The sequence below is a fragment of the Camelus dromedarius genome, chromosome 1 (genome assembly GCF_036321535.1).
Source record: "Camelus dromedarius isolate mCamDro1 chromosome 1, mCamDro1.pat, whole genome shotgun sequence".
Classification (NCBI taxonomy): domain Eukaryota; kingdom Metazoa; phylum Chordata; class Mammalia; order Artiodactyla; family Camelidae; genus Camelus; species Camelus dromedarius.
Genome location: NC_087436.1, coordinates 86,053,200 through 86,124,755, shown reverse-complemented (window position 1 = coordinate 86,124,755; position 71,556 = coordinate 86,053,200). Strand labels below are relative to the sequence as shown.

The 71,556-nt window shown below is 44.7% G+C and overlaps 1 protein-coding gene across 3 annotated transcripts; it reads left to right on the top strand.

Moving 5' to 3' along the window:
* Positions 1 to 11,785: 11,785 nt before the first annotated feature.
* PDGFRA (platelet derived growth factor receptor alpha) lies at positions 11,786 to 55,297 on the top strand. 3 transcript variants are annotated; one of them, XM_031434468.2, is made up of 23 exons: positions 11,786 to 11,985; positions 21,714 to 21,774; positions 23,295 to 23,612; positions 24,677 to 24,937; positions 26,002 to 26,132; positions 27,842 to 28,013; positions 28,106 to 28,295; positions 30,866 to 30,981; positions 31,866 to 31,992; positions 33,050 to 33,243; positions 33,983 to 34,077; positions 34,280 to 34,412; positions 36,111 to 36,215; positions 36,596 to 36,706; positions 36,967 to 37,120; positions 37,974 to 38,140; positions 40,362 to 40,477; positions 40,847 to 40,969; positions 42,434 to 42,545; positions 43,996 to 44,095; positions 44,208 to 44,313; positions 45,570 to 45,811; positions 52,237 to 55,297. In XM_031434468.2, exons 2-23 carry the CDS (start codon positions 21,726 to 21,728, stop codon positions 52,382 to 52,384), a joined length of 3,270 nt encoding a protein of 1,089 aa, XP_031290328.1. In that variant the 5' UTR covers positions 11,786 to 11,985; positions 21,714 to 21,725; the 3' UTR covers positions 52,385 to 55,297. The 3 variants fall into 3 exon arrangements, with proteins under 3 accessions (XP_031290328.1, XP_010995288.1, XP_010995287.1); XM_010996986.3 differs by lacking the exon at positions 11,786 to 11,985 and adding an exon at positions 12,512 to 13,159; XM_010996985.3 differs by lacking the exon at positions 11,786 to 11,985 and adding an exon at positions 15,643 to 15,733.
* Positions 55,298 to 71,556: the final 16,259 nt, after the last annotated feature.

Sequence of the window (71,556 nt, the reverse complement as noted above, 5' to 3'; positions counted from 1 at the left end):
GTATGGGGTCATTTACAATGGATTGGAAAAACAGAAATTAAAGAAAAGTGACGTGACAGTGTAACTGAATAGACTTCAATTTAAAAAATTAAATAGAGAATGTATTTTTAAAAAAGTAAAAGTGACCCATCTTTCCAGTGGTTTGTCGGGATTTTGAAAGTTCAAAATAACTATAACATTTATTTTTCATCCAACCTTCAGGTAATAATGTAGACTCAGGGCATTTGTCTTCTGGATGGTATATGTGATGGAGCTATAAGGGTGAGCCATTTGTCTCACAGCATTAGAGTGAAACTTGTAATGGTCACGGGAGGGCTGTGCATTTTAACCAGTCATCTGGGCAGGTCACTGTGTTCAGAGACCAGCAGCACCCATCAGAAAAGCTCTTCTCTCTTCCAGGTAGGGTGGGGGCAGGGAATTCTTGAGTGGCCAATTCTACTTTCTCAAGTGTTATTGGAGTCTTAAGGGAAAGCAAACAGAACTCAGGCAGATAAGATAACCACTACTTGAAGCGTGAGCCTGCAGTTTTAAATTGTCTTTTATTGGGAAATACAGTCAATCTCATTTAAAGGCCAGGACAAAAGTTAAATATTTAAGCACCTTGCGATAGACAATTCACTTATTAAGTATGCAGAATTGATGTGAATTTCTGCCTGCAATAAGAGGCTAGTTTAATATGCTAGATATTAGGTTAAACTGTATTAATTCCTGATATCCAGTTGTTTGTGGACCTAGAGAAACAGCAGTTACAAATGCCAGAGTTGTCAAATCTAATCCTGATTCTGGCAAATTCAGGTGACCCACAGGAATCCGAAGGAATTTATATTAGCCATTCCTTACTTTTTGCATGTGTGATAGTCTGGTGTGTATTTAATTATCCAAGGAGTGTTGAAATATATCTTAAAAACAGATTTACTTTCATGTATTTTACAAATAAAATCATGCCATTGCACCCTTATTTAGTAGAAGATGGGTTAGTAGTAGAGAATGAAATTCAAAGATTGGAAGTCATCACAATCATATCTGAGTTCAACCAGAATGGAATAGGTATTGGATCTGAATGATCACGATTCTTCTTAAAGATGTGTGCATGTGTCACTTTAATTTCTAATGCTGTGAGACAAGTATTTGTGTCTGTGGTAACATGACTTAACCATCAAAACGTGAGTCTATCAGCTGGATATATCACTTTGGTTCAATTGACCTTAACACTCCTAAGTTACATAAGGGAGCTAACCCACAGTCACGATACCAGGTTTTTCACAGGTCTGCCATGGAAAATTATTTGATAAGAAATATTGGCTGGTACAAACTATTATGTACAGAATAAACAACGAGGTCCTACTGTACAGCACAGGGAACTATATTCAAAGGCTTATAGTAATGTGTAATGAAAAAGAATATGTGTATATATACGTTTAACTGAATCACTATGCTATACACTAGAAACTAACACAATATTGTAAAAAAATTTTTTTAAGTTTTTCCCTGATGCCTTCCAATTTTAGAGTACCGTCTTCCTGGGAGAGCCTCGGAAAGTTAAATCTTTTGGCTTCTCGATGCAGGAGAATTTTGTGAAAAATTTACTGTTTTTGCGGTAATAAATGCAGATCTTACTAGGACATTCCTCGCCAGCAGCTAAAGTTTTTGTTTCGGTGTTTGAGAATTCCAGCGACAGATGCAGACTGAGCATTATGAGGCACTGATTTTTGTTAGAGCAGCTCATTTTGGGCATTTCAAATTTGAGTTGAACTTACATTCAGGTCTTGAGTTGTCTCTTTGAAGTTCCTGGGGGACTGCTGGATTTCAGTCTGCTCTAATGTTGGCCACAAAGTCAGGGGCTCTCAGCGCCTGCTTCTGATGGGGTGCATCCCTGACACCCGGATGCCTTTGCTGAAGCTCTTCCCTCTACCAGGGACATGTCTCTCACCTTTCTTCCCTGCTTATTTCTACTCACTCTTCAAATCTTAGCACACAGCTCCAGGAAGGCTTCCCCAGTCTCTGAGGTTTGGCAAAGTGCCTCGATTCCGTGCATTCACGGCCTTACATCCGTACCTCGGTGTTATCACTGAATTTTTCACGGAAATTACCTGTCGACCTAGCACAGAGCCTGACACTTGGTTGGGGATGCAAACTGTCCTTTCAATTACTTCTTGCGCCCTCCTCCCCTCCCCGTTGTACTGATGCGTAAAACAATATTTCAAGGATGACGCCAGACAGGGTCAGACCTGCTGGTGGAACCTCAGCTTGCTGAGGGCTGGACTGGAACTGAACCGCTTTCTAGGGGTGACTGGGGAGTCTTGGGGAAGGGAGAGGCCCTGATCTGGCTTCTTTCCAGAACACTGGGGAACACTTGGCTTGGTTTCAGGCACTAATTGTGGACGCACCCAGAGCGGGCTGAGATTCTGAGCTGGCCTCTTGCGCCCTCTGGTGGTTTCAAATCACAGCTGAGCAGAGATAGAGCTCAACGGACTGGCTGGGTTTTGGCCAAGCAGGAATCAGCATTAACCATTTAGGCTTTTACCACACAGTGAAGTCATTTCATAAATACGTTTAGGGAGCAATAAAATAATTAACCAAATGCACACAGTAAGGAACTTGGGACCTCTCATGGGATCCCTGTAGGGCCTTGGGTCCTTTATTTTGTAGCGCACACTCTAACAGTCTGTATCTACCCAGTGGATAATTGAAAATGTGCCTTAATCAAAGGCGATCACTCTGTCATTGTCAGCCTGTGAAACATTAGCTCCGGGAGCTGGATGACAGTATATGTTTCTCTATCTCCCCAAGACAACTCCACCCCCCAGATGACCAAGAAACCAGCTTTGCGACTGTCACAAGAGTCTCGATTATATTCAAATTTTGTGATAACCAACCCCAGGGGAAACAAATTGTCTCTTCTGAGCAAGGACAGTTCCTTAGTTGAGGGTGTTCAATCATTCTGTGATTCAGTTTCAGAAGATTACTGTTCCCTTGGGGGCACTGAAAACTGTCATTTTCAGAAACAGGAGGGTGTGCTTTGCTACCTTTGTAACCACCCAAAGCATATACTTCTTGTGGGACCTACCTTTCTGAATGACTTAAAATAAGAGCAGAACATAGCTACTTTCCTCAGACTTGCCTGCAGCTTTAAATATCACTTTCCCAGGGAAGGGCCTTTGAGGCACTGGACCAGCTGAGGCCTGGGAGGCTGGCCTCCCGCAGCACCACATGACTGCAGAGCCCTCGTCAAGCCTGCCTTTTAATCAGGGCCTGGTCTGCTCTAGGCCTGTCTCCCCCCACCCTCAGTGCAGAGGTCTCGTTTGTGTCTCCAGCACAGCATCCCGTGTCTCGCACAGTGCCTGGCACACGTGGTGCTGAGTAAACATCTGTGCCCTGACCCACACGATTCAGTGGGCTAAGTGCTGAGGAGACAGGCCACAGAAGGAAGCTGATTTTGATTCCTATTTTAGGGCTCTGAGGGACGCTTTCACTCAAATGGTGAGCAGAAAAATTATCTGATTAAAGACTCAATGACAGCTGGGTTGGAGGCTGAGCTGGGCACCCAGATGCCTTTGGACATCTGTAGCCACCTGAGGGCAGGGAGAGGACAAACTCTCTCAGAGTTTCGCTCATTAAATGCTTGAATCAATCAGAAACCTTCATCTCCTTGCTTCCTGGGGCTGCATCTCTCTGCCAAGAGCCTGGTGGAAGTTGGCCTAAAGTCTGTGGATGGTTTATCTGCAGGATTGTTCTGTGACCTCAACATGTGGGCATGAAGTTGACCTTTCTGAAGGCATATTACTTTTTTTTTGAAGGCTTATTTTTAAAGCACTAAAAATCAAATGAGGATGTAAAGATTTTGAGGATCTGGGATGCAGTAAAGACAGAAGGCCAGAAGCGTGCAGGCTGTAAGAATATAATGCAGGGTAAGAACAAGGTTATAATGAAGAATGAAAATACGAGACCAGGAGAAGGGATATAAAAAGAGAGCTAGTGTGGACTTTCTTTTGTCTCCTTCAAGTTTCCCTTTGTGTCACTGACTATCCAAAGACAAATTAAGTTGAACAAGCAGTGTGTCTGAGTGAGTGTTGTAAAACACACACACACACACACACACACACACACACATGCACACACTTAGAATCCCACAGGATCATCGTAAACGTGAGCCCATGGGCAGGGAGACATCCCGTCTCGGCAGTCTTAATGGGGATGTTGTGCAGCTGTGTATGTGTTCTCAGCCCTTCTCTCCCCAGACGCTTTTCAGTTTTGAGTAAGCATGGTTGTGTTTGTGGTTAGAACGAGCCAACCCTTTCTGACTTCATCTGTTAGGATCAAGCTTGGCTGCAAGTAACAGAAAAATTCAAAATAAGAGGCTTAACAAGATACGGTTTTATTTCTTTTTCAAGAAGACAATAGGTAGTTTATCAGGGGCTGTTTGGAGCTTCACCGGTCAGGGACCTTCCATCTTATCGCACAGTGTGTAGTTTCCATTTTCAAGGTTGTCTTATCATCTAAGGTGGTGGCAGAAGCCTGTTAGGCCCCTGCATTCCATCCAGCAAAAAGACTGGATTGAGTAGGATGTGCCCTGTATTATTAAGGACACTTCTTGGCAGTTGCCCCTGCAACTTCTGCTTACATCCTATTGGCCAGAACTTTTCTTCATGACTACAGCTACTTGCAAGAGAGACTATGAAAGGAAGATTTTGCCAGGAGGCAAAAAAACCTAAAGGCTCAATTACCAAGTAAGAAGGGAGAATGATCACTGGAGGACAATATGCAATCTTTTTTTTTTTTAAGGTGGCTATTTTTATTGATTTATTTATTTTAAAATTATTCTTTTTTCTTTTTTTTTTGTTTTGAATTATAGTCGGTTTACAATGTTGTGTTAATTTCAGGTGTACAGCATAGTGATTGAGGTACACATACATGAAATCTTTGTCCCTGTACTCATACGTAATTTTTTGTAAAATTGACTGAAAGTGAGTCCTGCCTCAGTCCCTCCAGGGCTTAGCAAGGGCCGGAAGCTGGGGGGTACAGAGCTAGTGCTGAGTATCCTTAGGACCAGAATCTGGAGTCAGCCCGTCTTGGGTCTTTGGGTGATCTGAAATCCAAGAGTGAATGCAAATGTATATTTAATAGTATGAATGAGGGAAAAAAATAATCTAGTATTGTTAGTCATCTAAAAAAGCTCTCATGTTTTCACAGAATATTTGTAATCTCTCATAAATACAAAATCACCAGGTATGTCTGGCCACAATTATTAGACGGTAAGGGCAGGCAACTCTTTAAATGCAACTAATGCCAACTGTGTGGATTCAGAGACAATAGCTGCATATTCAGGAGATAAAGATTCCGAGCTGTTTCTCAGCATCTTCTCTGCACACCGGGAAATGCTCGGGACACTCAAGATTCTCGCTGAATTTTCTCCTCATTTTAATCCTTCCCTTCTTGAGTTTTTTCAATGTATCATGCTGAAGAGTAAACTCATCATTTTCCTTCGCAAATTTGTGTTCCTTTTGTCCCCCAACTGAGTCAACAGCACCAGCTATGACCTAAGTCAGGGACTACACTTTCCCTCACAGCTCACTGTCCACATTCGACTTCCCTCTGTCTGATTCAAAACCCCTGCCCTAGGCCCTGGGGCCAGGGAAGCATCGCTCTTGCTAGGTTACTTGCTAGCTTCCCTGCCTCCTGGCATCGTCCAGGCTAATCTTGCCTGAATTTCATCCCCTCTCCAGTCCTGCCCCTCCTTAAATCAATTCGAGGACTTCCAGAGAATGAAGTCCAGACTCTCAGCGTGGCCTGTCTTCTCATTTTCAGTTGTTTTCTCTGATCCTTCCTGGCTCCTTCTGCCTTCCTGCCTGGGGTCCATTCTTTTGAGAGAGCCTGGGACATTGGGGGGTAATAGCTGGGAACCAAGCGGGATCTGGACTTTCACAAGTGCCAGTCATTCCAAACCTCTTTCGCTTCTGACAGCCTCATGCTCTCTCACCGCCAAGCCGGTGCACGTGAGCTAGATTCTGTTCCTCTTAGGTTCACAGAGATGTCCCTTCCCTCTAAGAAGCCCGCTCCGACCTCCAGGCTGACTCCTCCTACGTGCTCTGCCATCACTGTGCACCCCTAACACTGGCTTACTGCACCATATTGCAGCTTTGTGTTTAATTGATTGTTGGCTCAACTAGTCTATGAACTCTATGCAGGCAGGGCTGAATCCTTAGCGCTTGGCACAGAGTCATAGGCATTTTAGGCTCAGTATTTATTATGTTGAATTGGATAAAGACAAGCTTCTCCCAGGCCAGCCTGGAGATCCCAATTGCACACATTCTGGAGAATTTGGGGAGATTCTGTGACCCCTGATTCAAGACTTTGCCTGGTCTGCCTCCTCGAGCTGTCTTCTTCATAACAGTCTCATGAAGAAATGAGTGTTCCAATGCAGCTCTCTCAATACTGAGCAGTGAGACTGCCATGGGGGACACTTGTGGCTAGACAAGAGGATTCTAGCAAATTCCCTGAAGGCAAGGACCATATCCATTCTGTTTCCTACTGTAACCCTGATGTGTAATATAGAGCCAGACACAAGGCGGACGATCAATGACTGCTTCTTGAATCAGTGAATCACTCTCCAAAGTGGAGAAGAAACTCTGACGGGCACATGCTTTCAGTTTTTGTTGAGTTGAAAACTGGAAAAAGAAACTCTTCCAAAATCAAGGCTGGGGGAAGTCTGGTGAGGGAGGGTGGCTATGTGTGAGATGCATGCATGGGACACCTTGCCCTGCCAAGTGCCTCCTCTCAAAGTCTGGGGGTCTCGTGCATAAGCCTGCAAGACACATCTAAGGCTCCTTCACTGAGCCTCACCCCGAGTTCCTCGACTGAGGCCTCAGCTCCCCTTTCTCCTTGTTTCTTACAGACTCTAGTTGGTGATGCCAGACCTGTCTTCTCATTTTCAATTGTTTTCTCTGATCCTTCCTGGCTCCTTCTGCCTTCCTGCCTGGGGTCCATCTTTTGAGAGAGCCTGGGACATTGGGGGGTAATAGCTGGGAACCAAGATGCCATGTCCCACCCTTCATTGAGAATATGAAATAGAAAACTAGACTGGCCTCCACCCAGCTCTTAAGACCAATCCAAGGGAAGCACGAAACTGGAGATGAGCGTGATTGGCTAACTCTATGGCAAAGCCCGAAGAAAGAAGAGAAAGATAAAATGTATTGAGTACCTTCCCGGGCTTCTTATACACCATCTCATTTAATCTTCACAACTGTCTATGAAGGGATGTAGTGCAGGCATTATGCCCATTTGCACAGATGCGGAGACTGGGGCTCAGAGACATGACCTGTCTTGACCGGATCATACTGTCAACTGAAACCAGGTCATGGTCAGGCAAATCCTGGCACTGCTACATGCAAATTGTTTAACCCCTCTGACTTTGTTTGCACATCTATTAAATTGGGGGTAATCATGCACAACCCACAGGGTTGTCTTGGGGATTAAATAACAATATCCTGATTAAATAATGTGGCTCATATTCAAACTTATGTACTATAATTAATGTAGTTGTGGAACACTGATTCTACTGGCTTTATACTTTACAAGGTTTCTGCTGGAAGTTTTTTGTTTTTTTGCATCACAGGGCCTTGCTGTACTCCTGTACTCCTGGGACTTCCAGAGGACAAGGCCCTTTCTTCAGTCAAGCTGACCTAAACAGAGCCAGCCCCCCTTCCCCTCCCAGGCCACAGCTGTGTGTTGGAGAGCTGGATGCAGAGGCCCCTAATAAAGAGCAGACCTCCCAATCGCCTCGTTCCCTCCCCCTCCCCTCATGTGGGTTTTCAAATTAAAAGTAACTAAAAGCTAAGCCCCAAAGAGAAGGAGAGGGGAGTAGGAGGCGCAAAAACCTCCCCAAACTGAGGGAGCAGGGCTCTCTCCCTAGGAAAAGGGTATCCTCCAATCCAGATCCAGAGGTGCCCCAGTCCTCCCCCATCTTTCCCAGCTCTGCAGAGCATGGTCTCCCCTGGGCTGGGCTGGCAGGAGACCCAGCTCACAGTCTCTGGTCCTCAGGTCAGCACGCAGGCTGAGGCGTTAGGAACCCTAGGAGAGGGTGCCTCTGGTCTCAGCTACAGGAAACTGCTTTCTACTGCTCTGGAGACAAACCCCTGGAGAGCCCCAAGGAATCCAGAAGAGACCCTACACCCTTAGCCAGCCAGCGACGGAGAAGTGGAGGTGTTCCAGAAGTCCATGAGGGGGTACCTGTCACCCCAAGTTCCACAGGCCAGTCTGGACCCTTTTGGAGAACTCTTTCTTTTTCTAAGACGTATTCCCTCTGTATTCTGAGCGTGCAGAGGCTGGGAGCAAGCTTCCAAGCGTCAGCTGGGGCAGACCCGAGGCAAGGGTGGGGTCCTCGCCCGTCTCCCCGCGGGGACCCCACATCTGTGCGCCACATCCACAAGCCTTCTCCTTGCCTCCCCGACGAAGTTCCCTTCGCTAGGCCCAGGGAGGCGTCTCTTCCAGGGTCAGTCAAGAATTGAAGGGGGTGGGGGAAGAGAGAGTTAGCGCCTCCCTCAACCCCAACCACCAAACGGCCCTTCATTTTCATTTTAGGAATCTAGAAATGTGCCCCCACCCCATCAACTTCATTTGAAAAAACAACTGCAAATTTGTTTAAATGTGATTTTCGCAACTAACGGCTTTGGTAACTGCTGAAACCATAGGTCTTCTAAAGCCTAAGGACCTTCTGAATCCTCCGAGGAAAGCAGCACTGGGGTCTGGAGCTGGAGAGCAGGGGCGGAGTAGAGGAGAAACAAAAAGCCAACTCAGCGGGAAACGCCCACCAAAACCAAAGGTGTGACGCCCGGAGCTGGAGCGGCGGTCGCCCGGCAGTGGGGCGGGGGCCGAACGCGCGAGCCCAGGAGGCAGGGAAGGGGGAGATTTTGTTTTTTGTTTTTGTTTTCAGTGACCGTTTTGATTTGGTTGTAAAAACTTTGCAGGGCTGGCTCTACGATATCTCTTTATACCCTAGCCCCGAATTTCATAGTCGCCTGCGGGCCTAGACGCGGGAGGCCACGCAAGAACCGCCACACTCTCCAAACGTGCCCGCCCAGCTCAACTCCCGAGTTGGGACTCCTTCCCAGAGGGTCGCAGCCTCCCAGACTCCGGGTTTGGGGAGAAAATCCCAATTCTTAACCTCATGATGATGGCTCAAGGGAAAAACACAAGAAGTTGAAAATCAATACCCGAGTGCAGGCTGGGACCTTGGCACAGCTGCCCAGGTTGGCGAAGGTCACTCCTCGGGGCGCACAGGGTGGCCTGGTCCCCTGCGATGCCCTGAGCAGAAACCAACGAGACGAGACCCCCTCAGTTCGCCTCGCCCAGGACATGCTTCTTGCCTGCTGCGGCTCCAGGACCACCCAGGACCCTGGGCATCAGGGGAACAATCTGGAAGGATCTTAGAACACCGGGAGAGCGAAGCTCGGTTCGCACCACCTTCCTGCGACTCCGGGGGCTGACTGACGCGCACAGACCCGACCTCTCCAAGCCTTGGACCCGCGGAGGGCGGACGGCAAGATTCAAACCCGCCTATGAGCAGCGGGAGGGATGGGTATGCAGGACTCGTTTTAAGGAAAGAACCGCCTCTTTTCGAGGGCCTCCAGCCTCGAGGTTGCTCCTGACCACTGGGTTTATTTTGCTTTTGCAGGAGAGACAGATGTTGACCTCAATCCGGTTTTGCTCGCCCGACTCGGCGAAATCTTTCCCCAACCATTTGCTTCCCTGAGCCACCCCCCACCGGTGCTCTATCCCGGGAGTCGGTTCCCCAGGCCTTTAAACCTTCTGGAATGTCACACATGGAAACCTTTAGCAAATGTTTGTTAATGATCATAACAAAGGCATCATTCAAATTAGGCAGGTAATTACTACCAGAAGGACAACTGGGTGCTCACTTGCTCATCCATGCTCTCAGCTTTAAACTCGAGAGGAGTTATGGCCTGAAGACACCCCCGCCCAGGCCGCTTTTTGGGCCCCTTTAAGCGTCTCTGAAATGAACTGTGAAGTTACCATTTGTGGGCGGGGAGCGCTGGGGCCCTGCGTCCTGGAGACCCCAGGCTGGGAGTTTCTCATCGACAAAGCAGGCCTTCCTGGGTAGGCTTCGTGCCTCGCCTCCTACCCTCTTGAGCACTTAGTATAAAAACGTATATCTCAGCTTGTCTTTATTACTAGCATGAAAGCCGGCACCCGCTTTAACCCTGTTATTGCGCATTCCGATTTTTTTTGGGGGGGTCTTTAACTCTTGTTCATTATCTACAAACATTACGGTATCCTGTTAGCATTCCGAACAAGGGGCTGCTCATATATTTGCCTTCAATGATTTCCTGAAGGAACATGTGGAAGTAATAGTGAGCAGTGCAGTCACCCGAAGTGAAGATGCACGAGAGGCCGTTGCGCAGAAGGGCTGGGGGAATGGGGCCTCTAGCCCAACCTCAGGCGTCTTCCCGAGCCTGACACCCCAGGAGCCCGCCCCAGTTAAATACAGCACTCTTTGGAGTACTTCTCTGTGACCATCCCCTGCAGGCTGTCCCGTGTCCACCTTAACGAGGGAGAAGGTGATGGCTGTCCCACGTCTCAGTCCAAACCAGGAGGCCCTGGCCATTCTCAAGAGTGAGTGTGTTAAGTTGTGGGGGAGGGAATGAGGGGTGGGGATAAGGGTGAGCACCCCCACCCAACAAGAGCATTCAAAATTAGAGAAGGCGGGGAAGGTGAACGCGCCCCCTCCCCCTCCCTCGCTTGGAAGACTCATTCCATCCTCTTTTGGTTCCTGGAGCGTCAGCGCCCCCTTTCCTTCGTGAGCAGGATCGCTCTCTCCTGGCGCTGTCTCTTGCCTCGCGCGCCGGACACAGCGTTTCAGCTCCGCTCTCTACCCCAGGGCATTAGTATGGTCCGACCCCCGCGGCGGGAGGGAGCGCGGGGAGAGTCAAATCGCACCCTCTGCCTGAATGCGGAGGTGGCAGGCTGGTTGTAGACGATTCCTCGAACGCTCAATCTTAAGCCTTTTTGTGTGCGTGATAGAAGCCAGGACAACCTCGCCCTGATAACCATGAAAACAAAGGCATGACAAGATAAGTACTCCAAGGGAGTAAAGGTCGTTCTGTCGGAGAACGTGCCAAACCTCCTTAGACCCTCGACTCTCTGTACCCTCCTTCAAACTTGTTTTCAAAACTATACAAAACCCCAAACCAAAAAACACCCATCATCTTCATATTAGACTCAACAGTTTGCCTAATCCCGTTAAAGGATTAGCAACTACACGGCACTTTCCCTAAAAGACCCCAGGTTCAAAACGACGCAGCAGCTTAGAGCCTCTTCCGACAGCCTCATTTCTAGTTGGGCTAGGAATTTTACAGAAGGGACACTCTTCGATTCCAGATTTATATTCCCTCCAGGCATTGACTGCAATTTTACTTTTTTTTTTTTTTTTTTTTTTTTACTTTCAAAGAGGCTACAAAGCAACATAGCGTAGGAAAATCAGGAGGCAAACTCATTCTGGAAATGATGGGCAGTTTGTATTTTCACGAACCTCTTTCCCGGCAGAGCATCAACACCTCCTCCTTCCACCACCCCCACCCCATCTGGTCTCCTTCTCCCCGCCCCCAGTTGTTGTCGAAGTCTGGGGGCTGGGGCTGGACCCCCTGATTGCGTAAGAGCGAAAAACGAAGGCGCAATCTGGAGGCTGGACGATTCAGAGCGCACGGAGTTCGAGGGAAACTTTTATTTTGAAGAGGCCAAGGGGGGGGGGGCTTCATTTCCTGACAGCTATTTACTTAGAGCAAATGATTAGTTTTAGAAGGATGGACTATAACATTGAATCAATTACAAAACGCGGTTTTTGAGCCCATTACAGTTGGAGCTAGAGGGAGAGAAACAGAGGAGGGGACTACAGGAGAGGACTGAAGGCTGTGGACACAGTTTTTGCTCCATATGTAGGATTATCATTGCGAATTGACATAGGAGGAGAAGGTAAGGGAGGAGAAAAAGGATTTTTGTTTCTAAGAAGCCCCTAAGCAGGCCCTTTGGGCTAGAAGTGAAGTAACTTCACTTAAACTTTAGGCGATGAGAAAAAAAATATTGGTGTCGAATTCCAGTTGTGTGTCCAGAGAGTAATTTATTTTGAATAAACTTCACTTGGAAGGAAGATAACCATAGAGTTCGAAAGTCTAAGGATTTTTAAAAACACATTTTCCAGAGCTATTTTTAAAAAGCAGTGTTTTTCTAACAACTCTATAGCATCCCAAAGAAATTGTTTAGGCTTACATTTTTGAGGTTTCTTTTGGGATTGGGGGTGGTATTCGTGTATACTGGGACGAGCACCAAGTAATGCTGGGAGTCGGAGCAGAGGTGTTTGTCCTCTTCTTGGCAGTGGGTCCTGGAAGGCGACAGGTTTTTAATGAGTATTTTCATTCCTGCCCGCGGTTTGGCGGGATCGCGCTGCAGCGGGTGGTGTGGAGCGCGGCTGGAGGACGGAGGGAGGTGGGGAGAGAAGAGAGCGGAGTGGGGCGCAGAAGGAGTTGCGGGGAGCGGAGGCGTGAAGGGCTTGGCTGGGGAGGGCCGGATCTTGGGTGCCGGATGGGTGCACATGGGGCTGAACCAGGGCGCGTAATTACTGGACGGCGCTGCGCCCGCTGCGAGCCGGGCCAGACTCAGCACAACCGTGGCGGCTGCGAGACGAGCAGAGGGGGCGCGGATATGGGCGAGGGTTTGGGGAGATCCCTAGTGGTTTGTGGGATCAGTGAAGTGTGAGGAAGAGCGGGCGCCAGCCCCGCAGTGCGCTCAGGGTGCGCGCCCCAGCGCGGGGGCGACGGCGGCGAGGGCGGGCAGGCAGGCAGGCGGTCTGGAGTAATGACAAACACATTTGGCCCCGAGTGAAGAAGTCGTCGTCGCCTCGCATTCCAGCAACTAGGATTTGAGGAATTCGAACAGTGCTCCAAGGGGATCTCATTGTGCGCGGTGGTCTCCACCCCCATTCATTTCTGCGCGCCCCCTTTCTCGGTGGAACCGTTTCTGCAAAGACCGGGACTCTGCTGCTGCCCAGTCCTGGCCGCGGGAAGGAAAGAAGGAAGGTCGCCAAAAAAAGTGCAAAACTTCTTGTGAGTGAAGTTAGGGACAACTCGAAACGGAGAAACTTGGCTTCCAGGTAAGACAGAAAGGTGGGAGGCGAGCCGCCCTCACTACCTCCCTCGGGGCAACCGAGCCCCGCACCCCTCCTCTCGTGCCCCTTTCAGACCGGAGATGCGTGGCACTCGCCGCCTGCAGTCGCCCTGCACTGCTTCACCCTCTCTAGTGTCCCTGTTCCACTCTCTGTTCCTTCCTCTCTGCTCGCTTCGGAGCCGTCTCCTAGCGCCCCGCCTTCCACCACCGTCTATCCCCATGGAAATCGGCTTTTATACGAGAGATTAACTTCTCCAGGCAGCGCCAGGGGAGCGGGCGGTGTCCACTTGGCTCGGAAACAACTGGGATCAGCGGTTCCGTTAGGAAAGGGTCTGGGCCAGCTCAGAGCGAGAGGGAGTGTGGCCCGACCGGAGTCTAGCTGCTTGAGTGGGCCAGGAACCCGGACCGCCTGGCCAGGTGTGCAGGAGCTGCCAGTGCCCTGGCCAAGCGTCTCGGCCGTGGAAGAAGCGCTGGGTTGTCTGTCCGCTGTCCGTCTCTCCCACAGTCAGAGCGCCCGTACCGCATTTTACTCCCCTAGCCCTGCTAGGAACCCAAGATGTGCAGAAAGAGTGCCTGGAAGAACTTGCCACTAACTCCGTCTCTAAGGATGAGACGCAGACCCGGGCTGGAGAGGGAGCATGAATGGCCCTTATCAGGTCCGAACTGCCCCGCGCCCAGCCCAGCTGCCTGGAAAAGCCCCGGGCTGCACAGTGTGGGAAATGGCTTTTTGGCTCCGCAACCGAATTGCTCAACGTTTTGGACAGACTCGCTTTGCCGCAGTCTCTCTCGACCAGAACTAGGCAGCTTTTTAGAGCGGGGAGAGACATCCAGGGCAAACGGGGCACGACAACGAGCCTCACAGTTCACGGGACTAACACCTCAGAGCCCAGGGAGGCCCAGGGCCGCCGGAGGGGAGCAAGAGGCGCCCCGGACGTGCGCACCCCATTCGCTGCTGCGCTGGCTCGGGTTTTAACATTCCCTCCCATCCCCAACCCCCACCTCCCTCTGACCCTCCTGGACCCTGATGCTGCTGTTTTGCATCTCTTCCCTCTTGGCTTCCTCCTTTCCACAATCCTCACGATGAAGTGGGCCCTTCCTCCACTCCCCGACAGGCTCAGGCCCGATCAGCCTCACAGACCCCCTGATGAGTCCCTGCTTCGGACTCTTGGACACTCTTGCTTTTGGTTTGACCCAAGTGTAGCTGGACTCCAGGACTGGAGTCCCAAGAGCAAGCAGGGTGGCGGGTTGGAGACAGAATACGAGGTGGGAGGAGGAACCGGGAAGGAGCCCTTAGCTGCCCCTCGGCCCTTCCACCAGCCCTTAAACCGAGAGGGACGCGAAGCGAAGCCCGACTCCCAGTCTCAGGTCCGCTTTCCTCCAGGGGCGAGGACTGGGAGGGGGGCGGGGGTTGGGGTAGGGGGGAGGGGCATCGGGCCAGGCTTTCCAGCTGCAAACGCGTCTGGCGCCGAGGCGGGCCCGTTTTGTGCCTCCTGGGGACCAGCCGTGGGCGGCGCGCAGCGTCGGGACGCGTCCTGGGGACGTGGTGGCCGGCGCCTTCCTGCAGACCCCAGTGGGTGGGACTCCCTCTGGCCCCCGGGGGGCTATGACAGGGTTATGTGTTGCTGGTGGAAAAGCGGCAATTCTGGGGGAAAAACCAAAAGCCGGTTCGATGACCGAAAGGTGCGGCTCTCAGCTTCCTTTGCATTTGGTCTTGTGGGGTCCTCGCGTATCATCAGCCGTCGGGGTGCAAGTAGGGGAGGTCCTGCGGTCTCGCCTCCCGCGCGGGATGCAGTCAGGGCAAATTGTTTTTTTCCCCACTGCTCTCTAGTCCGGGCTCGCTGGTGCTTGTCTTCTGCTGAAGTGGCTCGTTGGCATTTCTTTTTGTTTTAAACTAAGCAGTGAGCCAAGGATCCGTTGGAAAAGTAGACTGGAGTGGGTAGAGCACCTCGGAATTGGGGTGCTTCCTTTCCTGCCTACTGTAGTCTTCCCGGCGAAAGGGGAGTGAGGGGCGCAGGCGGCGCGCGTGTGCGCAAGGCAGCCTCGGCAAAGCGAACGTCAGGCAAGTGGGCGCTGGGGAAGACTGGGTTCTTAAAAGCGGAGGGGGCGCAGCCTTGGTTCGAGCGGCCTTCTCCGCGAGTAGCTGCCCGCGGCCGTGGCGCTTTCGGGCCCATAGGAGGCGCTGGCGCGCGACTGTAATCCTAAACCCCCCAGTCCTTCTCCCTCCACCCCGTCCGGCCCCCTCTGAGGTCTCAGCCGAAAACAATGCAAACACTAAGCGTCGTGCCTGGGGCGCAGCGGCCGCCGCAGTTCTGCGGCTAGGAGTGCACTAAAACCGGGAGCCGGCGGTCATTGCTCCCAGCCCCGGGGTGACCGAGCCGCCGAGGCCGTGGACCGGCGGGAGGTGGAGTGGCCCGCTCCGTGTTTGTTTGGGTGTGGTGGGTCCAGAGGCCGGACAGTGCCAACGCAGAACCTCCCCGGCGAAGGTGGGCGAGCCGCGGTCCCCGCTGCGCTGTCGGGGACCCGGAGCCTGAGCGGCCGGCGGGAGCTAGGAGCGAGCCGGGTAAGATTCGTGGGGCTGCCGCGCCCTCTAGCGGGCGTCCGGAGCACCGTCCCGCTCTCCGCCAGCCTCTGGCGGTCGGCGCCGCCGCGGGGTCGAAGCGCAGCGCTGAGACCCAGGGGCCCCAGGAAGACCAACCTCGGTCAACTTGGCGCCTCCTGGAGGCCTCGGATACACGCCTGGCAGGCACTGCGTGTGCCGGGGAGGAGCTGGGAAGGCTAGAGGGTCGGAGGTTACCGGGTTTAGGGATGTGGGTGAGGGCGCCATAATAATTAAATGTGGGGGAAGCGGGGGGAAGCGGAGGAAGGCGGAGGACATAGAGTTCCGGGCGCGTTTAGGGGTGCGTGGTTACCGATTTTTGTTTTTCAAGCCCCTCGAAAGTTCTCCTGCCGAGCAGGCGGCCATTTGCTGTTTGTTTGTTTTACGACCCTGTGTTATTGTGCAACAGGAACAGTCCTTTCCAACTAGCCCTCATTTGCAGGGCTGCCCGGCCCCCGCGGCCCCCGCGGGGGGTTTACGAGGGGGTGACAATGGCCTGCTAACAGATTGGGTAGCGCGGCCGGGCCACGGCGTCGCGGCTCCCACCTACCACGGCCCAGGTGGTCTCCCTCCCCCGAGTGGGCGGAAACTTCGAGGTGGGGAGAGCTTTCGCCAAACAAAACCCTGAACCACCCAACCTCCTCCCGAGTGGCTTTTCCTGCTGAACCTTATACGCGACCTGGGACTGGCAGCGCCATTTTCCTGGCTCCCGAGGCCCAGTCGCCCTGGCGGACCCGCTGGCAGGGATGATGGTGATGGTGATGATGATCATGATGTCTGTCTCCCAGCGAATTCTCCTGGGGCCCTGTGGAGTGTTAGGCCTTTTTCGTCGGCAGTTTTCCTATTCCTGCATCTATTCTGCGGGCTTTGAACTGAGGTCACCATGAAACCCAAAAGTACAACGCAAGAAGGGAAGAGTTTGGAAGTAAGTATTTGGGACATTTTAGCACAGAACTTGCAGCGGCATCTGCGTCCGCACACACCCGGGACCGCCCATCCCTTGAACCAACACTGCCACCTGCTGGTCGCATTTGAGAACAGCAACAATTCTTTGCTGGAATGGGCTTCGCCGAGTTTCTAAGCAAGTCGTCGCTTCAGGAAGATGAATTTTTCTCTTGGTAGGATCAAGTGAAAGATGATGACTCATTTTCTTTTCCTATAAAGTTGCAAGAATCATTGAGCTGACAACATTTATTTTATGGACTTTTGGGTAGTCTTTCGCCTTAGTTGTTAATCCGTTGCATTTAAGTAATGAGCAAAGCACTGACCTCCCATATCTGATTATCAGAGCCGACCTGGGAAGGAGATACGTGGGCATTTGCATTTCCTTTTACGAGCGAAGCCCTAGGGCTAGGGGCTTGGTGAGCTCAAGAGTACTGGAAGATGCTGTACCTAAGGCTGTCCCATTAGGAGTAATACCAGTTTGGTGACAGTTAAAAGGAAATGTCATTTTAATCTCCCATGGTTAAAATCTGGTCCAGAGAGAGCAGAAAGGTTTATGAGCTCAGATTGTCCCATAAAATATTCCCATGTAAAAATACTTCAGCCCCCACCCATCACTGGAATGTCTAAGGGAACTCAAGGAGATAAAAACAAAACAGGCTCTGATGAGGTGCAGATCCCAGTAAAAACACCCTCGCTGAAGTCGCCACCAGGGTAGACCAGCGTTTGGATTGCCTGGGCTGAAGTTACAAGACCGAGTAGAACGTTTGTCACAGGGAAAAAACAGCATATATAATTTTCACAGTTAGAATTAACTTGGGAGAACTGAAATTAACTGAACCTTGGAAATCTGAATCTTGAAGTCGTCAGTGGCTTTTGGGACTGTGAGAGAGTCTTCTGTGGCCTCTAATCATGCCAGGGTGGGGTGAAATTCAATATTCGGTGGCTCTGCCGCGGGTTGCATTGTGCAGTTGGTGATCAGGAAGCCAGCTCTCTGGCTTTATGAGAAGAGTGCTTGCTTTCTCTCCTGGAAGCAGTGCCCTTGCATTGTTTGGCCTGTTTGCTCTCCGGCTTAGCACGTTGTCTTTGATTTTGGAGTCACAGTTAATGGCCCTTCACTTCTGTTTGCAGGGAAGAGATGGCAACTTGTTAAAGAGAAAGAATAGTGGCTGCAAACAGATTTGTTTCTCTGTTTACAACTACGTGACTGTAAATATTGGTTCAACTTAAAATGGTCTCGATAGCTACACCAGTCTCCACTGCATACAAGTTCAGATCCGATTCTTCAGTATGCAGGTGGTGCAGGGCTGGTCAGGTGGCCTCTGCTGGACTACCACAGTAGTTAGAATTTGAAGTAGCCACTCTGCTGTCCCTCTCATCTAAAACATCCTCAGAGTCTGGAAGAAAAAAAAAAAGAGTCAGTATGAAAAACAGTAGGGAACAGTTTCTGAAGCCCATTCAATTAAAAGCTAGAATTTAGTCTTTGTAATAATAGTAATACAGTAAGGCCAGCCGGCAAAGTCAGGTGTTCTTAGTCCTGGTTTACAGAAGGAGAGACTGGGGTTCTGAGAGTTGGACTAGGTGTCAGATGTGAGATCAGAACCTAGTCCAATGCCATTTCCATCATGTCTTCTGAGAGAAGGCTTGAAGGACAAGAGAATGGGGGTGCGGGAGTGAACATGACAGAAATCTCTTTTCTCTGATGGTTTCTCTAACCTATGGCAATGAGTTGTGATTATAGAAGGTTGACGCTGAAGTCCAGTATATCCAACATATAGTTGGCATAAGAGCTATAATTACAGTTAAAAAAAAAAAGATTTGGATGAAATCCATTATTTCTCCTTGCAAAGTGATTTATTCTTGCCGGCTCATAATGTGCAGTGTTTTTCTAAATCTGTAACCTCAACTGTTTATATTTGCACATCTGACTTTTGGATAAGCTCTAAGACAGGGGTTACTGATTAAGGATGAGCGTTTACTCCAGGGTAGAAAAGCACTGGAAGCAGCAAGACAGACTCCCAGAGAGTCTCACTCCAGGACAGCAGGGAAGGCTCCATTCTGTCCTGTTGTTTCCTGTTACCTCCCTGTAGGGCTAACACTCTGCAGTTATTCACCAGTAAATTGTCTGAGTTACAGATGAGTAATGACACGAAACTTCACATATACGCCTGGATTTCTAGCCAGAGAACCACTCTTATCAGAGAAGGGAGTTTGAAATCTTAAGCAAACACATGTTGGTTCTCAGTATTTGCATCATTATCGCTTGCTCTGGGACCCTGTTTTCATTGCCCACTTTGTATGTCAGTAAGTAATCCTTCCTGGCAGCGGGTCTCCCCTATCTGGATGCACAGTAGGAAATCTGGTGGGGCCTGGCCAGGGCAAAACGCTTCTCAAAGCCTGCGCTGTAAAAGCAGGGAGCCCCTCTCTTAAGCTCGGGAATGCTTTAAAGATGCATCATTGGCAAGGCCTGCTAAAGAAATGCAGGATATAAACGTGATAAAACCCAAGACATCAAGCTGGCTCTCGAGGGCTCCTTTGAAGTTCGCTAAGTGGATTATCAGTGGGAGGCTGATATTTATATGCACAAATACACAGGCCGTTACTGCTAATTGTGGTAAATCAGGCTGGCTGGCCTGGCTCTGGGGCCCGCTGTGCCCATCACCACAGCAGTGAGGAAACCCTGTACCCCGGGTACGTGGCAGGATCCTCTGAAGCCATCAGCCAGCCAGCACTGTGCAGATGACATTTGGATTCACAGCACACAGTGCTTCTCTCATTGCAGTGAGCAGAGAAGGAAGGCAGGGCCCCAATTTGCATTAGGCAATAGGGGTTGGGGGGTAGGGGGGTAGGGGTTAGCACACAGGGCTGAAACACTGACCTTTCCTAGAGAGACCATATGGCGGATTGGAGAGAGCAAGGGCTTTGTATCACACACACTTGGTGTTAGAATCCTGACTTTATTACCAGCTGTGTGATTTCCGGTGTTTTGCTAAACTTCTCTGAGCCTCAGGCGGCACTTTTTAAAATCAACTATGTCACAGGGTTATTATTAACAAACATGGCACACACATGACAACTTTGGCTTAGGAAATACTGATTTCTCATTCCTGCCTTGGAGAAAACAGAATTATCATTTTTTTTCCTGTCCAACCCATTCCATCCCTGTTACCAGCATTCCATCTTTTACTCTGTTTTTCTTCCTCCTCCATTTTCCTGGTAGAATTTAATGAGGCAGAAATCTGATGTCTGCAAGTAGGCCACCTGGCCACCTCCAAGCAAAAATATATGCTCAGTCTCCACCAAAAACTACTAGGCTACTATTAATCTACTGGATCCTCTCCAACCAAAAAACCAAAACCAATCAAACAAACCAACAAACCAAAAAAAGGGGGGTGGGCAAACAAGGGCTAAACCCGGGCATACATTGAATTTCTCCTTTTTTTGATTTTGTTTTTTACATAGTTTACTTAGGAAGCATGTACACACATCTTAGTTTCCAAAGTTAGTGATGGAACAGATTAAGTCCTACAAACTCATTCCGTAGCACGAGTTGGAGTTTTGAGCCACTCAGGAGCCTGGAACAGCCCAGGCCAAGAGGCTCAGTGGAGCCTCTTCAATTGAAACTTGCGTGTTCAGTGGCCCCTACACCTGCAAGCTCATTCTCGACTTGGGGAAGATCATTTTTTCAATGACTTCACATGGGAAGTGAAGGGGGAGATGATAAAATGTGTGGGGTGTGCATGCAAAGACAAGGAGAAAGAAAAGGGGCCTTTTCAGAGGGTGGACCAGAAGAGACTCTTCAGTGGTTTTACTGCAGGGCAGTAGGATCTCTCCTTCAATTTTTCCCTTCCTTAATTTCCATTATTCTTCCTTCCTCATGCACTGCTTTTCCCTGTTCGTGTCTTAGGGACATTCACTGTCCATCTCTCTGTTTCTCTTCCATCCCCCAGAATTTGTTGCAGGACATCAGAGCGGAGAATTTGGTTTCTGCAGGTACTGTGTGTTACCTGTGTGAAAACGAGTCACCCAGCGAATTTTATCCTCTGGTTTGCTGCCTCCCCAAAACACAGGAATTTAGTCACAATTTTCTCTCTCATTTCCTCTCCCTTCACTTCCTTTAGTGTTCCTCCTTCCACGCCTGTGCCCTGGGCTTTCTGTGCTTTGTCGAGCCAGACTGTGAGTGCAGCAGGTCCTAGGAGAACTTGTGCTGGGAGCCCAGGCCTGAGCCTGGTACAGGCCTGTGTATCACAAAGTGTATCCTCCCAGTGACACTGCCTAGTGTGACTTTCACAACCTCTAGACCAGAATGGCTCTTAAATATTAAGATATTTGTTGGCAGCCCGAGCATCTTTCCCAAAGGTGGTAGAGGATGTGACCTTCATGTACTTTCTGTAGTGAAACACGAAGCAAATGACAACCCATTTTGAGTGAAAGCAGCTTGAATTTGGAAGTTGAGTAAATACATAGGTTTATTTGTTTTTTGCATTTTTAATTTAAATGGTTTAAAAAGAACAGTTCTTCTGTGCTTTTGGACACACTCCAAGACAATAAAGTGAGACTTTGCGGAATTTGAAAGCTGCATGCAATCAAAAGGGTTTTGCCTTCAGACGGCTCCTGTCATGATCCTGGGGCTGCACCAGGCTATCCCATTCCTGCTTCTTAGGCATTTGACTGTTTTAACCAGGAATCTTTTTTTTTTTTTTCTTTAGTTGGAGTATAGTTGGTTTACAATGTTGTGTTAGTTTCTGTTAACCAGGAATCTTAAGCCAGGATGTGTGTGGGGGTTTTTTTTTCAGTGGAGGTACTGGGGATTGAACTCAGGACCTTGTGTGTGCTAGGCATGCACTCTACCACTGAGCTGTACCCTCTTCGCCAAACCAGAATGTTTTTGACTAAAATAATTCTGTTAACATTTCTGCATAGTGCAAAGCTCAGAAAGAACTAGGCTCAGGGTTCGTTTCATTGGCTAATCCTGTTTCTGTTTGACTTTTGACTTTTTCAGTTTTCCAGAACTATGGGGACTTCCCATCAGACACTTCTGGTCTTAGGCTGTCTCCTCACAGGTATGGATCCCAGTCCTCTCTGAGTTCCTTGTCCTGGGGAAGGTCTTGATCTCTAGGTTCTGTATTTGGGCGGGAGTGGGGGCGGTGGGGAGGGGTAGCTTATCTGTACTCTGCAAACGGTCCAAAAGAGGGAAGAGACGTAGAAACTACAGGGTGTGATCTAGAAAGACCTTCAGTCCCCTTTGCTGTACTGCACTCATTCCAATTCAAAAAGAATGCTCTCCAGTGGCAATTTTCGTATATGTATAATCACGGCATTGAAATATTGTGAGGAATAATGGTCTAAATTTGCCCACCACCCTCTTCTGTTCCCTGGGACATGGATTTCCAGTAGCGATGGATCTGAGAAATTCAGGAATGTTCAAAGGAAACAAATGCTAGAAAGTTCTCATCCAGGAAATCATACCTGCCTTAAGTTATACCTGTCTTAAGTGGAAGATGCTTTAATTGCTGTAAAATCTCAGAGCCACTTTTTCTCTTGAATTGAATTGAATGATTATTTGACCCTTGGGGAATCTTAACTAACTCTTTTCCACCAGGAGATCGCCATTGGGGCCATTTGTTGAAATATTTATTGTACCTTCTTAGTTTTCATCCAGATATTTATGAATTACAGATGTTCACCATGACACCAATGTTTTTCTAGCTCAAGGAGTCAACTTAAGCCCATTAGCATCTTCAGGTCTTATCTAGATGGAGATGGTGGAGTCGAGCAAGATCACTGATATAATAATTCTGAACTCCACTCAGTACACTCCATCTACAGGACCAGATGCACTTACAACTTCTGTCTTAACAAGCTGCACAGATCATAGGACACACTGAAGTTGGGTGGGATTCCCACATCAGGCTCCGAGGGAGGTTAGAGAACATTTATTGTGAGTGAATTGAGTCACAGTATCTCTTCCATCAGTTTTATCTACCAGGGAAGCTGGACTGACATTTTAGGTTCCAAGATGAGCTTTGAGTTTTCACTCTTGGGCTCGACTCATTCTTTTTTGAATTGGAATCCACATCATCCAGCTCTGGTTTCTGGAAGTCATTAGAGGGGAGGCATGCCAGAGTGTTGTGAGAAATGGAAGATGCGGAATTCTTGAGCACAAATCCGCCTTGTGCTTTGTTCAGCCAGTCTCCCGGCCCCTGTTCTCATCCTGTTTCTCTGCAGGGAACGTGGACAATAAAGAACCCATATGTGCTAGAGCCTGTGCTGTCTTGGGATATTTTAGGGTTACACGTAAGAGTGTAAAATATGGAATTGGAGTCAGATGTCCTCTATCCATTTGAGTGTTTGGAGGGGTGAATCCGGGGCAGGGGGCAGGAGTCGGGGTGGTCGGTGGGGCTGCCGAGGCTGTTGGAGCGTTTGCAGCACTCAGATGCAGTGGCTGTTATAATGGTGGGCCTTTCATGGGCATCCCAGCTAACGGATTTTTGCGTAGAAATGGTCATTGTTCATAGAAACTGCTCTGGGTGAGATCGTCCTTTTGGGCTGCATCCTATTCAGAGCATGTTTCCTTTTCCAGGGCCCAGCCTAATCCTCTGCCAGCTTTCATTACCCTCCATCCTTCCAAATGATAACGAAAAGGTTGTGCAGCTGAATTCATCCTTTTCTCTGAGATGCTTTGGGGAGAGTGAAGTGAGCTGGCAGTACCCCATGTCTGAAGAAGAGAACCCCAACGTGGAAATCAGAAACGAGGAGAACAACAGTGGCCTTTTTGTGAAGGTGCTGGAGGTGGTCAGTGCCTCGGCGGCCCACACGGGTTTGTACACTTGCTATTACAATCACACGCAGATGGAGGAGAGCGAGATCGAAGGCAGACGCATCTACATCTATGTGCCGGGTGAGCCGCCTGTGTCCCTGGGCCATGCTTGCTGTTGGCCCGTCCCACCAGTTAACTGTATGAAAATTTTTTAAAAGTATAAAAATAGTAAGTATTCATTGGAGGAAATTTGAAAACTGCAGGCAGACATACAAGCTAAAATCAAGATCACTCATAATGTCATAATCCCGAAATACTTATTGTTAACATTTTGGAACTGTATTAAGTTTTGAACATCATTTTTATTGTGGCATCTTTTATTGGCATGGTGCAAAAAAATCTGAAATATACTCATCTCTATTCAGTTCAATCAAATGCAACAAATATTAACTGTATTTACTGAGTGTTAGAAACTGTACTGTCAGAGACACAAAAATTAATTCCGTAGGCTTTTTCTTGGAGTTGCTTATAGTTCATAAAATAGCTCCCAAATAACCATGCTGTTTTTCATATTCAATGAAACATATACAGGCATACTTTGGAGATAGCGTGCATTCGGTTCCAGACCACCGCAATAAAACAAATATCAAGATAGAGCGAGTCCCACAACTTTTTTTAGTTTTCCAGTGCATATAAAAGTTATGTTTACATTATACCATAGCCTGTAACTGTGGAATAGCATTATGTCTACAAAAAGTGCATGCTTTAATTTAAAAATATTTTATTGCTAAAAATACTAACCATCATCTGAGCCTTCAGCAAGTTGTAGTCTTTTTGCAATAGTAGCATCAAAAATCACTGATCACAGATCACCGTAACAAATATAATAATAATGAAAAAGTTCAAAATATGACAAGAATTACCAAAATGTGACACAGAGACATCGAGTGAGCAAAATCTGTTGGAAAAAATGGCACGGATAGATTTTCTTGGTGCAGTGTTGCCACAAACTTTCAGTTTGTAAGAAATGCAGTATCTGCGAAGGGCAATGAAGCAAAGTGTCAGTGGGGTGACACTTCTGGATATATGTGTGAAGGTAAAATTCATACCTGACATGATTAATGCCAAAGGGATAAACTTTTGGCATGTATGTATAAAGGTGAAATGGAGCCCTGATATATTTTTCTTTCTTTTTTAAACCTCAGACCCAGATGTAGCCTTCGTACCTCTAGGGATGACAGATTATTTGGTCATCGTGGAGGATGATGATTCCGCCATCATCCCTTGTCGCACGACTGATCCGGAGACTCCAGTGACCTTGCTCAGCGGTGACAACGTGGTGCACGCCTCCTATGACAGCAGACAAGGCTTTAACGGAACCTTCACCGTTGGGCCCTATATCTGTGAGGCCACCGTCAGAGGGAAGAAGTTCCAGACCATCCCATTCAATGTTTATGCTTTAAAAGGTACTTGTACCCTCTTCTTCCCTCTTTAAATAAGGGTTACAGACAAAATAATTGGATGCATGTAGGATTGTAGGATTTAAAAAAAAAAATCCTAGTCCCCAGTGATGGAAACTCCAAATTCTGATATGGGGGCCTTGGGACCCCACCTTTACCACACAATGTTAGGCTGACCTCTGTGGCTGCAATATTACGAAGCTTAGCATTACCAAAGGAAAAAGCTTTCCTACCCCTGTGGGAGTTTGTGTTTCATCAGTTGACTTCAAAATGCTGTAAGGAATTCTTTTCTTGCCTAAGCCTCTTACTGTTTTGGTCACATTCCTGACTACAAAGGCCCTAACAACACACACACACCTGCGGGGATTGGACGTGTCGGTTAATTTTAGTAACTTAAGAAACATGATTTTGATTTTTTGGAAAAGCTTGTAGTTGTCGACTTCATCTCTTTGATGTGAGTGGTTAAGGCGAACAGGAAAGTGTACACCATATTTGGGTCAACAGATTTATCAAACACTTATGTGTAGGTATGGCGTTAGCGAGAGTGCACTGCTTAACTCTTGTGAAGGGTTTATTTTAGGCCGGGCCCTGTGCTAGGTTCTCAAAGGGCTTAGAATAACTGGGGGGCAGTGTGGGAGAGAAGAGGAGAATAAATGATGGGGCAAGTCCCTAGAGGGGTGCAGGTCAGTAAAGACTGGCTGAGTAATGAGTAAATCCATCAAGAAAGATGATTGCAAAAGTCCAGTTGTAATTAACCCAAATGCTTGGGAATGAGATTGTGGTGTTCTGTCCAACTGGAATTTATTTTTACTACTGTTATTGTTTGTTTGTGTGTGTGCATATGTGTGTGTGTGTGTGTGTGTGCGTGCCATTTTTTATTATAGCTACCTGCCAAATTATGTATGTCAACACGAATCAAGGCTTCTGAGATTTTAATAATTTTGTCTTGGTCAAAATGGTTTGCAAATTATTTTTCAGGGTTTTCTTAAAAAACAAAAAACCCAAACTTTGTAAGATGCCAACTATACTATGAATATTTAGGCCTTTGTGTTTGTTCTTTTTTTAAATAGCAACATCAGAACTTGACCTGGAAATGGAAGCTCTGAAAACTGTGTATAAGTCAGGGGAATTGATTGTGGTCACCTGCGCCGTCTTTAACAATGAAGTAGTTGACCTTCAGTGGACTTACCCTGGACAAGTGGTAGGTGGCCTCATGGCTCCTGGTGGCATGGTGTGGGCACAGCAGGGCTCCCAAGACCCGTCATAGGTGGGGCACGACACTGACCTTTTTAGACCTCAACTTCCTGTTTCTACATTGAGCATGCGTGACGAGATGACTTTATGGCTCCTGGAGCAATGGGAGAGCCTGAGATGATGAGGGCTCAGCCAGGCCCTTCAGAATCCATGGAAATTTCCCACTGAGCCTCCCTTCTCATAAGTCAGAGAGAAACAGGAAGGTTCTATGGCTGCAAGATCACAGCCCTACAATTAGAAAGCAAAGAATGAATGGATTTTAAAATTTGCTAATTGCTGAGAGAGCTATGAATTCTCCTTTTCTTGGCTCCCATGCCTTTGGGTTTTGAGGCATTGGATAATGTTGATTGCCTGCCCTCTTCTGTTTCTGCTTTGTGGACACCCACAAGAATTCTGCCTCCTGCCTGCCTAGTCTTCCTTTGCATGATTTCCCTTCAGGGAACAGGCATAACTTGAATCATTCAACAAAGATTTAGTGATGTTTGCTAAATCCCAAGCGTGCTGTGAGAAGCTGGCCCATGCACAGGAAGAGGGCGAAGGCAGGAGTGGAGATGGACATGGGGATGGGGAGCCACTGTGCTCTCTGGTCACTGGGGGTTTGCAGATAGGGTCTCATTCATTCTGATGTATTGTGGTAGATATGTGTGAACCGTGTGTAAAAGGCTATGATGGTGCCACGCAGATACAATGGACAGTGTTTAACGTGGTGGCCTTATGGAGCACAAAGCCCAGATATGTATATACATGGTGATTTTTCTTTCCTTCACTCCTGGTTTGCAGCTTTCTGCTCCTTGCTCTTTTTTTGACATTTGATAATCTCTCCTTTTATCCATTCCCCGCCCCCCTTGCTTTTGCTGCCCTGTTCCTTTCTCTCCAGGGCGTGTGGTTGGAAGTTGGGCGTTTTCACATACGACCTTATAAACCTCATGTACTGAAGAGACATTCATAGACCAATATGCATACATCTTCCCTGAAATATGAAGCTATTTGATTTTTCTGTTCATGCTGGATTGTCTTTAATCCTTAAAACATAAGCATATCATTTATTGGAGATAGACATATCCCCACCAAAAACCAAAGTACATGTTGTTTGGCCCAGAATATATAATCAAAGTATTGGTTTATAAATCACATTTTTGGCTTGATGTTAAAAATATTGCAGGTTTATTGTAACTTCATAAAATTTAGAGAAACAGGAAAAGCCACTATTTAGAACACCCTCATTATAATTTTAGGGAGAGAAATCTTTTAAATACTCTGTATACATAGATACATGTAATAATTAATAGGATTGTACTTTAAATAGTGCTTTGTTATATATTTTTCTTTTGGCAGTATAGCACAAACACATTATGTTATTAAATATCCTTTTAAAACAGGATTTTCAAAGGAATAAGCTTTAAAAAGATTTTTTTATTAGACTATTTTTTGGAGCGGTTCTAGGTTCATGGCAAAACTGAGTGGGAAGCACAAGGCTTTTCCGGTAACCCCTGGGCTCACCCCTCACCTATCACCAGCTTCCCCACAGGGCAGTACACTTGTTACAACCCACGAACCTGCACCGCTGCATCGCGATCCACCAGTCCGTAGCTTACGCGAGGGTTCACTCTGAGGAGCTAGCTTGTTAAAGTCGGCTTTCCTCCCCTCCTGCTGCAGAAGGGCAAAGGCGTCACGATGCTGGAGGAAACCAAGGTCCCGTACATCAAATTGGTGTACACTCTGAGGGTCCCCGAGGCCACGGTGAAAGACAGCGGAGATTACGAATGTGCTGCCCGCCAGGCCACCAAGGAGGTCAAAGAAATGAAGAAAGTCACCATTTCTGTCCATGGTACATTCTGCTTTCTAAAATGTCCATTGGCCGTGCTGCTCGGGGTCCGCTGTGTGGTCATCATTGTTTAATGGAAATTCTCCCCTGTACAGAGAAAGGGTTTATTGAAATCAAACCCAACTTCAGCCCATTGGAAGCTGTCAACCTGCATGAAGTCAAACATTTTGTGGTAGATGTGCAGGCCTACCCACCTCCCAAGATATCCTGGCTGAAGGACAACCTGACTCTGATTGAGAATCTCACGGAGATCACTACGGACGTAGAAAAGATTCAGGAAATAAGGTAAAGAAATACCCTCCGCAAGTATGCCTTTTTGTTTTACTGGGCATCCCTAGATAGACTGAGGATTGTGGGTGTCTTACAACCCAAACCAAGAAAATCTAGCGATCGGAAATAGGAGATACTGGGACTCAAGGACCTTTGACGATAACATTGCAATGTGTTCATAGTATGTTGGTAAGTATTTAACAACGAAATGAGAAGAAAGAAGAACTGAAAATCTCTGCTCCCAATGAAAGACAGGTCCCTGGATTCAGCAAGGGGTGGAGGAAAGAAAGTAAAATTGGACCCACTTGGACTGAATATATGTTCCCTGATATCCATCACCCATATTGCAAGTAGAGATGTATGGTGATTCCAGTTCCAGGGCAGTTATCACACAAAGCTACATGAAACAAAGCATCATTGGCTTAATTTGAAATGCTTTTGCCCCAATGAGGCCTCCACAGGAAATAAGAGCAATGTCTGGCTAAATTTGGTTAGGAGGAAACAGACAATGGGTAGTCTAGATCCCTGCCCTCTGATGAGACCATAGACCACTCTCATCTCTTCACTAGTGGTGGAGTTTTGTGTAAGTCACCCTTCAGCCTCAGTTTCCTCATCTGTAATGTAGGGTTAGTTACACCTTATGTCCTTCAAGGTGAGGAACTGGTTCAGATGCTATTTTGAGGTCTCTTGCAGTTTTAAGCTCTGATTGGAATCTAAGAGTAGAAGGTACCTCTTGAAGGGCCCGGCTAACCCAGCCCTGTGCCCTTGTCAGAAGCTATCCCAGGGAGACAAAAGTCACTCCTCTATTTCAAGCCTTCAGGGAAGAAGAGACAGAACCTCTCTCATTGGTTCACTTAACCTCAGGATTTGCTTTCTTCTTCATGAACTAAATTTCATGTGTAACTGAGAAGTGGCGTCTGGGGAAATGGAGTGTGACAACCTCTGTGGAACAGGGATGGAAAAAGTGGGATACTGACTCAGGAAGGCTTTCTGATGGCATGAAATGGGGATGCACAGAGAGGTGGGCAATGCCGAACTTTCCAGGAGACTGTGAGGCCTGAGAGGACTAGGGGGAGCCTGTCTGCCAGCTGTCCTTGGTAGCAATGGCCAGACTGTGGCCGCTAACTGAGCGGTTCAGGAAAGCTGCCTGAGGTGCTTCGTGGGTTCCTCCAGCACATACTTTTCTGGTCCCCATGACAGCCCAGGGAACAAGGATGCACATGATGGAGGGTATCTGGCTTACCCAGAACTGGTGGATCCACCAGTTTTCTTGAGTGAATGAGCACAGAAAATGAATGACAGAAATCTGGTCCTTGGCAGGAGGGGTGCTTAGGGGACCCTAAGGAAGTCCACTTGGGAAGTGTGTCCAGTGTGGTGCGGCAGAGGGAAAGCCAGCCCAGCACACTCTCATTGCAGGTTCCAGCACCTGGCATCTTGGGGTGGGAGACTACATTTGCAGGGTATTTCTGAGCCTCTGAAATGTTTTCATGTAGATTATTTCATTGAATGAATTCTCACAATGACACTGTGCCTTGCATAGTTATTCTATGCTGCACATAAGGAGACTGAGGCTTGGAGAATTTCAGTAATGCCCAGTCTCCTCCCTCCATGACCAGTGCTCTTCCTCTCCACCCCACCTGCTGTTCCAAATTTTTTGTTTGTTTGTTTTGGTTAATGGAGGTATGGGGAATTGAACCCAGGGCCTTGTGCATGCTAAGCATGTGCTCTACCACTGAGCTATACCCCCACTCCCCACTGTGCTTTTTTGTCATCAAACGGGTAAATACTTTATTGATATGTGCGTGCGCACACACACATACACACACACACACACACACACACACACACACACACACTCTCATTCATGGCCAAATGTCATTTATAATATGTGGAAGAGATCTTTTGGGGAAACTTCCCTTTAATAAAGTATGAAGGAATATTTTTCTCTATTTTTTTAAAGAGGTGAATCCTCTGCTTTAAAAACATCCAAGCATAAAGAAGGTGCATTGTAAGAAGCCTCACTCCACTCCTGTCCCCATGTGCCTGGTCCCACTGTTCCCCACCCACAGGGGAATACTTCTATTAGTTTTTTAACATTCTTATGAAACTTTCTAGAGTTTCTTTAAGCAGGAATTTTATATCCCAGCGACCTCTTCCTATCAATACAGAGACTGTGGCCTCATTCTTTCTTCCAAGGATGCTCTGTTGTTTAGCTGACCACTCAAATGATGGATAGAGGAAGCAAGTTTTTTTTTTAAGATAAAAATCAAGGGCTTAAAAAAAGTTGGTTGCATGTGTTTATTGCTGTTTAAAGGTCAGGCCTTAGCAGAGCTGACTGCTCTTGTAGTCACATAAGCCACTGTTCTTCTCAGACTGTCTGGTCTTCTGTTTAAGAATTAAGCATCTATGACTCAAGACATTCCATGTGCAGAAAATGTATCAAAAATCCCAGTAACGTGGTGATAAGAACAAGGACAAAAGACGTTTTTACTTTTTTATGAAAACAGAATTTAAATTGGAGACGGACATTGCGGTTGGAATTTAGTTAGCTACTCCTTGCTGAAACGAAGTCCTCTTCTTTTAAGGTATCGAAGCAAATTAAAGCTGATCCGGGCCAAGGAAGAAGACAGTGGCCATTATACCATCGTAGTTGAAAACGAGGATGACATGAAGAGCTACACGTTTGAACTCTTAACTCAAGGTCTGGAAGGGCCGTAGGAAGATGATGCCAGCTCGGCGAGGGGAGCCTGGCATCTTCTCCCAGGTCGTGGAGGGAAAAGCTGCCCTTTTAGGGGAGAAGTAGGGACCGTGGATGTCCCGTGTCAGGGACAGCTCCGAACTCCGAGGCTCCAGTAGCTTCTTTGTCACCACCTGCTTCTCAGTCTGATACCTCTAGTTCTGGGAAGAGTGAAATGATGCTTTTTGGTCTACATGACCTTAGACTGTTCTGGAGTGTTTTGGCCTTTTTGCTTAGCTTTCATTGTAGACCTCATACAGCGGCCCTTACCAGAAAGCAGTGCCCAACTCTATTTAGATTCCGGTGCTGAGCACACCTGTTCCCTGAGTACCTGCCTTGGGCCAGGTACTGTCTTAGGTGGGCTCTTCTGCCCCTTTGTCAATCTGTGATACAAGTACCAGCATATTTCTAACTTATTTGATCACAGGTTAAAAACAAAATCTTTAAAACCTGGTAATATCCCACAGGTGCACTTTGGTAAACGCTGCTTTAGATTATACCGTTTAGATGAATCCATTAGATGAATCCAAACTATCATATAGTTTTAAGAGCCTCCTCGCCTTTCCACCCAAGTAACTACAGGGCTTTTTGCTTTCTTCACTCCAGATTTAAACACCGCAGGGCACAAATGCCAAAACACTCAAACTGTGACCATGCTTCTACCAAGTGGGTCTGTCCAAACGGGAGTGTTACTGTGCACACGACCAGTCCCAGCCCCCTCCCGGGTGGTTACTTGATTTGTCGGTTTGAGTGTCACATGGACAAGTTCTGAACTCGTTCCATTTTGTTGTGCCCACAAGTTCTGGGACAGGAACCATTCAATGCCGATTTCTTTTCACCTCTTGCAGTTCCGTCATCCATTCTGGACTTGGTCGACGACCACCATGGCTCTAACGGGGGACAGACAGTGAGATGTGCAGCTGAAGGGACCCCTCTTCCTGACATTGAGTGGATGATTTGCAAGGATATTAAGAAGTATGGAAACCAGATGTTCCTTTTTGTGGTCAGAATGTTTCTTCCTTGGTACAGAGGACTTCAAATGCATTTTATTTCTTTTGCTGCCCTCCTCCTTTTTTTTTTTGCATTTATGATTCTTATTTGGCCTGAGTCTCATAAACTGCAAGATAGGGTTCTGAACATGGAACTTGTGTGTGTGTCTGTGCACATATGTGCACTCTGTGTTCATGAATAGCTGTAAGAAGGTGTATAGTTTTCATCAGATCATCAAGAAAGGGTGAATTTAAAAAACTGTGGGAAGAGGATTGTTACTACCCTGGCCCACATTTCCACCGCACATTTTGCACATGGTGAACTTTATTTGCTGGCTAGATTGGCGTTTGAATGAAATTGCTGCCCAGATGACTTCTCATTACCTGCTGCATGGTGAGGGTTACCTGACCGGCTCCTCCTTCACCTGCCTTCCTCCACCTTCCCCCAGGGGCACATGAGCTGCGTGTTCATACCTCCAACCCTGGCATGGCGACTGCGGTGCTCCGAAGCCTCGACTGCTTCTCCTGGGGGCCAAGCCTCCTAGACCTACTCCCTCTTAGGCCTAAGGCACCGACCAGACTTGGATCTTGGCTGAAGCTGGACTCTGTTTCTCTTAACTTAGCCAGGGCATTGCTCCAACCCTAGTGACACCTGAAGGGGTCTTCACAGTGTGGGTGGAGAGAAGGGTGGGCACCAGGCCTTTTGGAAGGTGTGGGAAGTTGGGATAGTTAAACGTTCTTGAAGACTAGCTTGTTTATGGGCTCAGGGCTTGTGATGGGTGGTTGTATTTGATTGAACTTGTTTATCTCCACCTTGCCTTCATAAACAGCTAACTTTTAATTATCCATGTGGAGGTTATGCTCTCTTGGAGAACAGGTTTTAATGTTAATCTGCACATAAAATAAGAAAATCAGGCTGTAGCCCCTCCACCCCAATGCAGACAAGGTCATGACCACTTGCCATCTTAGTTGATTCTAAGCTCCACTCACCCCTGTGACTCCCTGTAATTGGCTCTATATCCATGTTCTTTTTCTCTCTCCAGATGTAATAATGAAACTTCATGGACGATTTTGGCCAACAATATCTCCAACATCATCACGGAGGTCCACCCCCGAGACAGGAGCACGGTGGAGGGCCAGGTGACATTTGCCAAAGTGGAGGAGACCATTGCAGTTCGATGCCTGGCAAAGAACCTCCTTGGGGCTGAGAGCCGAGAACTGAAGCTGGTGGCACCCAGTGAGTGCTCATGAGTGAGGACAACACTAAGTCACCAGCCACGCCCTTCCTTCTTCTGGTGGGACTTTGAATCCCAGAGGGTCCGGTGGGAATGAAGGTCCCTTGGCAGAAATTCAGCTCTGGATGCTCTTAAAGGGCCTTCTCTGGGCATCCGTGTGGGAGCCTTTTCTTTCAGATTCAGATCCCAAACCATATCCTGTAGTGGCTCCTCAGCATTTTGCTTGTCTAATTACCCAGTCTCTTTGATCTGAGTGTGGGGACAGAGGACAGGGAAGGAGCATCTTCTCCCTTGTTGCTCCTTGTAACAGTTAAGACAGATTGAATTCTTTAAAAAAAAAAAATCAGTGAAGCCAAAAGCAGTATGAATAAACTGCCACCTTTCAAAGTAAACTGAACTTAAGTTCCTGAACTAATGGTAGCTCTCAGTCTCATTTACCAATCTTTATATTCCAATTCACATTCTGTCCACAAGGTTAATGCTGGAGCAACTTTGGAAAAAGTACCGTGTTCCCAATTGAATGTTGTCCCTTTCCCTTCTAAGGGAGGAGTTGGCGTAGTTTCATGCATGTAGGTAATTGAGAGCTGGTCTCGTCCATCCCTAAAATAAGCCAGGCAGCTCTCATACTTCCCTACCAGCAGTGAGAGATTTCTGGCCCAGAAACAGCCACCCGGCCTTCCTGCCCTCCTGCGTGCTCGTACAAATTCTCCACCATGCCTCTCTCTCTGTCTCGTCCTCCAGCTCTGCGATCTGAACTCACAGTGGCAGCTGCAGTCCTGGTGCTGCTGGTGATCGTGATCATCTCCCTCATTGTCCTGGTTGTCATTTGGAAACAGGTAGATATTTTCTTAGAGAGTAAAAATCTCTGAAACCAATAACAAGAAGAAAAGCATCCTAGTTCAGTGCTCGGCACAGAGGAGGAGCCCAGTAATTACATGATGAGTGCATGTTGTTGAATCCACCATGTCCAGTCATTTTGGTGCTGTGGTACATTTGGATGTGGGTAATTTACCAGTTACCTGTCCTGGTCATTTATAGAAACCAAGGTATGAAATTCGTTGGAGGGTCATTGAATCAATCAGCCCCGATGGACATGAATATATTTATGTGGACCCAATGCAGCTGCCTTATGACTCGAGATGGGAGTTTCCAAGAGATGGACTAGTGCTTGGTAAGCTCTTACCAGGGAGATCTCCCAAGACTCCCTCTGACACAGCTTTACTCTTTACAGGCCTGCGGTGGAATAAAGGATCTGAACTTGTGCTTAGTAAGAGCTTGGCATTAGAAATCGGCTTTCAGAAACATTTCTGTCTTGAAAATGAGTTAATTGAATCACTGTAATGATTTTTTTAAAAACCTCATCCATAACAAATTATAGTTAAACAGCATTTTACAAAAAGAGAAGAGAATATGAGGAAGCGTGCCAAAGATACCCATCAAAGTGGCTTTGCTTTGGAAATGGTACCAACTGAATATGAGATGAATTTCAGTGACTGAAATGGAACAGATGAGATGAATGAGAATAATTGCAAAATATATTTTGATCCAGTACATCCTGAGGATGTATTAGATACTACTTTAAAATACAGAGTATAAAAAATAAGTACATCTTAAAGCAAAATATGAAAAAATAGTCATGCCAACTTATCACAAACTTTTCAAGTATTTCAATCTTGGGTTTAGACCAAGTGCATGAAGCTTTAGTCCAAGGGATTTTTTTTTTTCAATCTCATTCTGAATGAATGAAAACAGGACAAAGACAAGTGAAAGTTAGATCTAGAAGTTGTGTCATCATGAATATTCTAATAGTGTGTACTTTGGAGGATGTCAAAGGCATTTTTAAATTATCCACTTGTCTCATTCCAAAATACAGCAAAGGTGGGTCTTCTTAGAGAGCTACTTAATCTGAGATCGAACAAGACACCCTGGCTGCTCCCATTCAAATACTTACACCTGAGAACTAAGCTTTATTATATTTTCTTTCTTGTTTTACAAAAAGGGATGAGGAGCTTAGGGAATAAAATACAGAGAAAAAGGGCAACCAACATCCCGAATGTGCCAAGAGGCATTTCCGCATCGCTCTGCTCCTGTGTATTGTCGAGTTGCTGGGGAGGCAGTACCCTTTCAGGAATGATTTCCAGCCATGCAGATACGCAGTCACAGGCATTGTTGGCTGTCAGTGTCCTTTATGAGTGGAATCGCTCCCTGGCTTGGCTCTATGTGATGAGACTGACCACTCTGGGAAACGTCCCTTTAGGCTGTGAGCTGTTTAAGAGTGGCGATGACAGCTTCTGTTTCATTTTGTAGCTCCCAACATTGTGGCAAAGTGTGTTCCTTGGGTGTGTTTTAGCCTTTGCTCCTCCTGGTCTTCCTAACAAACGGGAAGCAAGGGTGCCAGCCCGAAGTTTATTTCATCACTGCTTGAAATCAGTGATGTCTTGAATATTGAAGAAGTTCCAGTGGATAAGGGCTTATTGATGCAAAAGATGCCCCTGTTTGCGTGCAGAAAACAGAAGGGTAGGAGGTTTGGGCGAGAGCCACAGAAGGCAAGTGCTTTCTGAGCGCCCACGATCTGGCCCAGCTCTCTAGCTGGGAGACAGAGTGCTCACGCCAGGGAGGGCTGCACCCTCCTCTCTCCCGTCTGTGTTTTCCTTTCCTTTGCAAATGTTATTTGACAAAAGCAATTATACTAATTTCCTTCCCTGTGGGCTCAATTCTGGTTTTGACATGATGACTTGGAGGGATCATTATGCTTCCTCCATACGGGAAAAACACCACCCAGCTGTGCACCCACGAGCGCTGGCCATGGTAAAGAAAGCTGATGAGATGCCTGACTTCTGTGCCTGTTGATGGTTCTGGTCACCCACAGGTCGTATCCTGGGGTCTGGTGCATTTGGGAAAGTGGTTGAAGGAACTGCCTATGGATTAAGCCGGTCCCAACCTGTCATGAAAGTAGCTGTGAAGATGCTAAAACGTAAGTGCCCCTTTCTGGGGACTTTTTGAACATGGGGAGATTAAGTAAATGGCTCAAAATCACACAGCCAGTAAATGCCAAATGTAGGACTAGATCTTGGTTCTTTTCACTCTAGGTTTTATGTGTATTTAGATTCTTTTGTCAGTTAGGTTTATTTAGATTGTTCTTGTTGCCTGTATGTTGGAAAATCAAGAGTTATTTTTAGTGACTTCTTTTTATGTTAAAGCCTGGGGATGAGCTATTATGAGTCACTGATCTGTTTCTCTTTTAGACCCTTGGTAAATAAAATGATATCTAGTCATAGGATTAGCCATGTTTTGGGCTTTTTCTGGGTAGTAGATAGCTTAGTTGAACTGATATGTGATCTATTTCTTCAACAGCCACAGCCAGATCCAGTGAGAAACAAGCTCTCATGTCTGAACTGAAGATAATGACCCACCTGGGGCCACATTTAAACATTGTGAACTTGCTGGGAGCCTGTACCAAGTCAGGTAGGCTTGCTCACCTGAGACTGAGGATTTTCATAGAGCGCTGTGCTTGTGAAAACTGTCCAGGCTTTTTCACCCCCCACCCTGTACCTCCAGACATGGCAGTGAATACAAGTTCCTTGGATGGAGTCCTTGCCTGGATTCCATTACTTGAGGGAAGCTCACTGTTTGAGCAATTTCTCTTGCCCAGGCAAACACAGCGACTCATGGCTTTTCTGTTCTTTGTTTTTATACTGATCTCTGGCTGGTTTTGGTCCCTCCAGGTCCCATTTACATCATCACTGAGTACTGCTTCTACGGGGATTTGGTCAACTATTTGCATAAGAATAGGGACAGCTTCCTGAGCCACCACCCAGAGAAGCCAAAGAAAGAGCTGGACATTTTTGGATTGAACCCTGGGGATGAAAGCACACGGAGGTAGGTGTGCAGAGAGGTGCTGCTGTGAATGACGATCTTACGAGCCTCACCAGCGAGAGAACCCATGTCCTGATAGAGGCCATGTCTGAGATTCAGAGCCTGGTGGTAGCAGGACTTAGAGTCCCCGTCCCTGCTCCGTCATCCCATAACGTGATGCTGATAGATACCTGGTGTCTGCAGGTGTTTTGGACCAGGTTATCATGTTGGGGATAGGTTTGCTGATAGGTTAGAATGAGAGTGAGAGTTGGAATCATTCTGGGAGCCATATTGCTGTTTATGTGTGGTCTACTCACGACCTCCACATGCGTCTCCGCCAGGGATGTCTCAGTGCTCGTGTCTTGTGGGAATCTGAGGATTTCCAAGCTTAAGACGCAGGTCCTTGCTGAACCTGGGCCTGTAAGTCAAGCCAGTGAAGTGATGATCCCCACTGTGGAAACCTATACGTGTCTGCAAAGATCTCTGTAGATAGGAATTTCTGTCAGATCAGACAGTACGTGAGTTCACTTCATATTAAATTATTCAACGGGCACCAAATTGCTGCTAAACTTATTGAGTAGCAGGAGTTGTCTGCCCAAGCCAGTTGGTCACATGGTGCAGGTCCGTGGCCTGTAAACCGGAAAGCAGAGCACAGACACAGCTGAGCTGAGCTGAGCTGCTCTGCGTGTTCGTGTGGTCGTCGCCGAGCGCTCGTCCCCCCGCTAGACCCCACGGGAGGGCGCGGCTGGCTGTGCTTTTGCTCCCCCACCGCCCCTGCGCCCACCGCTGCCTTGCACAGCTGATCACCATCTACCAAATGTGGGATGATCGCTCCAGAGGGGCACCCCGGATAAGGTTTCTTTTTGTGTTTTTACAGTTACGTTATTTTATCTTTTGAAAACAATGGGGACTACATGGACATGAAGCAAGCTGATACTACACAGTACGTCCCCATGCTGGAGAGGAAAGAGGTGTCTAAATACTCAGACATCCAGAGATCACTGTATGATCGCCCAGCCTCGTACAAGAAGAAGTCGATGCTAGGTAAAGTATCTTTGTTCCTGTTTTGGGTGTTGCGATTGTCCAGTGATTTAAAATGATGCTTAAAATACTCCAAAGATAGTGAGCAGGCAGGGTAAGTAGGACTGCCAGGCCACAGGGTCCCTAACCGCAGATCTACAAGGCCGGGCCCGGGACATGTTTTTAAAGGTCTGCAGCCTGTGAATTGAAAAAGAAGAAAAAGAATAAAGACAGACCTAATGTAACAAATTTTTCAGACTCTAAGTGAAATTATTTTATTTTATTAGTTTAATTTTATTGTATATTTTTACTTTTTTCTTAGTTTTTTTTGAGATATAGTTGACATATGGGACTGTGTAAGTTTAAGGTGTACAGCGTAGTGATTTGACTTACATACATCATGAAATGATGACCACAGTAGATTTAGTGAGCATCCATCATCTCATATAGATACAAAGTAAAAGAAAAAAAACTATTTTCCTTGTGATGAGAACTCAGTATTTACTCTCTTACCTTTCATATAAAACATACAGCAGTGTTAATTATATTAATCCTGTTGTATATTACATCCCTGTTATGTGTCTTTAAATGTAATTGTTTAAAGAATTATTTGTTTGAATATAATGATATTCTTTTTTTGGGTGTTAACATGTTTTTTTATTTTTCCTTTAATTGAAACTATGGTGATGACTGATGTTTTTTCTCAGTGCCCTTACTTGGCAAAATTAAAAGCTGACAATCTTACATTGGATCCTAATGTTATTTTTTTAATTTAATTATATAAATCCCTAATATCTGTGAGTTCTATAGCCTTTGCTTTTAGCTTTGCTGATATCCCAGTTTGTGACAGAAACTGGAAAGTGGACAATTTGAGGTTATATTTTCTGACAAAGGGGTTGAGTGTTTCTACTGAATGTCATTTGAAGGAAGATCTGTCTGTTTTCAAAGCAGACGAGCATGTGGCAAGGTTGAATTGATTTATAAACTCCGGGGAGCCTAGCTGATGCCCATACCAGATGGACCACCCTACATCTGCTGCGGGGGTGGCCCCTCCAGGGTTCTAGTCTAATCACAGGCTTGGAGTCGGGAGGAGGCTGTGAGATGGAGCTGGTGGTGACTTGCTCCCTAATCTTGTATTACTGGGTCTGAGTCCTCCCATTGGTCCATGCAAAAGGCATTGAGCTGCCATGGAAATTGTTTTGAAAATCACTGATGTACTCTGAATGCTTTCAGGGTTCTTAAGTGAAAGGTACAATTCATTAAAAAAAAAAAAGAAAAAGAAAAAGAATGTGCTTGTTTTGCAAAGCATAGTACATAATAATATTTTCCACTCCTGCAGTTCCAAGTTCCACTCACTTCTCATTGCCAACTGGGGAGACTTCCAAGCCCTTTTTAAAGATTAGCCAATGAGACTTGTCGGAACCAACACTTCCTTTCCCTCCTGTATTGTTAAAAATAGTTTACATTGCTTCCCAGGCTGGACCTGGCTCCAGATGTAGGGGGGACCTGATTCATGCTCAGCCCAGGCCCAGTTGGCAGGCAGACCATTGCTTTCTGGCTGGAAAAATGTGAATGGCTGCAGCTACTCTGCAGTTGCCTGAAATTTTTCAAAAAACACTGAGAACTGCTGGCCTAGAGCGCCTCCGTCCTCGAAAACCCTGGGACCCTTCCAGATGGGACCAACTGGGGAAGGGGAACTACATGCAAAGTCTTTGGCACTACTCGTTAAGATCGCCACCTCTAGTGGCTGGTGGCTAATTTTATTCATGAAGTAAGCCAAGTACTACGAAGGTGGCTTTAAAAAGGAAAAAAAGCTATTCCTAGAAGCTGCTTTTTTAAAGAGCCTTCATGTACATTCATCATGGGAGATTGGGGCACATGTGTGCGAGTGTGCGTGTGTGTGTTTTAAAAGTGGCTGAGGGGATTCGTTAACTAAGGTTGAAAAAAGAAATTTGGGAGGCAAACGGCAAAATACATGTAAGAATCTTGAGACTGGTCCTCATAGAGATACATATGTATTTAAACCAGGTATATGTTTCTGTGGATGTATTTCTTTTTAAAGAGAGAACTTTTGCATAGTTGACACACCCACCTGTGATGTCTAGAAATTCTAAAAGAAAATACTATTGGTATGTTCTTTGAGTAAGCCTCCACAGCCTGAGTGGTCCAGCCGTGAGGGAGTGTCACGGTGGGCGATGTTTCATGTCATCCGCCAGCTCCAACACGCTTAATTCCTTTCCTGCAGACTCTGAAGTCAAAAACCTCCTGTCAGATGATAACTCAGAAGGCCTTACTCTGTTGGATTTGTTGAGCTTTACCTATCAAGTTGCCCGAGGAATGGAGTTTTTGGCTTCAAAAAATGTAAGTGTGCTCAAGGGGGAAATCTCTCTTGAGACTCAGGCCACAGATCTGAGTGAGGTCAGCGTATGAGGGAGATCTTGGAGAAGCCACTAGCAAAGGTTGCATCTCTCTTCCTCTTCGCCAAAGCAGGGCAGGGAGTTTGACATGATCAGGTGTCTACTTTTCTCCAGAGCTCTCTCCTTCTTGGTGGTGGAGGGTGAGGACTGGGACTAAGGCCGGGAGAGGTGAGCTCTTCATGCCAGGACAGCCTCCCTGAGGTCTGCCTGGCAGCTCCAAGCGCCCCCATGAAGTGGCCAGTCTTGCAGGGGTGATGCTGTCCAGCAGCAGATGGACTGACCTCGGCGTTGTTTCTTCCCATTTTCTGTGCAGTGTGTCCACCGGGACCTGGCTGCTCGCAACGTCCTCCTGGCACAAGGGAAGATCGTGAAGATCTGTGACTTTGGTCTGGCCAGAGACATCATGCATGATTCGAACTATGTGTCGAAAGGCAGCGTAAGTGCTCTTGCCACCTTTTGCGTGCTCACCCTCCCCGACATGAATCTCTGAAAGCAGATATTGCTTCTAGCCATTCAGAGCCCAGATCTTTAACACGGAGCCCATGAGCTTCACAAACAGACTCCGGGGGTCAGTTATGAAAAGCGCAGGTTCTGCAGATGGGCTGCCCGGCTGTGGGCAGCAGCCCCAGCACTCACTAGTGTGGGCACTTGGGGCAAGTGACGTGGCCATTCTGTGCCTCGATTTCCCTTTCTGTATCAGGGAAGTGACGTTGTACCTGTCTCTTGAATTGCCGGGGGAATTAGATCAGTGGATTCAAGTAAAATGCTTAGGACAGTGCCTGGCCCACACAGAGCACCCAGTAAGTGGTAACTATCAATGTGGAAATTGTGCATTTATTTCCAAAGAGAATGCCTTTAACTTTTATCAAAATCCAGATGGCATCCATGACCCCTAAAATGTTGAAACCATTTGTGTTAATATATCTTAGAAGCATAATTTCCTTAAAGATACTCATTCTGGTTTCCCCCTCGCCCCCCTTATTGGAGGCACTGGGGATTGAACCCAGGACCTCGTGCATGCCAAGCATGTGCGCTACTCCTGAGCTATTTCCCCAACTCCCAAGGTCATCATTCTGTACTACACTTGAACCTTCTCCCCACCATGTCCAACTCTAAGCAGAGGAAGTAGCTTGGGATACATCTGCCACCTGTAGGTACAATTCCAAATCACCCCACTGCACTGGTTGTGAGTCTGCTCACGGCGTTGCTGCCCAGCCCTGCAGGACTCTGGTCTCTGTCTGTGCTCCGCATGTTTTATGTACTGTGTGGCCATGACCTGTAGCTTTAGGCATCTTGCACAAATCAATGGACTGTTCTAAAAGGTCATGGATCTCTGTTATCTCCTCACAATCTTAGGCAGCTGAAGGATGCTACTTGTGGCTACTTTCTATATCTACCTCAGTTTAATATTTCCACTGATGTTTGGACCAGCCTCTCAAAAGAGGCTGCAAAATTATCATAATATTATATTTTTGTATTAGTAGGAAATGATTCTTACAGTTCCAAAATGTAATTAGCTCTCAGATCACTGGGTCTGTTCTTAATTTTATTTCTAGGAACACCAGAAAATAGGGGACAGGTCCATTTAGGGCTCACACTTTTTGGGTACAAATTCAGGATGAAGTATCTTTGGATATTAGTCCTTGGGAGGGCATAAGAGGCAACAGTGACCATCCATCATTCATCAGATATGTACTGAGCACCCATTAGGTGCCAGGTATTCTTCTGGGTGTGGAGAATACAGACGTGAACAAAACAACAGAGACACGCATGTGGGGCAAGGTTACTAGGGTGTTCTTACTAGCGTTATTATTAGCCCAGAGAGGACGCCTTTCTGCTTCTGCTGCTGTAGATCACTGGTGCGTACACCGGGTTTAATGTCCTCCCCTCTTCCCTGCAGACCTTTCTCCCAGTGAAGTGGATGGCCCCTGAAAGCATCTTCGACAACCTCTACACCACCCTGAGTGACGTCTGGTCTTACGGCATTCTGCTCTGGGAGATCTTTTCCCTTGGTACGAGCCTGACATCTCTGCTTGTTTGGGTTGTTCTGGAAAAACACTAGGAGGGAGACACCGTGTTTTCCCCGCTCCAGGGTGTGAACGATGTTATGATATCTGGTGTGAGTCAAGTGCACTGCAGCCGATTTACGTCATGTTGTGCACTTAACGATATCTATGTCTGCCGGTGCGGATGGAGAAGGGGTCTTGGGCAGCTGCACCCTCACCCCTGGCCTTTGCACCTCCTCTCCTTTGGGCTGCATCAGAGAGACTTTCTCCTACTGGAGATGCTCTTGATGACATCCACTGACTGTCTGCTTCTCCGTCTTGGACTTTGGGTTGAGTGGGTTCACCAGTGAGAGTCGCCCATCCCTCACCATGGTGAGGGATACTTGGTGAGAGGTAGTGCAGTGAGGGCAAGGGCACGGCTCCCTTCCTGGTCATCGCTCTGGAGAAGAGAGACCTAGTCATTCAGTCAGTCAGGCCCCAGGTCCTGAGCAACACAGGTGCCCCGAGCTGCCAGGTGAGGGCCCTGTGCGAGGGGTGATTCAGGGTTCTGACCTCTGGACACTTCACCTGGGGAGGTATGACTTACCCACTTAGTGGTCAGCTGTGTGGTCCTCATTTAAAATTCTAACAGAAGCCCAGAGGAAAGAGGAAGGAGTCCTGGAGTAGTTTTGGAAGGAAGCTAAACTTGACCTGGCCTTGGCCACAAAAATGTGAAATGTTTCATGAATTTACTGTCATCCTGATGTGATAGTAAAGGGCTTCCCTGCCTGGCATCCCTTTTCTGTCCCTCCATTGAGGTCACTGTGGGTCATCCTAGGGTGTGGCGTAACTGAGGCTCATGTTCCATTAAAAGCAGAGAATTATCTAGACATTTCAAGACTTCTGCCTTAATTATTTGAACATTTCTGATGAAAATGAGTTTTTTGGCCTCAGTGATTCATAATTTCTCTGGCTTTTCTATTTTGCTTCTTATAGATAGATCCAGGAGTCAGAAATATTGAAAAGCACTCTTTTAGACATGTAGAATTTTTGCCAGGGGTGTCTGAACTCGACCAACCTAGAAATGCTGGTTAAATTTAAGAATTGGTGGGGGAGGGTACAGCTCAGTGGTATAGCACATGCTTAGCATGCGTCAGATCCTGTGTTCAATCTCTAGTACCTCCATTAAAACAAACAAACAAACAAACCAAATTACCTCCCCACCAAACAAAAACCAAAAAAGAATTAAATTTAATTTAAAAAAATAGTTGGACAAAAGTTTTAAAAATTAAAAAAAAAAAACAAAAAAAGTTGGGCAGGGCTATGAAATCAAGGAGATGATAATAGTTTCCTTGAAAGAACCAACGCCTTGAAGTGGGGATCCCCAGACGATTTCTAAAGATGCTGTATCCCCCTAAGTGTTTCAGCAACTTACCACGTGGTTGTCAGTCCTGCTGTTTTCTTCTTGGGCTCTCAGGTGGCACTCCCTACCCTGGCATGATGGTGGATTCTACTTTCTACAATAAGATCAAGAGTGGGTACCGGATGGCCAAGCCTGACCACGCCACCAGTGAAGTGTGAGCCCCCTCCCCATCCTGTGGGCCTGTGCTCATGCCCAGTGGGTCCGTGGGGGCGGGCGGTGCCCGGGCATTGCTCCCTGTGCCCACTCTGAGTCCTGTGCCTCCCCAGCTACGAGATCATGGTGAAATGCTGGAACAGTGAGCCGGAGAAGAGACCCTCATTTTACCACCTGAGTGAGATTGTGGAGAATCTGCTGCCTGGACAATATAAAAAGGTTTGTCTGGGCCTCAAAAGATGGATGGGTGGAAAGGAATGGGTAAAGGAAGGGGACGATAGCCGGTCATTATGCTGGCAAGCAGTACTGTTCAGCAATGTTTTAAAGGGATGTTTTCAAAGGAGGAAAAAGATAGTGTGATTCAGTGGCTGGAGCTTCATGGAATGCTCCCTGGGGCCCCTGGTAGTAAGGATGAATGAAGACTCTCCCCTTCCTGAAAGGTTCCCTTTCATCCTAAGTGTGCAACACCTGTGAGCACTTTATTCTCCACATGTTTGAGTAGCTGAAGCTACTATGCAGTTAGAAGTCTCAGGGCATCTGCAGCCATTAAATGGCTAATTTGAATGCACTTAAATCCATACGAAATTGGCTTTTACCAGCTGACTGGAAGGAACAATCTCAGCTGTTATCTGTGGCTCCAGCTGGTTTTTTGTGGAATAGGAAGTATTGTTCAAAGGAACAAATGTAATTTCATGGAACCAAGCAGGATATGATAATGAATGAAACAACTTTTCTGCTGAGATGCTGAGAAGGAAATCTAGGCACACTTGTATCATAAGCTCAATTTCTTACATTCAGATTAGTCACCATGTAGAGTTTCCATACTTACTGCTCTTCCTTCTTCTCAAGGAGGAGCAGTGTTATCAGAACTGGAAGTTAAATATTTTTGTTTATTGATGATCTCACTGCCCAGTACAGTTGCTGTAAGTGAGGCAGAAGGACATTAACCATAGGTTAGTCAAAGACACTCTGGTTGGTGAAGATGTGTTGATGGGGATGGACTGGTACTATTGTTGAAAATAAAGTCTTTGTAGATCAATGGTCCCTAAGTTTTGAGTCAGATTTCCCCAGTGTTTAGGGATCAGAAAGGTTTCAGATTTGGTGCTCCCAGTGGAAGTCCTCATCACCTCTTGGACCTATCCAAACCCCTGGAGTGACTACGTGATATGTAGAAGGGTCCATGCTAGTCCCAGAAGAAGGCAGTGTGTGTGTAGGGGGCATAGCTGTAGCTACTGTCTGAGAAAGGGTTCTTGGTATCTTAAGACCTGCCAGCAGGAGATCTCTGCCATTCGTGGCCCTTTCTTCATGTCCCACATTTCTGGGGACAGCTGACATCTGACTCTCCTTCAGTTGTCAAAACCCACATCTGTTTGGAAACACAGGCAGTTAGACAATAGTAAGTTCTGAGGGTTTGCATTCTTCTTTTTAGTTCTGTCAATTGCACTTGAGTAACTATATGAAATGAATGTTTACAGAGTTACGAAAAGATCCACCTGGACTTCCTGAAGAGCGACCATCCCGCCGTGGCACGCATGCGCATGGACTCCGACAATGCCTACATTGGCGTCACCTACAAAAACGAAGAGGACAAGCTGAAGGACTGGGAGGGGGGCCTCGATGAGCAGAGGCTGAGCGCAGACAGCGGCTACATCATCCCCTTGCCCGACATCGACCCTGTTCCTGAGGAGGAAGACCTTGGCAAGAGGAACAGACACAGGTAGCTGGCGCGACCTCAGCTTCGGGCGGAGCCCCGCCCCTGCCCCAGCACACCTGAAGGGGCGACGCCCTTGCCCCTTGTGAGGCCCTCCCCGGGGCGAATCTGTCCTGGGGGAGCTAGTGCAAGAATCCCCCAGGGGTCTATTTAGTTTTGGAAATGCTTCCCAGATGATTTTTTTTTAATTAAGAAAAGTTTATTCAAATATAGTTAATTTACAATATATTAGTTTCAGGTGTACAATGTAGTAATTGATTTTTTTATAGATTACACGCCATATGGAGTTATTATAAAATACTGAACTATGTTCCCTGTGCTGTACTTTACATCTCTGTGATTTATTTATCTTATAACTGGTAATCTGTACCTCTGAATCCCCTTCACCTACTTTGCCCCTCCTTCCACTCCTCTCCCCTCTGGTAACCCCTAGTTTGTTCTCTATACTTGTGAGTCTGTTTCTGTTTCATTTGTTCATTTTTTTTGTCTTTCAGATTGCACACATAAGTGAAAACATACAGTATTTGTCTTTCTCTGTCTGACTTATTTCATTAAGCATAATACCCTCCAGGTCCATCCATGTTGTCACAAATGGCAAGATTTCATTCTTTTTTATGGCTTAGTAATACTACATTGGGGTGCATGTATCTTTTTAATTAGTGTTTTCATTTTCTTTGGCTAAATTCCCAGGAGTGGAATTGCTGGATCACATGGTAGTTCTATTTTTAATTTTAAAGGACCTCCATACTGTTTTCCGTAGTGGCTGCACCAATTTACATTTCTACCAGCAGTGCATAAGGGTTCCCGTTTCTCCACATACTCACCAGCACTTGTTATTTCTTGTCTTTTTGATGATAGCTATTCTGACAGGTGTAAGGTGATATCTCGTGCTTTTGATATGCATTTCTCTGATGATTAGTGATGTTGAGTATCTTTTCATGAGCCTGTTGACATGTATATCATCTATATGTCTTTGGAAAAATGCCTATTCAGGTCCTCTGCCCATTTTTAAATTGGATTACTTGTGGGCTTTTTTTTTTTTTTTTGATACTGAAGTGTTTGAGTCCTTTATATATTTTGGTTATTAATCCTTTATCAGACATATTGTTTGCACATATCTTCTCTCATTCGGTAGGTTGCCTTTCGTTGTGCTGATGGTTTCCTTTGCTGTGCAAAAGCTTTTTAGTTTGATTAGATTTCATGTTTATTTTTTGCTTTTGTTGCTCTTGGCTGAGGAGACTGATCCAAAAAATATTGCTGACACCAATGTCCAAGAGCGTACTGCCTGTGTTTGCCCCCTGGAGCTGGCAGAGATGTAGGACAGGGAGGGATGTGCTTCCCTGGTGGAGAATCTTTGATCTAAGTCCTCAGGTAATTTGATCAAACTGACACAGCAACTGTGATATTGAAACTGTATAGGCCTCTCTTTCTGTTTTCTTAATCAGTCATTGAACTGAGGAGAAAGCTGGGAGTCTGGCTGTACTGGGCTGTTTGACACTATGTCAGCAGTTCTTTTTTTTTTTTTTTTCTTTTTGTATATATATATATTATTGAGGTATATAGTCAGTTTACAATGTTGTATCAATTTCTGGTGTACAGCATAATGCTTCAGTCATACATGAATGTTCATGTATTCATTTTCATATTCTTTTTCACCACAAGTTACTACAGGATATTGAATATAGTTCCTTGTGCTATACAGTATGAACTTGTTGTTTGTCTATTTTATATATATATTAGGTAGTATCTGCAAGTCTGGAACTCCCAATTTATCTGTTAAATATTTTGTTTATTATTTAAATGACTTTATTTTGATTGGGGGGTAATTAGGTTTATTTAGTTTTAAAGGAGATACTGGGGATTGAACCCAGGACCTCATGCATGCTAAGCACACACTATACCACTGAGCTATACCCTCCCCCTGTCAGCAGTTCTTACTCCTTGCTGCAAGCTGGAACCACCTGGGGAGATTTGGAAGCTAATATCCAAGCCTCCCCCAGACCAACAAATGTGAATCTTTGGGAGTGAGGCCCAAGCACTCTCTGGCTGATTTGTTCTTTCTTTCTAACTTTGTAATATGGGAAATTTCCAACATGCATGGTTCAAATAGCATAGTGAACTGTCAGGTATCCATCACTCAACTTCAGTGTCTATGAACTCATGGCCTGTCTGCACACATAGCCATATCTACTCCTTCTCTACCACTCCCCTCTGGGTTATTTTGAAGCAGATCCTAGCCGTCACATCATTTCATCCATAAATATTTCAGCATGTATCTCAAAAAGAGGCTCTATTTTTTAAAATAACTAGTTATTAAAAATAACAGTGATACTATTATTTCACCCCACCTCCACATCCACAGTAGTTAAGAACATCAGATATCCAGTGTTCCAATTTCCTTAATTCTCTCATAAATATTATTTTATGTTTGGTTTGTTCTATTCAAGACCTTCATAAGAGTCACACATGGCCCTTGGTTGGTAGAGTTCTCTAAGTTCGTCCTGCCTTTTTTGGCCCCTTTGCATGTTATTTGTGTAAAAACCAGAGCATTTGCATATAGAGTTCCCACATTTAGAACTTTGCTGATTGCATTACCATTGTGTGTTTTATCACATTTTTGTCTCCTATATTTGTTGTAAACTGGTAGTTAGTCTAAAGGCTTAATCTGACTTGGCAGATTTTTGGCAAGTGTGCTTCAAAGATGGTGCTATGTACAGGAGGTGCATTCTGTCCAGTTGTCTCTCTTTTTGCAACAGTACTAGCCATTGATGGTCATACGTTGACTCATTAATTTATTACCAAGGTGATGCTAATGCACAGCCAGGACTAGACCTAGCGGTGTACATGGGCCAGACGAAGGGGCCATGCCCCAGTTCTTTGTCCTCTATGCATCGCCCCTGGACAGAGGCAGGAGAAGATGATGATAGAGTGGCCCCTGGTTCAAGGCCCAAATTGCTTATGAGTCTCTCTTTTTTTCCCCCTTCATTCAGGGTGTTGCTTTCTCTGCCCCATTCAGCAGACTACATACAATTATTTAGGCAGAAGCACATGGCATTATTTTGGAGGCTTAGAAGTGTGATTTCTCTCAACCAATTTAGGTATAAGATATAGACAGCCCTTGTTTATTTGTATGCAGTGGGTAATTTTAAAAGTATAATTTTTGTTTGTTTTTGTTTTTGGCATGTGTTACGAGATTTGGAGATGGGGAAAGTGGCCTGACTTACCTTTCTACTTATCCTTTGCTCAGAACAGTTTTTAAATGTACTTATATTCCTTTAGCAAACAGTGTTTCTCCAAGCTTTGGGTAGTTCTGGGGTAGGGGGCAGGCTGAGCAGTGGGTCTTGGAGCCCTGTCCCCCAGATTTGTCATCTATTTGGTTACTTTGTGTTTGGGAGCTCTGACTATTTCAACTGTAAAAGAGGGTTTTGCTTATAAATAAAGTTAGAAAATTACATTGGGATAAATAACATAAGAAAGGTGCCAAGAACTTTTCTAGGGGTGCACAAGGCTGGTCTTTAGAACTTGACACATGTTCCAAGGGAGAATAATTCTAGTTGACAGGTAATTGTTGTATTACATAACTAGAACTTCTGCAAGGGTGATGATACATTTGATCTTCTTTGAATCACACGAAGTATGTCCCAGATAACTATACCAGGTCATACTGTGGCCCAGCTGGGCTGAACGTGGTAAGGGTTTTAGCTTGGGCTGTCATAACACAATACCACAGACTAAGGGACTTGAACAACAGGAATTTATTTATTGTATTTCTGGAGGCTGCAAGTTCAAGATTAAGGTGTTGGCAGGTTTGGTTTCTCCTGAGGCCTCTTTCCTTGGCTTGCACGTGGCCACCTTCTCACTGTGCCCTCACTTGGGCTTTTTCTATATGTGTATTTCTGGTGTCTCATCCTCTTGTTATAAGGACACCAATCCTGTTGGGTTAGTGTCCCGCCTTTATTACCTCATTTATCCTTAATTACCTCCTTAAAGGTCCTGTCTCCAAATATGGTCACAATGGGGGTCAGGGTTTTAGCCTATGAATTTGGGGGGACACATTCAGCCCATAAAAGTGAGGGGGGATCCCAGACTTGGGCTGCTCTGGGTGTAGGCAGCCAGGAGTGAGCATGGTGGCCCTGTGGAACCCTCTCCTCAAGGCTCAAGCTGTATGGCCTTGGGAGGGGAGTGGGCCTAAGGAATCAGGACTTGGGGGTGCTAGGTCAGAGCCTATCAGGAGCCAGGCCCTGGGCTATAAGGTGGACACTGTGGCTCAGGGACCAGATATAAGCCCAGTCGTCAGCATGAGGAACCGCTCTGAAGCCTGACGAGCAGCAAGGATGATGTGGGGCTGGGTCATGGGGGAAGTTAGCTCTCTCTGTGCCCACACTCCTGCCTTCCTCTGTGAGATGCACTGGCAGAGAGAGGAGTAAGCCAGGCCCAGGGGAGCCAGTGCCAGGGAGACTGACTCCGCCACAGGGCCCAGCTGTGGAATTCATCCCAAGAGGGAGGCTGGTGGTCCAAATCACAGCATCCAAGGAAGTGTCATCAACACAGGTCCTAGCTGGGCTGGGGTCAATATAATATCCAAGGGTTGACTCAGGCCTCCAGCCATTGGCCAAGATCCCAGGAACTGGGCCTCCTGGGAAGAGGGGTGGTCAGGACTAGTCAAGACCAGCTAAGGGGACTGGGGTTTAGTGAGGCCCTGGGACCAGGGCGTAAGTTGGGAGGGAGGGTGGAGTACAAATAGGAACTGAGCGAAAGCTCAGTCCTAGGGAAGGGCCCAATCTGGGGAGTTGTGAAGGGGGACCTCCGTCCAGTAGTCCCATAGGTTCTAAGGGTTCTCTGGGCTGCAGGGGCCTGGGGGAGGATGGAAGCAGACTGTTTCCTGTGGGCTGGGCTCAGTTCTCTGCTTGGAAACTGACATGGAAAGGAAGGGAGAGAGGCTGAGGGTCAGGCCTGGCCTGCCAGGCAGGAAATAGCTGAAGGGGTCGAAAGCCCCTATTTGATATATGTGTGTGTGTGTGTGTGTGTGTGTGTGTGTGTGTGTGTGTGTGTGTCTGAGGTGCCTTCCCACCTTCGCCAGCCGACGCTACGGCTTATATGCCGCGTGTACAGCATTGTGCTGCAGCCTCACAGGGGAGAGGTGAAGCATGGTCCTGCCGTCAGCAGATGATGATCATTCAGAGCGAAAAGAGATCCATGCAAATTTAGCAACACAAGACAAGATAACAATAAGACAGTAAGAGTTCAGAGACAGGAAGACCAACAGGCCATACTGACAGTCTGGAGATTTTAGAGAAGATTTAGATTTTTGTGAAAATTTTTAAATGTCCAGAAAAAGTGAAGGAACACATCTACCACTTAAATTTAGCAGTTGTTAATATTGTGCCATGTTTGTCTTGTCTGTCTGTCCATCTGCCTACCTATATACATAAAATAGGTGTCGTGTGTATCACACACTCATACTTTTTTTTTCTTGCTAAATCACTTGAAACTCCACACATCTCCTAAGAATAAGGATACTTTCCTATGTAGCCATAATAGCATGATCACATGTGAGAAAATTAACAGCTATTCCCTAATATCATCTAATATCCAGGCCCTATTCACATTCAGGTAAGAGCTTGAATAATAATAGCGATGTCATAGCTAACGTTTACTGAGGACTTACTATGTGCTAGGCACTGTGCTCAGTGCTTTATGGCTATTACCTCATTTAATCACTCCAACAAACAGGACTATTGTCAGGCACTGTTGTCATGCTGTTTTTGAGGCAAGGGAGCAAGTTCAGGAGGTTAAGTGACTTTTGTGATGTCCCACAACTGATATGTGGTTGACCATTCTAGATCTAAGGTTTTCTGACTCTAGAACTCCCCCCTCAGTAAGTAAAGAGCCTTCACCTAGGCCTTCAAGACTCAAAGAGGGTGGATGTAGGAGGAGAGAAGAAGGGGAGGAGGGGAGAGAGGGCATTTCCCGGGCCTGGGTGAGATCCTGAGACCACAGTTTAGACATTCAGGAGGTTTCAGAGCGAGCAACTGACTGGCCTGGCTGCACTTCGCCCCTGGTTTCATCCTTCTGCTTTTTCTTTCCTAGGCTTTTTGTTCAGGCCTTGCTTGTTTTCTGTTCCACTAGGATTGAGTAGAGAATGTAGAAATTGTCACAGCTTGTTAGCAGCTTTGGTGAAAGGCTTGGCAGAAGAGAGGGGGCACTCAGGAGTAGGGATGCCCTGTGGATCCGGGTTTCCCATGTGGCCCGCTGCAGTGCAGTGGGCGATGGGTCTGGCTTGGTGGCAGAACCTTGCCCGACTGGGTAGCCTGAGTTTGAATGCAGAAGGATCTCACAGGAAGAGCTCCTTTGGGGGAGCCTTTCCAGCAGGCCACCCTGGAAACGTCTCCATGGTCTCCTTGGTCTGACCTTGACCTTTCCTCCTCCAGCTCACAGACGTCTGAAGAGAGTGCCATTGAGACAGGCTCCAGCAGTTCCACCTTCATCAAGAGAGAGGACGAGACCATCGAGGACATCGACATGATGGACGACATTGGCATAGACTCCTCAGACCTGGTGGAGGACAGCTTCCTGTAACTGGCAGATTCGGGGGGGACCCTCCACTCTCCTGGAACCACCTTGGATCCTTTTAAGAAAACCACTTTATTGCAATGCAAAATTTGAGAAGAGGACTTGGATGATGTGTGAAGAGGGGTTCCCGGCCAAGGGCCTCAGGGAACCTTCTGAATAGGAAGGAATGGGCTATTTTGAAATGAACTTTTTCAGCGTTGCCTCTCGCAATGCTTCAGTAGCATCTCAGCGGCGTGCGAAGTTTGGAGGTAGATGGACAAGGAAATCATGGGCCACGGAAGACGAACTTTGTGTTTCAAGGGCATTGGTGAGATTCCAACGTACACAATTTTTACTGCAACAAAACTCCAGCATTGTAATTATGTAAATAACTCTAACCAAGGATGTGTTTTGATTTGTATTAACTATCTTCTCTGGACTTCTGAAGAGACCACTCAACCCATCCATGTACTTCCTGCTGGAAACCTGGTATCAGCTGCTGTTGAACTTTCTTGTGAAGTACATGCAAAACCACTTTTGAACCTTAAAAGGTACTGGTACTATAGCATTTAATTTTTTTTTTTTTTAGTGTTAAAGAGATAAAGGATAATAATTAACCAACCTTGTTTATTAGATTTGGGTCATTTATAAACCCGACAACTCATTTTCATATTGTAATCTACGTTTATAATAATACTACTGTTATCGGTAATGCTAAATGTGTAATATGTAATACGTTTTCCCTACAAAAAAAAGCACAATTTAAAAAAAAAATCCTTACTAAGTAGGTGACAAGTTTGACAGTTTTTGACATTTCTATTAAATAACATGTTTCTCTAGAAAATACGGTTATAGCTTTAGTGGATTAAATTTAGCTGAACATAGAGAACAAAGTAAAAGTAGTGTCTTCCAGGAAGTCAGAGTTTTTAACCGTGTACTGAATAGCTTCCCTAATCCATTGTACTAAAAACAATTAACTGCCCTCTGAAGTAATGGGATTTAAAATAAATAAACAAGCCCCTAAATCCTAAATATTAAGGCATGAGTCTACACCTAACATGACTTGTCATGTTATTACTCGGTGGAAAAGATAATCATCAGCAAAAAGACTGGATTTGCAGAGGTTTTTTTCATACCTGGTGATAACTCTGGTGGATCTCAACATATATATATATTTGATTCTGTGAACCCTAAAAGAGTCAGAAGGATTCCCTGAACAGGAGCCCCCTTCCTTCATCTCTTACCCCCAAGAGAAATAGTTTGAAATTCTGAGACAATAAAGGCGTTCACAGTGAAGGCTGTGTGCCTTAGCCTGGACTCGGTCTCCAAATGTAACTGTCAACCAGGATCACCAGACTCTAGGTCCTCATCCCAGAGATTCTGAATGGTGAGGTCTGGGGGAGCAGAGACTTGTATTTTCACAAACATCCTGGCTGTTCTGATCAGCCAGACTTGGGAAACACCAACATAGATGGCAGAAAGTTGCCATGGGAAAAAAATAATTTGAAATTAGGAACTGGGCTAGAAATCAACCATGTAGGAAACCTACTGTTTAAATCTTGGCTCTGGGTCAGTGATGTTTAATGCCATTTATCTATCAATTGCTACCCTTCATTTAACTTTCCAGTCTTAACTGAGGCTGAGCAAGTGAAACCTTGGCTTTTCAGATCTTCTCACTACACGAGGGAACTGAATTCCCTCCCCACCAACTTCCCCCCAAAGGGATGTGCAAATGTTGCAATTCAGTGTACCAAGTCTCTAAAACCAGGTCAATATTTTGGTGCAAAAAATGGAAAGTTTTACTGGTATCTTGGGGTTAGATGGGAGGACAGATTGTCACATCCATCCAAACTGTCAAACCGGTTGGTGTGGGTTCTTTGGCATTCTCTGCAATGCCGCTTAATTGCTGATACCATATGAATGAAACATGGGCTGTGATTACTGCAATCACTGTACGTGCTCCTGGCAGGTGATGCGTTGGAAGATGTAGAAGCAATCACAAGGTACTTGACTACCTACTGGTATAATCTCAATGCAAGCCCCACCTTTCTTACGGTAAGCGTGAAGACTGAGCCATATTGGGCAATTAAAAAAGAAACCCTGACTAGGTTCTGTAGAGCCCATTAGACTTGAAATACATTTGTGTTTCTAGAATCACAGCTCAAGCACTCTGTTTATCTCTCCCTCTCCCTTGTACAGCCTTCTTTTGTTGGTGCTTTGCACTTTGATGTCCTTTGAGTCTTGAGTGACATCATGAAGCTGGATGAAAATTCTCAGACCATCAGGGTCTAGTCCTCACGAACGCTCTCACCTGAGTTTGTGTGTGACTGCATTTTTTTTTTTTTTAATGTAACAGTGTTTTCAGTGTATCGTAGATTTGTTTCCTTTTTGGCCTCCTGCAAAGTCCCCAGATGAAAATTTGTCAATGCTTCCTGCTTTCTATTTTTATGAAGACAATCAAAGTTGGCCTGAGAAACACAATTTGTGACTTTTCAAATGATCGATGATGTCCTTAAAATGTGGTCTGCCAATCTGTACAAAACGGTCCTATTTTTGTGAAGAGGGACGTGAGATAAAATGATGTTATACATCAATATGTATATATGTATTTCTATATAGACTTGGAGAATACTGCCAAAACATTTATGACAAGCTGTATCACTGCCTTTGTTTATATTTTTTTAACTGTGATGTTCCCCACAGGCACATTAACTGTTGCACTTTTGATTGTCCAAAATTTTTATTTTAGAAATAATAAAGAGAAAAATACGTACATGTTCCCAAACAGTGGTGTGGTGAATGTTTGAGAACTAACTCTATAGGAAGGGTCTGCCAATACAATTGTATTACAAATGCCCCATTCATGTTTTTGTTTTAAGACATGTAAATGAAGATCTTTATATTTCAATAAATAAGATATATACGTATAATTTAAAGTTATGCTAAAGTTCCAGCATTGTTGTCTTTAGTTTAACCATAAATTACAGCAATCCTGTTTAATTTACTTTCTTAGCAACATTCCAGTAGGACTCTGTATTGTGGTTTTCATGAAGCTGATAGGAAATTTTAGATTTAAATATTATTTGAGCTAGTTAGTTCTCAGACCCAGTATTTGACTTCAAGATGACTGGCCCTTGGCTCATCCTTATCCTGTCTTTTCTTTGTTATAATAGTACTTTCATGTGTGGTATTTTTTCCCCTACACAAGTACAGGGTTGCATTTACTGTGGACACCATTCAGACTTTGCAGAAGGATGTAAAGTAAAAGGTTAAAGTCTTTTTTCACCATAGCTTCTTCCCTGTCTTGGTCCCAGTTCCCAGAGATGGAATTGCATCTTTTCTCTTCCTTCCTTCCTTCCTTCCTTTTTATTTCTCTTTCTCTCTCTCTTTTTCTCTTTCTTTCTATTTTTTCAGAACTGCGTCTTCTGTGTGTTTTTATCCTTTCAGCCCCTTTCGGTGCATCTGCTTATATACATATATATACATCTCTATTTTTGCTTCATATTTTACCTAAATGAGATTGTATTTTATGTAATGCTTTGTAATATGCTTTGTTCTTTTTCTTTTTAAAAAAACAGACAATTTTTTTAGACCAGTTTTAAGTTCACAGCAAAACTGAGCAAAGGTACAGATTTCCCTTCTTCCCTCCACTCCCACACATGCACAGCTTCACATCCCCCCCAGAGTGGTACCTTTGTTACAGTTGATGAACCTACATTGACACGTCATTATCACCAGAGTCCACAGTGTTTTTTTCTTTTAATGCTGTATTTTAGAGATATCTGTCAGAAGATAGACAGACCTCCCTCATTTTTTATCAGCAGCATAGTATCCCATTATGTAAATATACCATAATTTATGCAATCATGTTCCTGTAGATAGATTTATAGTTTCTAGTCCTTTGCTATTTAAATGACTCATGAAAATCCTTGCACGTACATACATCCTTGTGCACATATAGTAGTGTTTTGTCAGGATAGATTCCTAGAAATCAACCTGCTAGGCCAAAGCAGGTGCAGAAATAAATTGACATTGAGCCCAAGCCTTCAGATATGATTGTCACAGTAAGTTCTTGAATGGCTGCACGTGAATCACCTGCTCTGCCAGTTCCCTGCCGTTTTCTAGGATTTCCTCTGCCTCACATTGCTCAGTGGGATGTGATGTGTGTGGCAGGATGTGGGTTTTTGTGTTCTAAAGCACGCCGAATCAAAAGACTTTAGGAACTAAAAAATCAAAAAACAAAAAACAACTCACCTCGTTTTCAACTCATGGATAATGGAAGTTGATTATGCTAATAATTGGAATATAGCGCCCTGTTCCAACATAACTCCTTGTTGCCCAAGTTCAGGTAGCCTGCAGATCAAAGCACACTTCCTTGCAGTTAAGGCTGGAAGGAGCGTGGCTGCAGGTTGCGTATTGGATCAGCCTCTGTTCCAGCCCCAGGAGGGAGGCAGATCGTAGGGAGCAATAATCCTGCTGATGAAACAATAGCGGCTTAATCTAGCATCAAATCGGGGCTCCAAGCCTGTGGAGAGGTCTTTTTGTTCTCCTTTTTAATGTATAATTCTACCTCTTAATTTAATGCAGGCAGTTCTGCCTATTTTATACAGTATGGTAACAAAAAAATGGCTTTTACTATTGGAAGATTTTAAAACTGTTTCAAGATCCTTCTCACTTTTGCTTATTTTGATTCTTACAATAGTGTGTTGAGGAAGGGAAGACTTTATAGCTGAGGAAATCACTTGATTTCTAAAAATCATAACAATTCCAGTAATGGGAACCTTGGGATTAGAAATTCCAAATACACTAATTCCAATGTTGTTTGCGCTACAACAAACAGTGGAAAAGCAAGAGTTACTGGGAAATGTCAGCGTTCAGAAATAAGTTGCTTTGCTTCTTGAAATATTTCAAAAGACAACTGATGGAGTAGCCGGCCTGCAGAACTGTTTTGCATTTCTGTGTAAGAGCAATTTCTTTTCAGGCTCTACTACAACAGTTCTAATAATGGATATTATGATTTTAATAGCTATGTGGTTCATAAAATGCAGGTCAGGAAAATGGCTTAGAATATCTGAAACCATCATAAAACTAGGCAATTTTCCCTGGGATAACGGAGTGATAGAAATAAATGCTTCATTATCACTGACTTCAAATACATACAAGGATTAAGTCCAACCACATTGTTACAGCAAAATTAATATACTGTGTTTATAATAGACACAATTTTTTCACCCTCAGCCTTAAAATATATATAAAAATTATATATATATGTGTGTGGGTATATATATATATATATATATCTCCTTAATTAGCAGATTACAGCATTCTGTTCCACCCAGTTACATAAACAGTATCCGTGTCCTGAAGAATAATGAACGCATCCCCCATGTATTCCTACATGGATAATGTTTCCATCATCCACATTCTTGTCTACATATATAGTGACAGAGACATCAAGGACACATGGTCTCACATGGCTGGGGGAGTATATTTGCTCCCTGTTTCTGGTAATAGGCTAATTGGAATTTTAAAAAGATTTGCCACATTATCCTGGCAGATGGTATTTTGCTTTATCATTATTCATGGGTATTAATGACTTCCCTCTGGAGCATGTGTATCCTGTCTATTTTGAATTTCATTACATTTCATGCTGACTGCTCCAAACAGAATCAGATCCAGTATTTTCTGTGCAGTGCCTTAAGCTGCAGATCGTTTGGTTGGTCCAAGTTTCAGGCTCGATGAGGAAGTAAGTAACTTTTCTTGGAAATGAAGAAAACCTTCCCCCCCCCCCCATCTTGAGGATTGCATTACATTTCTTATTTTGTTGCGCTTGCTATCCCGCAGGATGGCGTGCGATATCTGGTGTATTTGAAGACAATTCCAGAGTGGGTGCATCTTTCCCTAGCCTGAGGTTATTGGACATCCTTTCTTCCTAGAGAGGCTGGGGTTTGGTTTTCTAAATGGAGAAAATGCATGAGAACATGATGCAGTGATCTGGCCCCAGAAAGTCATTTTTTAATTAATTCCTTCAACAAATATATATTAGAGAACAGCCTTGCCTTTGTTTTGTTGATCTCTAGAATGCTTATACCTAAATTAGGCAGCTGGCAGACTTTCCACCTGGCTACTTACCTGAGGGGAACATTATGTGACAGCAGAGCAGCAAGCAGAAAATTGTGGTGGGAGCAGGCCAGAGTCCTTGCTCGGGAGGAACAAAGAGCCTGGGGAGTAGGACATACAGTATAGCTTACTGGAGCCTTCTGATAAAACGAAAGCTTTTCTGCAACCAGGGTTCACAAGTGGTGTCCGAACATTTGTGAACGGAAGCTAGGGCTGGGGGAGCCAGACCGGGTGGCCTTACTTCCTGCAATCCCTGTCTTGGTTTGATTCCAGACAACATGGCCACCTTCACATCCATCCTCCCAAACTTTTATCCCTCTCTTCTTTGGTGTTATTGAGCTAGGCACTGTTTTAGGTACTGGGATTCAGAAATTAATACAATAGGCAACCACGTCTCCGTATCATGGAAGACAGAGACAGACTCCAGAGCAGAGTGCAGATTCGTTGGATGGCCAGTTTAATAAAGACAATGTCTTCTTCTGGGATGGAGGTTGGTCAGATTTGCCTGCAATTTTAAAAGATTGGTGTTTCCTAAGCTTAGGGTTCTGCAGCTGTGACACAAACCCATTCCCTGTGTACCATCCACCTAGGCCACTTGTATTGTCCCCATAGGGCTTTGGGGGCAGGGCAAACTAACATAAAGTTTGTGCTGTTTACTGTACTGTAAGTACAGTAAATCCTTTGTTTCTGACCTAGGAGTCTTGTATCTTTTGACAGCATCCATGAAACTATGGGGAACTAACTTATTAGCTTACAAGTAGGATAAAATCTCAGACCCTTTACAGTCTTGACACTGACCCAACAGAGTACCAGTCAAGTAAGATCTCTCTTATCTTCTTTATTTCTTCCCCAAATGATATCCTTCTCCCCTGAACTTTGGAGGGCCTGGAGGTAACAAAGTGAGTATGGGAGGAATTAAAAAGAAAGCTCTAGTTAGGGAAAATAGACAAGGAATTCATCATATCCATCTCTTTACCACTGCAGCCTTTACTTCTTCAGGAGGTCCAAGGTGGAGAAATAGAAATTAAAACTTCACATGAAGTCTAGAGTTTACAGTTAGTATACTGGAGGAAGTGAAGAATATTTTATTATCTATGCATGGCAAGAAATGTCAGTGAGTTGATTCTAAATTTTATCTAAAGGGACAGGAAGAATGAACTTTACAGAACAGGTATAAAGGGGGATTTTTTGGGACACCAATAAATAAAGATTATTTTCTATTCTTACACCTGTTCAACCCAACCATTCTACTTCAACTCTATAGAAAACAGGAAGGGAAATAAAAGGCAATTTCCCATTCCTAGCTAGAATGATTGTGTTTTAGTGCTGCTGTTTGGCTTCTATTATAACTCCTTTTGCAACCAGAGTGAGACTCTAGTGATGGTTGAGTCTAAGAAATGTGCCTGGTGAGGTGACAGCATCACCATGCAGTAAGGTTGTGACACTCTAGTTGTGATTTTAGAAACAAGGATCCTTCCAAATTAAACCATAAAGTGGTATTTTGGCTGACTTGTCTAAAAAGACATTTCTTTAATCATTATTCAACAATCATTTTCCATGTATTATGTTAAGTCCCAGGGATACTGATGTCACTAATGTTCAGTGAACACTGTGGTGAATCGAATTATACTTCACAACTATATTCCTCTCCCTCATCTTCACAGGAGGACTAGATATTTTCACTTTGTTGATGTTAGGCTTGACCATGTGACTCTCTTTTATTAACAGGATAATAATAGATTATTATTATTATTATGATACAATAGATACTCGAAATTTGCTTGTGTCAAAGGGCTTACGCTCTTGACATCTTAACAATATTGAGTCTTCCAATCTGTAAACATGCTACATTTCTTCATCTACTTAGATCTTCTTTATTTTAACAGTAATATTTTGTAGTGTTTGGTGTACTTACATATATCTTGTTTTTTCTGAATATTTCATTTTTGATGTAATTATAAATGGCATTATTTTCTTTTTCTATTTGAAGCTAGTGTATAGAAATGTAATGATCTTATATTCTACAACTCTGTAGATTCCTAAGGATTTTTTTTTTAACATAGACAATGATGTTATCTGTAAGAAAATACAATTTTAAAATTCTTCCTTTCCAATTTGGATGCCTTTTATTTATTTTACTTATCTTATTGCAGTGACTAGGAATTCTAGTACAAAGTTGAATGGAAATGGTGAAAGCTGATTAGGAAAGCTTTTTTCTGCATCTGATGAAATTATCATAAAAAGTTGAGATTATCATTCTTTTTTCATTTGTTAACATGGTGAACTATATTGACTGATTTCCAAAAGCTAAGCAATTTTGCATTTCTGTGTTAAATTTCTCTGAGTTGTGATTATTATTCTTTTTATATATTGCTGGACTAATTTGATAATGTTTTAAGGATTTTAAAATTTATGTTTATAATGAATACTGGCCCGTAGTTTTCTGTTCTTGTCATATCTTTCCTTTGTTTGGTGTCAAGGCAATAATGGCCTCATAGAATGAGTTGGGACATATTTCTTCCTTCTCTAGTTTCTGAAAGAGTTTTATGTAGAATTGGTATTATTTCTTTTTTAAATGTTTGATATAATTTACCATTAAATTCACCTGGGCCTGGAAGTTTCTTTGTTGGAAGGTTGTAAATTAAGAATTCAATTTCCTTAATAGATAAAGGGCTATTCATGTTATTTACTTATTCTTGAGTAAGTTGGATAATTTGTATTTTTGAAAGAATATGTCCATATCAATTATGAATTTTTTAGCATAAAGTTATTGAATTTATTACCATAAAGTTGTTGATAACATTCCTTATTATTATTTAATATTGTAAGTTTTGTAATGTTATATCCTCATTTATTCATGATATTAATTTGTGTCTTACTGGTGATATTGATTAGAAGTCTATCAATTTTAGCGATAGTTTCAAAGAATCAGCTTTTGGCTTCATTGTTTGTCTTTTCTCTATTGTTTGTTCCATTTCTATTTCATTGATTTTTTTTTAACTGTTACTTCTTTTCCTTTCTTTTGTTTGAATTTTTTCTTTCTTTTCTAGTTTCTTAAGGTAGAAGCTTAGTTAATTTATTTGAGACCTTAATACTTTCTAATGTAAGAATTCAGTGCTATACATTTCCCTCTAAGTATTATTTTAGATGCATCCTACGAATTTTGATAAAATGCAGTATGATATATAATTCAAAGTACTATCAGAGTACAGAGAAAAGAGCTTTTAATTAATCTGGGGAATATTGCAGAGAAGCGTTTGAACTGGGCTTTGAGGGAATTTTTTTCTAGGCAGAGAGGAAGGTAGGAGCATTCTAAGCCAAAAGAACAATATTCCTGGCTTCATGAATAGACCTTTCCTTTATAAAGTGTACTGGTGAATATTTAATATCTTTAGTCTACAGATAGAACATGTCTTTGAAAGGCAGGATCAAGAGGCTGAAAGTTTGGCTCTTGAAGTTATCCTCTTAGTTGATATCATTTTAAATGAGAATGGTATTGGTCCAAAAAAGAGTCATAAGAAGGACTGTCATGTGAAGTTCTTGGGTACTGATCAGACTAAAGGCAAAATGAGGTACAAATGGAAGCAAGGGCAGTGGTCTGGTTACAACTCTTAGATATGGGTACCAAGTCATTAAGATGCATAAATTTATCAGAGAAATATTACCTTGGAAGCTCCAACTTCTGATCTACTTTTACAGCCATGAGATCTTTATCTCTGCATAATTTCTTACCCTCTGCAGCAGAAATTATAGATTGGTTCATGCAACAACTTTTCTATATATTGTTTTTATTGCTTTTTCCTAATATGAAAGCTGGAAAGCAGCTAGGGTTTGCCATGTCACAGGATTGTGGTCAATACAATGTTGGTATAATTTCTGAAGAGGACTTCCATGTTGCACTAAAAAGGGAAAAATTTCAGAAAAAGTTTTTTCTCTCTCACTTTGTCCTTCCCATTTCTTCCTGCCTGGAACTTGAAGACACTGCATGGAGTTGCAGCTGCCATTTTTTGACCAGGAAATTAAAAAGCACACACTAAAAATGGCAGTCCAAGAGACAAAGTCAGTCTCCTTGATGACATTCATGCACAGGTGCATTAGTTCTGACCTACATACTTCCAGATTCCTTTTTTGCAAGACAGACATGCATGTTTAAATGACAGTTTTTATGTTTTCTGTCACTTGCAACAAATGCATTCAAAACTCAAAGTGATGCAACCCTTTTGCCACAAATGAGAAAGTTGTATGGGAATGTTTGTAATTCCAATCTTTAACGTACTTTCTTCACTGGGCTTCCAAGACATCAACCTCCCTTGGTTTTTCTCCTGCACTACTGGTTGCTTTTTCTCAGTCTCTTTGCTGATCCTTCTCTTCTCCTGGCCTCTATTTATGTTGGAGCGCCCTAAGGCTATGTCTTTGAATTTCTTTTTTTGGTCTCATCTATCCTCATAGCTTCACACAGCATCGAAATTCTGACAATTCCTAAACATCTATTTCCAACCCAGTCCTCTCTCCTGAACTACAGATTCTTGTGTCCAACTACCTACTCAACATCTTCATTTGGATGTCAAAGAGTTGACCTCTTAACTTCAAAACTTGACTTCTACTTCTTCCCTTAAGCTGATCTACCTCAGTCTCCCTCATCTCCACTGATGGCAACTCTAATCTTCCAGTTGCTTATGCCCCAAATTTTGGAGTCATTCTTGACAATTCTTTTTCTCTTTCTCACACTTTTCATCTAATATGTCAAGACTTTGGCTCTACCTTAAGCATATCCAGGATGTATTTAGAATCTGACCACTACCTCCATTGTAAAGCCACCATCCTGCGCCAAGCCACCATCACCTTTCACCTGGACTCCTGCAGTATCTTCCTAAAACGTCTATCTTGCTTTGCTCTTTCCCGTTCCATGACAGACTGTTTTCAATATAGCAGCCAGAGTGACCCTTCTAAGATGAAGTCAGATCATGCTCACCCCTTTGCTCAAATGATTCTTCATTTTACTCAAAGTAAAACATAAAGTGTCTAAAATAGCTGTCAAAGTCCTGCAAGATCCAGCCTCTGCCACCTCTCTGCCTTCTCCTGTTCTCTCCCTCGCCTTCTCCCTTCCAACCTTACTGGCCTCATTGCTGTTTCCAGAACACAAGGGCAAATCCATGTTATGGCCTTTGAACTGGTTGTTCCCTTTGCCTGGAATGTTCCTCCCTTAGCCATGCTTGGATAATTCCCTCAGTTTACATGTGTGCTCAACTTCACCCTTTCCATGAAGCTGGCCATCGCTGCTGATTTAATATTGACACCGGCACCATCCACAGCCCAGCCCATGCTGCCCCTGCCCGCAGCACTTCCTGTCTCACCCTGCTCTACTTTCTCTCCCCGCCAACCCTGAACCCAACTTGTAACCTTCTAACTCAATATATGGTTTATCAATGAGCTCATTGCTATTTTCTGTCTCCTCTGCTAGATTGTAAGCTACATGATGGCAGGATTTGTATCTGCTTTTTCACTGATGCATCCCCGGTGCCTAGAATAATGTCTGTTCCAGAGTAAATGCTTAGTAAATATTTGTTGTAAGATTAAATGAATCCCTCACCCACAAAGGGAGGAGTTACAGTAGGATTTAGGGCAGCAGACTAACTGAGAAAGCAACTCTGGAGGTCAAATTCAATGCTGACCCAAAGCTCCTGTCCATGTGCCACAATACAAATGCCTATGACATAATGGCTGGGCTTTTCTCTAGTTTAAAAAAAATAAAAGGGACAGCAAACACTATAGCAAATGTGTGGGATGTTTTTAGCAGGGACATATCTGAAAAGTGCTAAAAAAAGTGTTTAAGTAGATTGTCTCTTGAATCAAGAAAAATCAAACCCTCCATTGAGGGCTGTTTGCCACCATAACATCCTTTATAGACCTATGGGAAGAATCACATTTTTATTTTAAATAAAATCTGGAATTTTACTGGTCATTACTCTGCCAAGGAAAGAAAATTAAAATTCAAGTTATTTGAAGCCTGGACACACTTGCATGATTAGCTAGGCCGTGTAAAAGTTAGTGGCTTTGTTCTTCCTCCTGTGTAAGCAGGTCCAGGCCCTAGAAAGATGGGACCAGGTTATAATTGTTTCTGAAAAGTGTGCTACGAAAATGGATGGTCTGTCCAAGCCTGGAGTGAAGCAGAAGCAAGAAGAGCCGGAGGCAGAGGAATTTCTGGTCGTGAGCACTAGTGGAATGAAGTGTGTGGGTGGCCTTGGGTGGTGGCTGTTTTCATAAGAAATACACTTGCGTATTTGTGGAACTTGGGGTGAATTTCTCAGAAACACTGACTTTTACCTCACTAAGATTGAGAATTTGTTCCACTTCTGGTATGAATAAGCAAACGTTGTTTAGTCTCAATTCCTCTCCAGATTCAGAACTCTGGTTAGGTTTCGATGGGGGCTACTTGGCAAAGAACCCAGTCCATCCACAGAGGCGTGCTTCAGCGAGGAGGGCGGCACACAAGGGTTTTGCTCCAGCTGAGGGCTGGCCACTTCATAGCGCGCTTCTGTGTTAATGACACTACAGTGGAAATTCTTTATCCTTGTAGCTGTACTGTAGAATGGGGACCAGGGGACCTCCACAGAGCCGGGAATCCTGAGTGCCTCCTTAAATTTTGCACCAGAGGCATCTCACTGGCCTCACCTTGTTGTGGTCCTGCTATACTCTGTTCTCATTCTGAACCACTGGGAGCTGGCATTAAATGCTCCAGGAAATCTAGAATTTCCTCATGCTGAGTTCCTTTAAATAGTGTCACTATCTTGATTCTGATGTTTCTGATTGTGAACAAGCCTTTCCTTGTTAGCATCTTGAAACTGTGGAGAGCTCTTGGTGAAAATTGTTATTTTTTAGAATAACAATAATATCATTTTCTGCTGGAAAAGGGCATTTTCCTTCTACTTCCTTTTCTCTCCCCAACAGTTTATCTTTCCTTTTCCCTTAAACATGATTTATTCCATTTCTGTTGCCAAATCATTGTGTTTATAACAATAGTAATTAAGAATCTGAAGGGAAGTTTTTATAAACTAACAATTGGCTTTCAATAAAGACTTAAGGGTCAAAATCTGTTTAGCTGAACTCCTGAAAAGTTCTAACTAGAATGATCATAAATCCAGTTTTTTTTTTAATACATTAGAGGAGCCTTTTATTGATTTTTCTTTTTAAATGTAGAGTTTTGTACATGATACTGCATTAAGAAAAACCAACCAGTCCAGCTCCTTGTAGTTCTATCCCTGTTGCTTAGACTAGATTGCAGGAATTTACTCAGATTATGATAAGAAATCCTGCACCTGCATAGGGTTGATGCTCCATAAATATGATGCGTGGACCAACTAGATCATCAGAAAAAATTCATAAGTTGGTTTTGCTGGGGAAAGTCATTAGCCAATCAGAGTCTGAGGTCTAATCATAATAATGAATATGCTTATAATACGCAAAGACTGCTATCACATTTTTTTTCATTTTTCAGCTTTATTAGGTAGTATTGTTACAATTTGACTGCACATATACAATATATTGCATGTAAATACATATATACAATATACTGCCCATTTTTTTTAGTTTACATATATGTACTGATCATTGTTTCTAAGAATAGTTTAGAGCTTTAGCTTTTTAAACTTACATAGTTATCAAAGGAATAAAGCCAACCACAAAATAAGAATCAACAGAATGTGGTAATCCAATCATAAAGGACAGTCAAATGTGCTTACACATATTCAAGAAATTAATCATCTAAGTTATAAATAATAGGTAGTTCATTTGTGTCCCCCCCCCTTTTTTTTTAGATTCCACATGTAAGTGATATTATATGGCATTTTTCTTTCTCTTTCCAGCCCACTTCACTTAGAATGATGATCTCCAGGTGCATCCATGTTGCTGCAAATGGCATTATTTTATTCTTTTTTATGGCTGAGTAGTATCACATATCTTAAATAAGGCTCATGATAACCACATGAACCAACTCTTATTATTATTATTCCTATACAGTTGACCCTTGAACAACACAAATGTTGGGGTATCCACCCTCGGTCCAGTTGAAAATTCATGCATAACTTGTAGTAGACCCTCCATATTGGAGGTGCCTCTGTATCTGTGGTTCTACATCCACAAATTTATCCAACCTTGGACTGCATAGTGCTGTAGTATTTATTATTGTGAAAAAAATCTGTGTATAAGTGGACCCGTGAAGTTCAAACCCATGTTATTCAAGGGTCAAAATGATTTATTTTAGAAGCAAAAGAAAATTCAAAGAATGTAGTAATATTTAGAATTATGAAGGAAGAGTTGTGATTTGTGACCAGGTCTTAATTGATAAAGGGCACAGAAAGGTTAATGCCATTGAAAGAGAATTTTTATTACTTACATTTCCTGCGAGGAGGGAGCACACATCAGGCCATGTAGGGCCATATGGAGAAGCACCAGAGTTGGCCAGGAGGCAGCATGAAGAGGGAAAAGCATAGGCACCACCTTACTAGGGTTTGTGTTGGGAGGACAAGGAGGACAAACAGTTTGTGGTTGGCTAGCTTGGATAATTCCAGCAAATTTGGGGGCTTCAGGGCTTTTCCAAGATCAAGATGTCTGACATCTGGCCCTGGGTTGATTTATAACAGGGGAAATATGACTTGGTTTGTAAGAGTGAGATAAAGGAGACAGTTGGGGGTATGGGCTTGAAATCTGGAGAGTTTGTAATATGATTTTTGTGCACCTGAGAAAGCTGGATTGCAGGGCAGATGTAGACAGCTTTGGCCATCAGTCTGGCCCTGTAACTAATGAATGCCAAATAGACAAGTGCAGGCCACGAAAATACAGTTAGGACAAAAGGGCATCAGTGCAGGAGCCTGACTCCAGGTGCCAAGCTCTTTCCATGAAAACACCTAAACTCCATCAAATTCTCCCCATTCTAGCCTCTGCATCCCTTACCCAACTCCAAATCTCCTCATTTGCAACATCACTTACTGACACTTCCAGCCACTTGGTTGCTTTAGTTAGAATCCTGACCCATCTGCTACATCCTTCAGTTCTACTCCCAATTACCTCTTAGATTTGTCCTCCTCTTTCTTTATGCCTACTACCCTGGCCTTGGGACAGCCTATCTTGAATTCTAAGTCTCATAATCCTATACCTACACCCAACCCTGCTTCATCCTGTTTCCAGAATGAGTTTTTGTAAATGACAGATTTGATTGCATTTCTTCCTTGCTTACATCCTACATGCCTCCTTATCACCTTCAAATTTCTCAGCAGAATATATAGGGTCTTTCATGATCCATTTCTTGCCCATCACCTATCTGGCTGTCCTACAACACTATGATGTTGTGTCCATCTACTGACCTGAGCCACAATCCTAGGACTAGTGCATTTTACTGAATATTTGGAGAATGAAGAGATAGAGAGAGATTGAAATTCTTAACCAAACTGGTTCTCCCAAAGAACTGAGTTTCAAAATCATGACCCTTAAATAGGGCACCATGGCTCTCTTTCTTACTTATGGTTTCCCTGTGGCTGTGACCACAGCCCTAGACAGCTGTGGGGTTTGGATTTCAGAGCCCTAGGCCAGGGGCTGTCTGCATCTGGTCACTCATGGTAACAAGCTGGGGACAGACCTGGGCAGGAGCTGCTGGGTTGGAGAGAAGATCCAGAATAAGGACACATCTAAGGAATCCCTTGGTGAGGGTGGAGTGTCAGGATATGTGAGCTGGGAGAGGGGGGCTTGGAGAAGGGGGTCCCTTAAAGGTTAGGTCCTGGAGAGCAGGCATACAGAGAGGACATTTTTACAAGTTTCTAATTATATTTATTTGGAGTTTTCCTCTGACCGTTTGAAGCTGTTAACAAGCAGGAAAAAAAAAAAAAGAATTGAGTCTCATTGGTGTACAGGAAATGGACTCACGGGTATTTTTATTTTGGTTGATGTTAACTTTCTTTTGCAAGGTCTATACGATTCTTGTGCTTAGACTAGGGATTATAATGCATTCAAGGTATCAGTTTCTTCTAGTTTAAATCTCTTATAGTTCAAGAACCAGGCCTGGAAGAGTCACTGGACTGCAGATTGTTTCAAGTACCACAAGGGGTTGCTAGAGAGCAACAAAGCTTTAAAGAAACTTCTTTAAAATTTCCCCCTTTGGCCACATCCTCATTTCCTTAGTCTTGGTAGAAAGCAAGATGTTTTCTTCCATTTGGGGGTTATATTTACTTAGTGGATACGGCTCTGCAGTGGGTTACCCATACTTGTCTGCTTGTAATAATTTTCTTTATACCAGTCCCTCAAAGAGCTTTATCTGTCTTTCCTCCTATTTGGAGGGGCTCCCAATATGCTTTCCTATTCCTCAACTACTTGAATGTGATCTAAATCAACACGGTCTTCAGAAGAAAGGAATAAGTTTGGCCCCATGTATCCACCAGAGAACAAGCTAGCTCACCAACATCTCTGTGTCAGTTACTAAAGGATGCCTCTTATGGATGAAGAAATTGTAAAAAAGTACCACTGCTTCTGAGGTGATCTAGTCTGACCTTAAGGAAGACTTTGGGAACTAAGCTTAGGCTGGATTTCAGCCCTCACTCACTCCCTTAGCCAGGCAACCTGGAGACAAAATTCTGGAAGAATCAGTAGACCAAAGAGAACTAAGAATAACATGAGGTTTATTTACATATTTTAAAATTTTTTTTCCTGGAAATTTTGTGAGGGAACTTTGTACAGAGTGTGCTTGCAGCTGAGATGTTTGCACTTTCCACATTGTCTGAAACATCCTAAACGTTGCAATTATTCAATTATAGCTGTTAGATCTTAATCACAATGAGCACTGTTTCTGTATTTCTTTTATGTTCGTGGAATTAACATTCTCTTGTGATTCAAAGATGCTCAATTGCTAACAGACTCCCAAGGGGAGGTATTTAGGATGATATACTTTGGCTGTTGTGTTGCCAGTTCAAGATATTGCAAGAAACATAGAAAATTTCCCTGATATATGATATATGAAAGAGCTTTTTGTTCCTTCATGCACCAGCCTAGCCTGATTTATTCCTTCCTGTGCATCCCTGCACAGTCTCCTTCTTGAATTCACTCTCTCGACTGATTATGACAAGAATGATCTATCAGTTAGATTATGTATGACTGCATAAACCACAAAATCCAAACATCAATAGCTTATCCAGCATAGAGGCTCATTTTTAATTTTTAATTTCACATAACGGAAGCCTGGGAGTCACCTAGGCTATAGTAATTCCACAGACATCAGAGACCAGAAACTCTCTTCCTGTCCATTTCTCCCCACTTCATGTGCAGCTCTTATCTCCAAAATTACCTCATGGTCTAAGATGGCCACTGGAGCCCCAGCCATCAAGCCCAAGTTCCAGGGAGAAAATAAAGGAAGGTACATGCCTCTTGCTGAGTCAGCCCCCTCAAGAGTCTCATTCAGCAACTTCCATTTATAACCCATTTGCCATCCCTATCTGGGAAATGTAGTTTTCTGGCTAGACACGCTAAGAGTCTTGACAACATATGAGCCTGTTATTAAGGCAGGAGGGAGAATGGACATGGGGTAGGCTACTAGCAGCCTCTACCACATATAAGAATTCAATCGCCCAGGAGAATACAGAGATTAGGAAACAAAATGCAAGCAGAGTAACACATGGAGAGTTGCTGTGTTGTCCTCACAGTCACAGAATGGCTATCTATTCAGTGGCTGTTAGGCGGAGTCCCACCACCTCTCTTTTCTTGACCCCACCTAGCTTCACTTACCATCAGTCTGTTCCCTAGTCCCAGTGCTGTCCTCTCTCCTGGGTTCCAGATGCACATAGCCAATTACTGACTCGATAACTCCTCCTGGAGGACACACAGAACCCTCAGTTCATGAGGTCCCCAAATGAGCCTGGAGACCTGCTCCTCCTCCAGTGTCCGTGTACCAACTGCTCAAGCCCCAGACCTGGAAGTCACTTTGACTCCTTCCTCTGGCTCTACACTGTCCATGTTCTGCTTCCTCATGAACCCTCCCCCCACTCCATCTCCATGACCACCACCAAGGTCAACCTCGCATCACTTCTCACTTGGACAGCTACCACAGCTTCTTGACTGGCCTAGCCTTGTCCATTCTGCCTTCCTTCTAATCCACGCTCCACACAGCAGCCAGATAAATTATTGTTTAAAACTCCCATAAACCCAATTATGTCACTCCATAGCTTGCTGCCAACCAGTGGCTTCGTGTTGCCCTTAGGGAGAAGTCCAGTCAATAACGAGGACTAACAGGCCCTGAGTGCTCTGGCCTCTGCCCACATCACTTTGCACCACTCTCCCCTTCACTCTGGCACAGCCTTGTTGGTCTCGGCCATGAGCTAAGTTCTTTTCCGTCTCAGATCTTGGCACGGGCAGTTCTCCCTGCCTGGAATGCTCTCTCCTGGGATCCCTACCTCTTCACTTAGTGAATGGCCATGCATTATGTGAGGTCTCAGATCCATACCAGATTACCTTTGGCCCCCGTAGCTCACTGTACTCGTCCTTTGACACCTTCATCTGCTTTCTAATTACCTGCTAAACTGTAAGTTCATTGAAGGCCGCCCCACCTCTGTCTTGTTCCTTTCTGTATTCCCCAGGCCTGGCACAGAACTTGGCACATATTCACTCGATGACACGATCCTTCATTCATTTACTCACTAACTCAAAAATATTTGTTGATCTCCCTGTCCTCATTTACAGTTCAGTGGTGGGGAAGGACTTGGTAAACTAAGTACCCAAATAGTCACTTCATAAGAGTTCTGATCAGGGCTGCAAGTAGAAGAAGGGACTTAAGAACATACATTAAAGTGGGATCTGGCCTTATCTTGGAGGGATGAGGAGGAGGGAAAGTGAGCTTTCTATCAAGGACATAAATAGGAACATTTTTGCCATCTCAGCATTTTTTTTTTTTTTAATGGAGGCCCAGGGGATTGAACCTAGGACCTCGTGCACGCCAAGCATGGGCTCTACCACTGAGCTATACTCCCTACTCCAGCCATCTCAACGTTAACCTTCCCCTGCACCACAACCCCTAGCCTTACAATGGACCAACAATTATAAACCCA

Coding starts and splice junctions, on each gene's coding strand:
- PDGFRA (XM_031434468.2), top strand. CDS start 21,726: ATGGGGACTTCCCATCAGACACTTCTGGTCTTAGGCTGTCTCCTCACA. Junction 21,775..23,294: donor CTTAGGCTGTCTCCTCACAG/GTATGGATCCCA, acceptor TTCCTTTTCCAG/GGCCCAGCCTAATCCTCTGC. Junction 36,216..36,595: donor AGCTGTGAAGATGCTAAAAC/GTAAGTGCCCCT, acceptor TTTCTTCAACAG/CCACAGCCAGATCCAGTGAG.